Source organism: Lontra canadensis, unplaced genomic scaffold (genome assembly GCF_010015895.1).
Source record: "Lontra canadensis isolate GAN:19392208 unplaced genomic scaffold, GSC_riverotter_1.0 scaffold64, whole genome shotgun sequence".
NCBI lineage: Eukaryota > Metazoa > Chordata > Mammalia > Carnivora > Mustelidae > Lontra > Lontra canadensis.
In genome coordinates, this window is record NW_022631058.1 from 2,616,976 (window position 1) to 2,689,064 (window position 72,089).

At 39.0% G+C, this 72,089-nt stretch overlaps 1 protein-coding gene and 1 long non-coding RNA gene across 2 annotated transcripts; one reads left to right on the forward strand and one right to left on the reverse strand.

Moving 5' to 3' along the window:
• Nucleotides 1-4,389: 4,389 nt before the first annotated feature.
• Nucleotides 4,390-59,530, reverse strand: SEL1L (SEL1L adaptor subunit of ERAD E3 ubiquitin ligase). The gene is made up of 21 exons (XM_032878555.1): nucleotides 59,348-59,530; nucleotides 53,510-53,547; nucleotides 52,448-52,679; nucleotides 35,691-35,858; nucleotides 34,182-34,287; nucleotides 33,095-33,257; nucleotides 30,653-30,706; nucleotides 30,502-30,561; nucleotides 28,632-28,713; nucleotides 28,123-28,277; nucleotides 24,974-25,030; nucleotides 21,914-21,982; nucleotides 20,425-20,502; nucleotides 19,266-19,328; nucleotides 17,947-18,034; nucleotides 17,473-17,621; nucleotides 16,531-16,696; nucleotides 15,898-15,972; nucleotides 14,734-14,906; nucleotides 11,137-11,265; nucleotides 4,390-8,648 (listed from the first exon to the last, which is right to left on the reverse strand). The coding sequence occupies exons 1-21, from the start codon at nucleotides 59,415-59,417 to the stop codon at nucleotides 8,439-8,441; spliced, it is 2,385 nt and encodes a 794-aa protein (XP_032734446.1). The 5' UTR covers nucleotides 59,418-59,530; the 3' UTR covers nucleotides 4,390-8,438.
• Nucleotides 59,531-64,080: 4,550 nt separating this feature from the next.
• LOC116879925 lies at nucleotides 64,081-66,583 on the forward strand. Its single transcript, XR_004385132.1, has 3 exons — nucleotides 64,081-64,116; nucleotides 64,386-64,527; nucleotides 66,492-66,583. It is a non-coding gene; the product is annotated as an uncharacterized LOC116879925 (long non-coding RNA).
• The last annotated feature ends 5,506 nt before the right edge of the window (nucleotides 66,584-72,089 follow it).

The following is a 72,089-nucleotide window of genomic DNA, read 5'->3' on the forward strand; positions in this document are numbered from 1 at the left end:
GGGGCATCTACATTATAAACCAACACAACTTACTGTCCACCCTCAGAGAAGCGGTGCTGGGCAGAGGACGCCGGCTGTGCTCTGGCCTCTGAACTCATGTTTCCTGCTTTTCCATCTGCAAAGGGCTCTGCCCCTACAGCAGGCTGCCTTCATTGTAGCGTCCTCCTGCCCTGTGTCTAGACACAGCTACCCCTCTGCGGGGCCTCCACACCCATGAAAGCACCCACTAGCTCTCCCTGCCCTGAGAGCCATTTTCCAGAAAGGATTTCTCTTCCCTCTGTGGCGATGGGGAGCAGGGAAATCTGACTCCAAGTGGGTAAATCACACAGTAACAAACCCTTCAGGTACCTCTGGATTTAAGCAGGTTTTCTCAAGAGCTGGTTTTTTTTTTTTTTTTTTTAATAGTGTTATTTTTAAGTCCACCCACAAATTCAAACACCGACCGAATTGTGTGTCAGGCATCATGCCAAGCTCTGGGTGAGTCAGACGGAGATGGTGTCTGTCTAATGTGGATTTACCAACAGGGAGACCAAGACCGAAACAACTGCTGTGAGTCATCAATGATTAAGAAGTGCTGTAAAGGGAAACACAGGGGGAGGCACAACAGGTGAGCCAGACTTAATGTGGGGATGAGCAAGGAATTGGACAAAGCCAGGGGTGAACACTGCACAGGCACACACTCCCTACTGGAGTTACTCATCTTTTTCACCAGCTCAGCTATTTCAGGAAAGCGGATGTGGGAGGTCTCGAGCAAAACCTGTAGACAAATTAGGTAGAAGCATCTACAGTTACATTAGAAGCTCTTAAAAATTGAAATCAGCTTTGGTTGTGAGCTTTTGAGGGCCATTTTTTTTTTCAAGATTTTATTTATTTATTTGACAGACAGAGATCACAAGTAGGCAGAGAGGCAGGCTGAGAGAGAGAGGAGGAAGCAGGCTCCCTGCCAAGCAGAGAGCCCTATGCGGGGCTTGATCCCAGGACTCTGGGACCACGACCCAAGCCGAAGGCAAAGGCCTCAACCCACTGAGCCACCCAGGCGCCCCTTGAGGGCCATTTTTAAACAAAGTCCCCGAGGATGAGCCCCGTGTCTGATTGACCGTGTCAGCCTCTTTCCCCATCATTAATAGCAGGACGTGTATTTAGATAACTTCTAAAGCAAGTGAAACCCTGTGTTATAAGCTTTAAGACTTTTTTTTTTTTTTTTTTTAAACATAAAATAACTCTGCCTGTAAATTCTTTGGAGCTAAGCACTTTTGGTCAATGGAATATGTCATTTCTACCAGGAAGTCCTGTAAGAACTGGGTGTCAGTGGAAAAATAACTCAATTCTATTGCTTTTGGCATTCGAGACCTCCAATGGCTGCACAGAACCTTAATGACCATCCTTTGAAACCGGTCTCACGGTGCATATGTAAAGTGTATTTGCATATGCCACCCACCTGCTGCGGGGACAAGAGCCCAGGGCAGAACTCCTCTCCCCTTCTGATGGTGGAGGTGATGGAATCCTTACCCTCTTCCTTTGCACTGCAGGGCCATTTGGTGTGGTGAGGACTGATCACTAATCTCCTCTACGTAGGGGTGGCGTACCTTTGAGAGACAATGGGAAGGCAAGATCCATCTTCAGGCCAGGCAGATGGTGTGGGAACCCTTCTTTTATGCATCTGTCCCACTTGTCATCATGACTCATATCGGAACAATGACTCATCAGTAAAAAGCCCCTTTTATTTGTAGTGATAAGTCTGCTGGGATGCAATTTAATTTTTCTTTAGTTATGGTTGGGGTTTCATCCTGTTTCTTGGGGCTTTCTTCTATTTGAATGCTTTCACGCATAAATGTCTTGTTCCTGATTTCTTTTACTGTGTCTGGTGAGACCTAATAGATTCTTCTTTGGTTTAGCAAACCTGAGGACACAAAGTATCAGTTAAGTAGTTACGTAGTTTAATTGCTTTTAAGTTTCAAGTGAGCAAGAAAATGCAGAAACCAACTAAATAAACTTAATCCTTCTTCAATTGCTTTTTTTCTTGACTTTGAATTCAGAGGCTGCCGTTCACAGCTTCAGTGTGGACAGTCCCACTTACAGCACTTTTTTAAAATTTAGAGTCAAAATAGGGACTGTAGGGAAACCTTGCACTGTTTTCACCTCTGTGTTCTGGCAGCCACTTTCTGTGCATCGTATAAGATGTCACTAGCCAGAGAACACTGTCCAAATAGTATGGAAAAGAAAATAATATATTTGTGTAGGTTGAAAAAAATTCAAGTAAATTCTTTACTAGGACATAAGGGTAATAATACCAGCTGGATGATTCTCCTATCTCCTCCCCCCTCCTTTCTTGCACAATCAGGATTAGTTTCTATTTGTTTTAAAAGATTTCATTTAGAACAAAAATAAAATTCAATTAATGAAATTTTTCGAAGAAAACAAAACAAAACAAAACAAAAGCAAAACCAAAAAGGCCTGGGGAATGAGTGGAGAAGCCCAGATGTGCCAACTCTGAAACCCACAGCTGTGCTTTCAGATCTTGAAATAAATCTGTTTCCAAAAATTGAGGTTTCTGTTGTTCACATTTAAATTTTGAATCATGCAAAACATAAATGACATCTTTATGTTCCAAGTTCAAATCTTCTTTAGGATACTTGAACCTCATACCTAGCACTTACAGGACTTATGAGATATTCTTTTCAATCCTGACAGGCTATTTCTATTGGAGGTAGGGAGAAGTCAAAGGGAAACTGCACTGAGCAACAACAGAATATAATTGTATGAATGTTCTGAAGTCAACTAGCTGACCACATTCTACAAGAAAAAAAAAATTGTGGAGTTTTAAGAGTTTAACACACAATTCAGCATTAACACTAGGTCATGTTTAAAAGAAATTAATTCAGACCAAAAATATTTGGGCACTAGGAAAATCAAAAGTCTGGCTCAAAATGTAATATTAACAAAGTTGGTAGAATTTTCAAGATCCAGTCATAAGAGTAATCTGATGACTTTCTAAGTGGTGGCAGAAATGACATGGGAAGAAATATGTAAGACCCATAACACAACAGCACCTCCTTTTGAACTGGCAGTTTCTAAAGCTCATTTTTTCCTTGCCTAAAAAAAGGTTTTGTTTTGTTTTAAATGGTTTCTAGTACAAAATTACTTCCAGTTATTTCCTTGCATATATTCACATATATGAACGTTACATAGTATTACTATGTGTCCCATAGTATTAGCAAATGTCAGGGTTAGTCTAATCAAAATTATTATCATAAAGAAGTTAAAGGAGAGGGGCACCTGCGTGACTCAGTGGGTTTAAGCCTCTGCCTTCAGTTCAGGTCATGTTCCCAGGGTCCTGGAATCGAGCTCTGCATCGGGCTCTCTGCTCCGCGGGGAGCCTGCTTCCTCCTCTCTCTCTGCCTGCCTCTGCCTGCTTGTGATCTCTCTCTGTCAAATAAATGAATAAAATCTTAAAAAAGAAAAAAAGTTAAAGGGGAGAGGCTGTTTCTCATCCAGTTGCAGACGGAGGACTCATTTTAATGACTTCTCAGAAAGAGGCTAAGTGATAAATGGGTATCACACTAACCCCAAGTTGAACGGTCAAACCGTTGAAGCTCTGATGTCCAATTTCCCCACATTAATTATAACCAAGGTCAGTCAAGGTCAAGTGGGGTGGCTGATTGTACTCCCAGAAGCAAAATTTGAGATCCAGTTTCTCACTTGCCTCAATTTGCCTCATCCAGACATTTTATCCAAGGATCTGATGTTTCAAAGCTGGAACATTTTAGCTCAATTTACTTTTTGAGTTGGCTGCTAGGAAGTTGGGCCAGATTTGTAGCCCATTTCTAACATGCATTTTGTGTGCCAAACTCACTCTTGGTTTAATGTGGTTTTTCACTTCCCCTTTACCTAGGTCGTCTTAATCCATGTAAACTTTATCATTGTGTGTGGCTCTTTAAGCCCTCTCTTAAGAACTTTTTGGGATGAGGCAATGAATAAAACACACTTTAGATACATTTCACTATATATCACAGGCTAATTCAAGTCAAAGACCTCAGAGATTTAAGAAGTGGTAATATAAGAGGTACAAACTTCCAGTAATAAAGTAAGTCACGAGGATATAATGTACAGCATAGGGAATATAGCCAATAACTTCGTATGACATATGGTAACTAGATATTGTGGGGATTTTATAATGTTGAAAAAAAGTAGCATTTCTTAGCAAATTCATGTTGTCCCCAGGGCAAAATGCAACTTATAAAAATCAATTTGGAGAGTGAAAAGTAAATGAAAGATGGATTCAATCTGCCCCAAATGAATGTTCCCAGAAGCTTCTAAAATTCTGGAAAGGTTCATCAAAAATGGAGTCACTCGGATTTAAAAAAAGAGTCTGACTGGAAAGGTGCTTGGTCATGGCACATTATGGCATACAGGATAACCAGAGGTGGATTCTTTATTTCACAAGTTTCAAGATACAGTACAAAACGAATCTGTACATCTCTCTATTAACAGGATTTGTTTACACAATTATATTACACTTCACCAGCCTTTATACCGTATTTAATTAAATACAAAAAAAATTTACAAAAAAGTCTACCATGGTGTTCCTTCCAATGCCAGCTTATGGTCTTTTTAAACTTCTCCTAAATATTTCTAGTGGTTATACCTTGATCATATCGACATTATGATTTCTTTTTTTAAATCAAAGAGACTAGTGTCACCTTGTTTGTCATTCCAGACAGGAAAAACCGTGCACGTGAGATGACTTCCTGCACATGGCCAGGATATCCTTCTCATGCACACAAAATTGGGAGTTTTGCTTTTGCAAATAGTCACTTGAAAACACAAATCATTTTTACTTGGGATATTTTATAGATCTTCTTGAAATACCAAGTGAAAGGAGAACTTTAGCTTCAAGGACTACTACACATTTAAAAATCAGGTAGTGGCTCAGACAATACGGTGTTCAGAAACTTTGTATCTTCTTTTATACTGGTGAGCAATGACTGAGGAAAAAGATTTTCATGAAAACAGAAGTTTCTTTTGCTTTATTTCTTGCATTCTTCTAGTCATAATATTTTGCAATACATATTAAATTCACTTCTAGAACAAATATTAGCTGTCATCGGGGCAAAAGTAGCCCACATTGCTCTTCTTGGCAGGTAAAGGGGCTGTTTATCTGACGCTGTTTGTTTTGAAATGTGCATGTGAAATTAGTCCAAACCTCTGTAAAGGAAGTGTTCTGCGGATGGAGCTAGACACTAATACACATGCTCCACACACGAAGGGTTGTGGTCTCCATTCACAGGCTTGCATGCATACATCCAAAATGCTGGTTTGAAGAACAAATAGAAGGAGCAAAGAAAGGAGGGGAAAATGAAGAAAAAAAAAAAAGAAAAAAAAATCCTATACAAAATACTTAAGTTTCTTGGAGGCAACAGCAGCTCTTTAATTAAATAAAGCATCAGATCATGGTCAGATCACGGTAGAAGTTTCTACAGCTTCCCAATAGTACAGAGCTAGAACAGCTTAGCAGTAAAACTTTCACAAATTAACCTTATATGCACAAGGGTAACAAAACCTCAAGTGTATTAAGGTAAATGATTCCAAAGTTAATCTCATTCAAGTGCTAAAATAATGAATATTGGGGAAAAAAAGGCATTTACTTTTTCTGTGCCATTGAATATTAACCAAAAATAAGATAAGCCTTACTCTGAAAACAGAAACAAAAATTTCAAATACAGAAAGAAAAACAAAAAACCCAAACACCAATGCTACCTTTGTAACATAAAACAGAAGCAAATGGATGGTCTCAAGTCTCTGAAACAGTTGATTAACCACAAACCAAACGCAGAGGAGAATATAAGCTAAGTACTACTGTAGTCACCTTCAAAGGCAGGAAGACGGGCTAAAGGGGTCAGGAGACAGGCTGCCACAGAGAAATGAAACTGCACTCAATCTGCTAACTCTAAATTCTAACATTAAAACTCCTGAATCCCGGAGTTAGTTTAATGTCACTGACATTAACTAGCTTTAGTTACTGTCATTTTATTCAAATGGATGCCATTTGATTAGGTAAGTATTGAGCATTATTTTAGGAGAAACACCAAACCCAGTTCCTATTTGCCTAGGTATTATGTCCCATGAACAGAGAAGAAAAAGGGAGCAAAGTATCTTGAGACAGTTGTAAGGACTGAAGTCACAAAGCCACAGAATGAAGTTATTCTAAATATACTGTTCAAATTTCCCAGAGCAAATGACCCAGAGGGCAAGCAAGTGGTGGAAACAAGCCAGGAAGAGGCTACGCAGAGTATAAAAAGGACAGGGCAGGTAGTGGTAAACTAGCAGGAGGTTTGTTATTGCACGAAGAACATCACCGTGCCTTCCATTAAGTAGCGCGCGCGGCTTTCGGAAATGTCTCTTCAAAGCACGAATGGAGGGAAGTAAAGCTAGAGATAAAAAAATGTGGCTAACGAAATCAGGTGGATGGATGGTAGAGGGGGAGAAAGGGAAGTTCGGTCATCCTGGAGGCTTTGAAAACATTTAAATACATTAAGACAGTTCCTTTGAAATGAAACATGGCTGCTCCTGTGAGCTCTACTCATCTTTGAAGGGTGGGGAGAAGAGGCAGTGGTGAAGACACCAACATATTGTACCAACTGCCCTCAAATCTCTCTCAGCCTAAGAGGTCAAACCTGTCTTACTATTTAAGAGCTGCCCAGAGCAACAGGACCCTCTGAAGGGTCAAACCTCCTACCTCTCGGATATGCTCCTATACACGTGGTTCTGTGGCCACCTCTTCAAATTTGGAAGCAATTATGTGGGAGTAAAGTTTGCTTACCAGGTTTCTCATAATACTCTAAACACACACAAAGAGTGTATGACTTCACATTGAAAGCCTTCATGTTCATTATAGACTCATTAAATCTAGTTCCAAGTACAACCCCAACTTCAAAAACCAAAGTCTTACAACTCTACAGGTAAACTCTTCAAGTTTTCTGGCAGATGAGGGATTATGGAAAAAAGAGTAGAAAGCTTACTATAAACAGACTGAGGTCAGGAGGCATAGAAAGCCTGCTCAGGTACTAATGTAGTCTCAGACTAGATGTAGGCTGGTGAATACCACCATCTGACAATAAAAAGAAATACAAATTCGGTGTAAGTTTAAATTTCTTCATTTGGAGGATATGTGAGGTCCTCGATTTTCTTTGTTGTTGCTGTACTCCACACTATTTGACCAGGCAATTTCCAAGTGTCATAGCCTTGATTTTCCTACAGTTACCGGTGGGAGGGTGGTGCATTGGATAGCTAAGGAAGTGGCTGACTTTCTACTATAATAGAAAACCGCAGAAGTAAAAATCGTCCTGAACAGTATAAACAGGCTTTGGCTTTCCTCAACCACTGAGTTTAATGCATCTTAGATTCTCTGAGTTTCAGTTTTATAATGGTAGTCACTGTAGGCCACATCCTGGCAATCATGTTTCAAATCTAGAGAATTCAGGAGGGTGAGATCTGTTCTTTTGCAGTAAGAAATGCAAAGGAAAATGGAACAAATGCTTCATCTTTCGGGCAAGTGTGTCTATCCTCTTGGTACCCCACCCAGAGTTCTTTCATATGGTTTTCTAATTTCTCCCACTTAGTCCATCCTCTGGCTTCTGGATCAAGGCTCTGTATACTCAAAACAAACAAGCAAATTACACTGAGTAAGTGGGGGCAAATTCACATGTTAGCTCAAGGAGTCAGTTCACAATGTTTTATATATTCCATTCCAGAGAAGTGAAGTTCACATAAAACTCTTTAACACGCCTTTCAGTCTCTGAAGGAGAGAAGTATGGTAGAAAGTATGACAATCACCAATAATAAGAAACCTCCCAGCCTTCCCTTTTAAAATAACCAATATGTTGAGTATGTATATTTGCATGTGGATTGGTAAAAGTTTCTCAGTTATTGCAGTTCTGAAACGATCTGAAGACTGTTTTTGTTTTTGTTTTTTTACTTAAAAGGCAAATTGTTTTCAGACTTTCAAACATGTTAAGATTAAACTTTCAACTAACTGGTTTTTCCTTTTTACAGTGATCAGTTTTTAGTGTTGATGCATAAGACCCTAAAGGTGGTTGATAGAAGAACTTATGCACATTGAGAGAATGACCGAAAGGACCCAAGAAAGACAGCTGGGTACAGCAGACATTGAGTGTCTCATATGTTTCCAGAAAAAAATGGGGGGCCCACTGAGAGCTGTTATTCCAAACGGCACTGAAACAAACATTCAACTCCGTTTAGGTGAGAGTTACTTATCCCTGAAAATAAAGGCATCAGATTCTAAGCAGCTTTAGGAACTCAATGCTTCCTTGTGCCTCTTCCAGGAGGTGACCGCTGATCCGAAGTCCGGTATCAAATGCAAGTGTTCTCGGTAAACAACTTCCTTGGTTGTCACTGCTCACAGCTGGACATGGCGGCTGTTACTGAGGCGGCTGCTGCTCTGGCGGCCCCTCCTGCTGTGCTGGCACCGGCCGGGGCCCCGGGGGCCTGGGCAGAGGCATGTCTTGGTGCTGCCTCTGCCTGTACGCTATAACTGTTCCCAAGAGCAATGCGATGATGGTCATCAGGTAAAGGTCCCACTCAGGTCCCAAAAGCTGGTCCATGTCAAGCTGGGTGAACATATCTCGAATCTTAAGGAGAAAAATATAAAAATCATTATGATCATTAAAATGGCAGAGAAGGAACTAGGAAAAAAGTTACATCACAAATTAGAGATGAATACAGAACTTATTAAAATCGTTGGTTTTAGGAACATTTTGCAATGCAGTTTAAAAAAATGGCTTTAGAAGCCTTCAACTGAAACAAAAAATAATGTTGTCTCAGGAACTGAGTTATTATTTTTTAACAGTAGGTAATACAAGTGTCTAACAGGGTTCCTTTCCATCAGTAATCCAACCCATTCGTTTCCTACCATTTTTCACGGAAAATATTTGCAAGGAATACTGGGGACAGGGAGAGCCAAGGGGGAATGATCAGTATCCCGATACATCCGTCACCCAGCTGTTGCGACGGCACACCAGCTGAGAACCCTGTTCTAATGACAGCAGGGGACTTCACATCTTCCCTTATGTAACTGACGATGGTAGGAATTCCAGTGTTTAATAGCTGAATGACAAGTACTTTTTAGAGAGGATTTAACTAAGTCTTTAACACCTGAATTTGAACTTAAAAGTTATGTTCTACGTCTATGATACTTTGTTTTAGTGTCACTTAAGAGAAGTCATTACTGATATTTTTGGACTACTACCTACCTACAAAGGAAATAAACATGGGGTATAATCCTTTAGAGGAAATAAAGTTATATAAAATTTAGCACCTGCACCTGCAAATATATATGGTGGGGACCATATATATTTGCAGGTGCAGGTGCTAAATTTTTCTGGAAAAAGATTATAAGAAACTATTAACCGTTTCCTGGGATGGGACCTGTGATAGGAGATTTTGCGTTTTCTGTATTGTCTTTCTCATTCTTATCTTACTTATTACTCTCTCTTTTTTTTTTTAGTTGGAATATCTACATGGTAGGATTATGGAGCACTTTACTGTCTTCTTTATACTTCTGAATTTAAAAAAAAACAACAAAGATCGAATACGGCATGACCAAACCCTAGCAGTTTCTTAGTCCTATAAACTGTGAAAGAAAAGAGTCTGAAATAGACCCGAGAGAAACAGCAGGCTGCCCCACTGTTAGCTTTTCAATTAAAGAAACAAAGATTGTTTCCATTAATGGAGGGTACAGCACGCCTGGTTATGAATTTGCCATGACAAATGTACAAGCAATAGGGAGGAAGGAGTCTGACACCTCTGGCCCCCGGAGCACCAAGCACAGAGGCCCTTGGCGGCACAGGATAGGGTTACAGAAAGGAGCAGCATGGACTCCAATTACATCTGTGTCACACAGGAGGAGAAGCCCGTTCTGGAATAGAATACTGATGCTGTATCAACCTGTCCGGAGAGATTTTAACAAAAGGTTAAAATATCCTCTTATCCTGGTCTGGAGTGAACTGAAGTTAAAGAGCCCTTGATTCAGCATACATTTTAGGACTTCCAGAGTTAAATCCTGTACCATTATGAGGGAGCAGAGGTAAACCAAATGTAAAAGAGGAGAACCCTAGAGCACCTACCCAGAAACACAGGTAACTGAAGTCAGTGGTTTTGAAAGGAATGGGGAACCCATCTTGATCTGGGTTCTACCATTAGCTTATTTAAGTAGTTCAAAGTAATTTTACAGAACAAAGTTCCAGTGGTGTTTTAAACATATTTCACACTAGCAGAAGAACCTAAAGTACAGCCTGGGCAGGTTCTCAGGTTCTACTTCTCCCCTTTTTAATACTTCTCTTTTAAGGGACTGGTCTGAGTCACTGCCAGGCAGTTATCTGACTTAACTGTTTACTGAATTTAGTTAACTACTCTTTCAGATCGCCAAGGGTTGGCCTCAGTTTTCTCTAGACCAGAAGACTCCCGCATCAATGAAAACTGCTTCACCCGGAGCCACCATTCAATGCTACCTGAAAATGTACTGCTCTGCTCTGTGGCTGCCTTTACCCATACCTGATGCAATATCCTGGATTTCACCTGGGGGAAGAAGGGACGGCACCAGACACCGGCAGGACACTCTTCCCCTCTCCCTGAACTTTTTAGATACAAACCTCTGGAGTGAGCAGCTTACATCATTTCTATTTTAATTACAAGAGGCATGGAGGGTTGCCTGAATGGCTCAGCCAAATGACCAACTCTTGATTTCGGCTCAGGTCATGATCGTCCCATCTCGGGATGGAACCCAGCTCAGGCCCCACATTCGGCAGGGAGTCTGCTTGACGATTCCCTCTCCCTCTGTTCCTCCCCCCATTCATGCATACTCTATCACTCTCTAAAATAAATCAATCTTTTTTTAAAAAAAGATTTTATTTATTTGACAGACAGAGATCACAAGTAGGCAGAGAGAGAGGAGGAAGCAGACTCCTTGCTGAGCAGAGAGCCTGATGTGGGACCCAATCCCAGGACCCTGGGATCATGACCTGGCCTGAAGGCAGAGGCTTTAACCCACTGAGCCACCCAGGCGCCCTAAAATAAATAAATCTTTAAAAAAAAAAAAAAAAAGAGACATGGAACACTTACATTTGTTTCCCGTATGTACTGTAAGAAATACACCACACCCAATTTGCAGAGTGCTAAGAAGACTGGTACTTGTGCATCTGGGCTGGCTTCAGCTGCCATGTCATAAAAACGTTTTGCAAGGTGAATGTCCTAGAATATAGGCAATAAATCAGAATTCATCTCTTGTCAAAGTAAGTAAATATTATTTAGTTTATATATTTGGATATCAGTTTATATACTTAGAACATTAATTTTACCTTTCAAATTTTCATTTTAAGATTTCCCGTACCTAAAGGAAAAACCCAACCTGTAACTGGGTAATATTTCTTTAATTATCTGCTTCATTTCAAAAAATTTAACTGAAAAATTTTAAGATTTAGCTCATGTTCCTCCTGCCTCGTATCCCACTTGCTGTGCAGATATGCTGTCTACAGCTGCTTTCCTATGCATAACACAGATCAGGCTCAAGATTTCCAGGGGTCACCTGTAAGTCTCAAGTTAATTTTTCTTACTTAAAACTTCAGTCAGTATAATCAGTTTCTGGTTTCAGTTTGGAGCAGTGATCTTCAAACCTGGTAACGTGCTCACGATTTTTCAGAGGTTGCTTGCATATATAGTGTTAAGGGATTCCCATTCTGCACTTCCCTGCCTTAGACATATTTCTGTAAAAGGTGAAACAAGTCATTATGAATTCGGGCCCAGACTGGAGTGTTCTGCATGCAGATAAAAGCCGAACCGCACAGTGGGATGATGTGAAATTTTCGTTTTACAACCTCACCTTTTCTATGCCCTGACTATTGTCAAAGAAGAGCAAACTCCAAGGAAAGAATTCCATGAGGCTTGGGAAAGAAAGGCTAAACGTTAAAAAGGACTTTTTCCACATAGTTCAATATAAGCAGTTACTTTCAGCTGCTCCCCAAACTGCCGCTAGGGTGTGTCATTAGTTAAAAAGAAGGTTCTCTTCTGTTACTAACAGTAATAATAGAGTTACTTGGTTTTTAAAAAAATATTACAAGTTTTTTTTTGGACTGCCACATTTTTCAAGGTCATGGACCCAACTTTATGTGGTAACATCGACTTTTGTGTGGGTGATTTAATAGAGTAATTAAATCTTATCAATTACATTCTGATTTACTCCATGTAACAATCTTCATTTAACCCTTAATATTTTTCTAGTTGTACTAGATGCTGGACTGAATAGTTTTTAGTAGTATGAGTGCTTCTTTCTCTAAAAAAAGGTGACCATAATGTCTTACAAAAATTAATGGAATCATTTTGATTTTTATATATGATTAATTATTCTTTAAAGTTGCACCTCAGAGTTCCCTCCCCCCAATTCTTATCTATGAAATTCTGTGCTTTTGGTCATAGTCTTTATTCACAAGAATTTATATAAGCTATACATTATATTACAAATTAAATTATGAGAATACACATTGATTAATTTTCTTGGCTTCTAATCTATTACAAAAACAGACTGTTAGAGTTCCATTACTTTAAGTCTGATTGTTTTAGGTAAATTATTATGAAGTGTATTCCACAAAAACCGTAACTTATGTGCAATCTTTATATTAGTCACCAAGCACATATTAATTTTATTTTAATTTTAAAAATGAAGTCAAGAAAATAGAATTAAAAAAATGAAAAAACGAAGTCAGACTTGCTGACAGAAGCAAAGTCTGGTCTGGCTGACTGGTCTGTCAACTAAGAGAGGCTTCAGTAACTTGGTAACATGGCAGACTTTTCCTCAAGCTGAATGCACTCAGCCTGCAGTTCCACAGTCTTGATAAAAACTAATATTTAAGTTTCTAACATTAATATAAATGTAAAATATAAAAATTTACATACTGGAATTTAAAAATTGAATATTCAAATGTGGTAAAATAAAAGGTACTTGATCAAAAAATAGTGCATTAGCAAAATGAAAATGAACAACTTGCTTTTAAGCATATTAGGTCAATCAAGTGTCTCTAAGTGATAGAGGGAGGAATATAATTAGTTATTTGATAAATCTTGGTAAAGCCTTTTGGTACTCCACCTAGAAGCTGAGAAAGTGAATGGTTCCAGTGACCAGGGAATAAGTGCATCTTTTGCAAGTCTCTAGTTTCCAACTCTTTGGCTTTCAACAAGATTGAAGGGGGACCTAACCAAGTTGTCAGTGATAGATCGCTGGAAATAATCTTAATGACAGATCACTCTGATTTCCGGCATATGTTACAGACTAAATGCTTGTGTCCCCCCTAAATTTCTATGTGGAACCTCTACTCCCTTATGTGATGGTTGGCATTAGGTGAGTCTCTGACATGTTATCAGGATTAGATGAGGTAATAAGGGCAGAACTCTCATAAATGGGATTAGCATCCTTCAAAGAGTCTTTTAAGTGCTTGCTGCTGCTTTACCTCTCTCCTCAGATAAGGACAAAAGCCAGAAGATAGCCATCTCTGGCCCAAGAAGTAGCACCTTCCCAGGCACCAAATCTGCTGCCACCCCACACTGCAACTTCTCAGCCCCCAGAACTGTGAGAAATCCTGTTATTTAAGCCCCCTGAAAGAAGACAGCATGTAACTCTAAAGCAGTTTAAAGAATTAAGTGACCTTGCTATAAGATTCCCCCCATTTGTATATACTTGTTTATGTGAACAAGATTCCAGGCATATATTTATAAAAATGAAAAATGAAATTCATGCTAAATCTACTGAATAATCCTTAAACTAATTTTTAAAAGAGGCTCCATTCATCTCATCAAAAGATACAAGTTCAGTAATAACCACAAAATTAAAATTTTTGTGAAATTTATAGTATTATGTTGATTTATTCAATACTGTATTGATAACTAACCAACTATGACTAATAACATCTCGTGAATTCTTCTTAACACTTAGGCCTATGATCATAGGAAATAAAATTTAAAATTTGAGTTCAACATACTTTGTTTCAGATTAAGTATGATCGAGTGATCAGTAAAATATAAATTCAGGAAGAAAAGGAAAAGATATCATTTGCATTTAATAAGTTTGCTGTGTATTTTAAAAAAATCAATAATGAAGATATTAAAATTTTGGTATTTAGAGTAATTCAATCATTTTTTAAAAAAGTGTTGGTGCTTCATATAGCTAGAATTTAGATCCTTTGGAACTTATGATGAAAATTTTTAATGCCAAATTAAAAATGTGCAGGAGAACACACAGTTTTTCAAAATCCTCTTAAGGGCATAAAGGCAAGAACGTAAGAACGGTTCTAAAGAATGTGAGACTATATTAGAAAGGTAGAAGACTCAGAAATACATTAATCAGTAGCAAATGTCTTAATTTATTTCAAAATAATGAGAAACCATAGAACGTGGTTGAATATGGACAGACGGTTACTCAAATAAGGAGTTACCGATGGAGGCACCACTGTACTTCTGTTTTGATCAGTCTGTTTTTGGCTCACTGTCCTAAACACAGCAGTGTGTGTCTGATGACGAGAGATGGGCTTCTGAAATATTATAAAACTGTCCATAACTTAGAACCTAAAATCTGAGCACATTCCAAAGAAAGCCTATTTTCTACAAAAATGCAGACGATTCCCCCAAATCACAGTTACACCATTCAAACATTTGTTTTGAAGCAACACTCACCTGCTTAATGCCCAGGCCTTTCTCATGCATATATCCCAGATTGAACATGGCTTGTGCGCTGTGTTGCTGCTCCGATGCTAGACGATAATGAATAAACGCAGTCTCGTAGTCTACATCAGTGCCAAAGCCATAGAAATGGTAGTCTCCAAGCTTAATTCTAGCCACGGTATAGCCTGAAACAAAAATTAAATGCAAAAGTGCCAATAAATAGAGTGTGTTTTAAATAGACAAAGTGTTATTTCTCCTCTTATTAACATGTTCACATAAAATAGACTTTTAATTTTTAGCACATAAACTTTACAGCTAATCCTTTAGCCAAGCTATAAATTCAATAAAGACTTAAACTAGAAAAAGGCTTTTTAATAGTCAACAAGAGGTAAAACAAGCGGGGTGGTAATCCGTATTTCATCATCACACTCTTCACATGAGCACGTTCTTGTCTATTACGCCATGTACACTGTAAAGCAGTTCACCTGGCCCACTGTTCAGGTTTGAAGAAGGGATGACTAGGCAATGTTGAAAGGAGTATGTAGAAGAAATATTCAAACAAGAAAAAGGGGAAAGGTTAAAATCTTTTGGGGTTTCAGACTAGTATTTTATTATATATTCTACTCAATTCTCATTTTACACAGCACACTGGCCTCAAACTAAAAACCAAAGAGTAAGCCATAACATGATATAAATGTCCAATACAAAGACCTCACAGTTCAATTTAGGAACCTGGGCACTAGAACTTCTTTTTTTTTTTTTTAGAGAGTTTACTTACTTACTTACTTACTTATTTATTTATTTATTTATTTTTAAAAGATTTTATTTATTTATTTGACAGAGATCACAAGCAGGCAGAGAAGCAGGCAGAGAGAGAGGAGGAAGCCGGCTCCCTGCTGAGCAGAGAGCCTGGTGCGGGGCTCCATCCCAGGACCCTGGGATCATAACCTGAGCCGAAGGCAGAGGCTTAACCCACTGAGCCACCCAGGCGCCCCTAGAACTTCCATTTTAAGAATAACTCATGATGTAAGCAAGGTAAGCGACAGTGGGTCTGTCTGCTTAACTTCAAGTCGACGAATGACATGACTCAGTTTTTTGCGGGAGATAAAGCAAAGCGGAGACCTTGAAGAAAGGTCCCCGGGGGAAGCTCTTACCCAGAGAGGAGCGGCCACTCACCTTGCGAGGCGGCCCTGTTCCAGTGCAGCAGAGCTCTGGGGTAAGTCTCGTTCTCCCCCACAATGGTGGCTTCCCCTACGGGGCAGACGACATAAATATAAATCAAGCACTTAAGAAAGACAGGCACTGGACTTTTAGGCTTCATTTACAAGCCAGGGTGTTAACATTACTTAAATAAGAATTGGGATATGGCAAGACTGAATGAAAAAATCACTGTATTGACATCAAACCAGCATTAGAATAAAATAAGGAGTTCAAAGGACTCACTGCCTCCATCCAGGACGCATTATTTCCTGCAGCATGTTGTATCCACAGAACTAATAAGGAGACTACTGAGCTGCTTCTAAGGACCTATGTATCGCTGGAAAAACAATGTTGTTGTATCTGCTGTATTTTGAAAGATGGATTTACTGGAAGAAGTTAACTCTGTGATGAATGGCAAATCGATTTCTACTGTCAACTCTAACATGCTGGCTTCGGGAGCTGAGGGAAATGACTCAAGCACGTATATTGTTCATGTCTATTTACAACAATAAAGAAGTTTCTTTGTGGCTTTTCGCTTTAAGCATGAACAGGTGACGGGATGTGAGCCTTTGTATTCTAAAGCCAAGGTGGGACGGCGGTGAGCCTTACTCTGATCGAGAATGAAGGCTGCATTGCTCTGCGCCACCTCGTAGCCCTGTTCGGCCAGCAGGAGGTACTGGATCACGGCGGCATTATAGTCGCCGTCTTTATAGCTGTTATAGGCCGTCATAAGCCTCTCGGACCAGCGGCCTCGTTCACATACGTTCTTGAACAACTGTGAGAAGAGGAGAAGAAAAACCCATAACAAAATAAGGAACATATGCCAAAAATCAGTTTTGCACTTTGGCTTCCAGTGACTGTTAGGCTACCTCTGAATTTCTGGCAGCTTAATTAAATACATACAGAAGTCTGGGATTTTATTTGAAGCTTTCAGTTTGTCTTTAGAAGAGGCTTATAAAAATAATAGTACATACCATTATATACATTATATACCATTACCCTCGCCAGGCACTGTTCTAGTGCTCGCTTTAAGTACAGTATGTACAGAATTTGCCTTAAAGCTCCCATGAGGTCATGGGGAACACTCCATGAAGTAAGTCCTATTAACCGCCCCATTTCACAACCAAGGAAACTGAAGCACAGGGCGGTTTGGAAATTGCGCCAAGCATTCATCAAATGCTAGCCTGAAGTGCCACTTATGAGAGAGCTAAAGAGACGTTCCCTTTGGGAGACAACAGCATTCCCCTTTACCACAATCATTCAACACAGACTTTTTTGGTGCTGTTTCAGATGCTTTCCAGGTGCTAGATAGTGCACACAACACCTCCTGTCCTTATAAACGGATTCTAGTGTGAAGATCCATATGAGATCAATAAGCATGACAGTGACACACCGGCCCTGAGTCTTCCCTCAGTGTATCAAAGCCAATAATGGGTTGAGTCTGTTTCTACTTGAGACGAAATCATGGCAAAGAAAACCAGAATTAAAATGACAGGCTTTCCACTGGGGAAAACTGATGTCCTGTTTATGAGTCTGTAGAAAAGCCCTTACCTCCACTGCAGTGTGACACGATCGCATCACACCTGTGCCGCTGGCGTGCATCTGTGCTAGGTTATAGAAAGCCAAGATATGGCCTCCCTGAGAAGCTAAATTAAAATACTTCAAGGCCTGTTTATAATCCCTCTTGACTCCAATGCCATCTGTAACGAAAATCACACGAAAGGTCAGAAATAGTCTTAAAGAAGATTTAGCTGAAGCACCAGAGAAGCCTTACATAATGAGTAAAATTAAATGAAATTCAGACTTCTTACTCAGGAAAGATGTGAATCTTACTAATGCAGATTAGTATATTAATACAGATTAGCATAATTTACAATGAAAAACAAGATGCACAAATCACTGAATTGGGAGAATATTCATCAGCCAGAATGTGATAGCTCTCATTTCCATATCACAGTGGCATCTAGTGGGTAATAAGTAATGTAGGTCTTGGCATATCCAGCGTTTGATGCCAATGTTACTTACTATAGTACATAGAGCCGAGCTGCAGTTGCCCATCCACCCAGCCTTGCTCAGCAGCTTTCTGGAAATACTTTAGTGCGAGATCATAATTCTGTAGGAAAAGAGGTCACAGGACCACATGATGAGAAAACTCAAAAGGCTGATCTACTCAGAAGTTAGGAGAGTCATTCATTAAAGAGTTAACAAAACACATACAAGATATTCTCAAAGAGCCATTAAAAAGACTACCTTCTAAGTTTTTATAAGATACAGATGGTAGTCTATATCACAGAGGAGTTAATATATTTAAGACTGTGAACAATCCATATGTTCACTTTCAGAAAGCCTACACAATGCTCATTCTGGTTCTTTGGAAAAACCTTAGAACACAAGACCAGGACTTAAGAAACACTTGTATCTTTCCTATTAACCAACAAATCTTTTTGAAACCTCAATTTTTCTAACATTAAATAAGGAAAATTATTCTCTCCTTATTCATTCTTTCCCTGTGTAGCTTATCAAATACTGTGTAATTAGATTTCAAATATTATACCTACCCATGGAGAAAAATTAAAACAAAGATCAGTACTGAATTTTTGTGTCCTAAAATGACAGAAGGAATCAAAATGAGAACACACTACTGTTTTCTGTGCTAAGGAACACCTACAGATTAGAATCCTAAACCTAACTACAGGCCCATTAAATACATTTTACTTGGAAAGATACAGAGAAGAGGGCAGCAATGAGCATCTCAGGGCATACAACCTGAGGAAGCAGTACAGAGGGATGAGAAGCAATGAGTTCCAGGGCAGAAAGAGTTCAAGTGACACAGAATCAAAAAGTCAACAGGAGTTGTTGACATTTGGGAGGTTACTGGTGACCTGCAGAGAGCGGTTACATGGGGCAGAAGTCTGACTGCTAAGAGCTAAACAGTGAGCGGCAGTCACTAATGGAGTTCATTCTTTGGAGAACCCTGGCTTTGTAGTGCAGGACTGGAGGGAAGAGAAGCAGTGACTAGAAGAGAAGGAACAGAACAGAAAGATTTTCTCCCCTGAAATGGGAGAAACAAGCATTTTCTCAGGCTCAAGTGAAGAAGCAGGGAGGGAGAAGTCTTGGAGAGATGGAAGCACAGGTAGGGTAGACAGCGTAGACAGCACGAGAGACAGCTTCGCATCTTCCGTAGAAGTGCCAGAGACAGAGCCATTGGAAGAAGGCAGTTAGTGTGGCGGGCACTGGGTACTCGGAGAACAGGAAAAGTTTCAGCTTTTCCTATTTCGGTAGATACTTCCCTACCTCACCAGCTGACTGCCTGTTTAAGTCCTAATGTTAGACTAAAAACTTACAACTTGAACTCCTCTTCCATAGAGGTAAGCCATTCCAAGCCCGCTCTGTCCAACTGGGTTGCCCTGCAAACCAGAGACAAAAGAGTGAAAGGATTCATTAGAAAACAAAAGAAAAAAAAAAAAACAAAAAATAGGCAAGATTAAAAAACTACCCAACAAGTAATTTACAAGCATATTCAAAAAATGTCTTTGCGTTTTTCAATTCAAAATTCTCCTTCCCATCAAGCTAAATGAAATACGGACTTTCAGAGATATGGGGGGTAGGGGGTCTTCAGTAATTTGCTGAAAAAGAGGAAACAGGACATTTATCTAAAATTAAATTTTGGTGACTTACCTTATGACCACCTGTTCCACGAGTTTACGATAGAAAACATGACTACTGTATTTCTTCTTCTTAAAATTAAAAGTAGGTCACTTTTTGGGTAGTTTTTCATTGGTAACCTCCCTCCCCAATAAAGAAGGAAGATGCCATGGTGTAAAGTCTACCACCAGGTAAAACAGCAATATTGGGATCAGGTGGCAAAGATAACACTTAAGATTATTGGAGTGCCACAAAACAAAGATAATCAATTGTTTTAAGACCTGAAAGAGAAAAATCTAAAATTCAACCTAAACTCGGGCAGGCAGAGGCATCTTTTAAAAAGTGTCACAGCATCCCCTTGGGAAATACTCAACTGACATTTGGAACTAAAGTAATACATAGCCGGTGAGGAAATAAACGTACACACTGGAGGCATACGGAGTCTTAAAAATTCATATGTAGTTTTCTCTGGGGCAAAGAAAGCCCAAGTTTTATATTTATGATTATCAAAAGTACCCAGTTATGTAAGTTTTAAAGCTCAAGTTGAAATATAAATAGGACAAATCATAATAACTCTCATTTGCAGTAGTAAAATCAGTATTTCTCCAGTGAGGAAACTTCTCAATGAAATTGAAGCAGAGGTTTAATATTCAATCATTTGCACCCCCCAAATAAATTGCTTTTTATGGGAAATTTTTTTTGCTAGCCAGTCCATTCCCATTAATCTCATCTACATAAGTGCTTTCAGTCATTTCAGGCATGAGTTGGTTATGACTAATCCTTCAGTATAATAAACTTATTTATTAAAATAATAATAATATGGCACACATTTCAATACACTGAGTCATGAGGTCTTACCATGTCAGCAGCTTTCTTAAAGTAGTGAAGAGCTGTCTCATTACTTTGTGGTACAATATCACTTCCCTCTGAATACATCTGAAAAACAGAACCTAATTTTATTAAAAATTATACCCTTCTCACCTATAAAAATTATACCCTTTTCTCATCTCATTCTGGTTTTTGTTAAGTATCGTGAAATCTTGGAACAGTTTAAAATTCCCCATCGGATATTTTAAATTTAAAAGTAAAACCTTAAAAGTAAACATTATTATATCCTCTTTGTCATAACAAATTTCTTACTTTTCTATAAACGTGAATATATTAAAATCAGTTCACAGATCAATCTCAGGAGGAGAAAACCTTTTATTCAAGGTGAATCTTTTCTCTCACTCTATCCCCAGGGCAGTCAAATGGCTGGAGAGTTGCTTGGGGTCAGTGATCACATGAGAGAAAGGGTGCTACTGACAACGCCCGCTTCCCTCTCTCTTCCACCACGACTTCCCTCAGAGTAAGAACTAGGGTAGGCCTTAGGTTCAGGAAAATAAATAACTGAGAGGTTATTTTAAAGGTTTCAAGCACTAAATGACTAGTATACCAGGTACGGAACATGATAAAAGGGCAAGAGAAAGAAGAACAGAATGACTGAGGCTGTTTTCATCCACATATACATTTAGAAAACGGCAATGAAAATCTTTTTCTGAGATAGGGTTAATTAGGAATTCAGAACAAGAACTGAAAGGGCTAGAATGGAAAGTTCTTAAAGGCTTAACAAAAATAGATGGGGAATACCGATTTTCGATGCTATAATAGTGGGGATTTCTACATATATGGTTCTCAGGCCCAGATAACTGGTTGTGATTATGTGGCAGATACTGATAAGATTTTTCTATTTGTAAGAATCTTTGTGACAGATTTATTCTACCTGAGCATCCTAACCTTAGGATTTAGTTATGGATGAAATATCCACTGATTTATACTGTATTTGCTTTCAAAATAATGAAAAAGGAAGTTTTGAAACTGTGGCATGTTATATGGAATCTATTTGTTAGGTCTCTAGACTTGAGTGTTTTCCTTGCTTAGAAAAGAATTGCATTGACCGCTGGGTGATGGCCATCACATTGAAGATGATTAAAGCCTACGGACAAATTCCAACAAACTCTTTGTTTGTTGCCTCTACTCACTTGGAACACAGGCAATTATGACAGACTTAGCAAACAAACCCCCACAGATAAAGAAAAAAAGTCCTCATTATTGCACATGATACACACAACTCAGTGATAGCTAACTTCAAAAGGAAATTAACATACCGATGAGGAAATGCTATTTCTTAACGTTACCTAAGAAAATGCCTGGAAGTCGCACTTACCTTACCATAAGACACAATATCCTTATACTGGAAATTTTATTTCCACTTTACTTTTGGTTAACTGTAGATTGTAACTACAACATCTGCTTATTATGTAAACATCTCTTGTTATTATGTAAGAGTTCACAGGGTGTACAGTACCTTTCCCAAGAAGGCCATGGCATGTGAATTGCCAGCATTAGCTGCTAAATTGAAGTAGTCGAATGCTCTCTGTAAGAAAAGAATTTATTAAAATAATTAGTTTTTATAGAATCTGCCTTTCACTTTTAACCAAAATAATCATTTCAGGAACATTTAAAAAAATCTTATAATATGGCAGCATCTCAGTTTAAATTGCATTATGACATCTCCAGGTACCCACCCCTCTTCATGCCCAATCCATCACTGAATTCTGTAACTTTCACCACCCAATTCCTCTTGAATCAACCCATGATCTTCCACTACACTTCTAGGCTAAGCTACATTATCTCACACCTGAACTTCTGGAACTCTCCTCCTTGGTCTCCTTGCCTTTAGTCTTCAGTCACCCAAAGCAACAGTTCAAAACACTTAATATGCTGGTCCTTACGGCCCCTTGACATTTTGCAGGGGGTCTACTGGCGTGAAGAGACACTGCTTACTTCAGTACTGTTCAGCTTGCTCTCTGCACTCTGGTCCTTCCTGCCTCGGGACCTGCCACCTCTGGCTTATTAACCTTACTGGACCCTTTCATTCTCCTTAATAACAACAATCACAATTTATTACATGTTTGTTGGTGTGATCATTTAAAAAAAAAATCTAATATTCTAGTTCTATTAAACTTGAAGCTCTGCAAAGACAAAAAGACCAAAGCTATTTTATCTAGCATTGTATTCTGAATGCCTAGCAGTGAACAGGCACATAGCAGGCGCATTAATGAATTACTGCAGTTCTGTACTGGGAACTCCTTTTATCCTTCTGAGCTGTTGAAAAAATTTATTGTTGTGTAGGTGTTTTGCAAGTAGGCAGCACATACCAAGGATATCCCAAAACTTGTATAAAAGGCATGTAGCAGATTGTTCTCTCACCTGACATTTTTATTAGCCAGTTCATCTGGCCTAATGACATACATTTGAATGACCTAAAGACAATGAAAGCAGTCAAAATGCCTCCTGACTTAAAACAAACCAACCAACCATGGATATTTGGTATAGTTTTAAGTGATAAGTGTATTTTGTTATCATCTACGTCTTAAAGCTGATGGGATATGGAAAAGAAATAACCTTAATTAGAATATTTAACTGTTATGGCAGAGTAACAGTTTTATTAGTCTCACAAACATTTACCAATAACTCACTATGTGCTAGGCATTGTCAGGTGCTGGGAATAAAGTGGCAAAGTCCGTGCTCTTCTGTAACTTACGTTCTAGCAGAGGAAAAACCTTAATTACATAATTAGCAAATTTACAATGGGTAATGGCCACAAATACAGATTTTCGGAAATCGTAGCTGTGGTACGTGACCTATTCTGGAGTGGGGTTAGGAGTCTAGAGAAACATTAGGGGAAGAGATACTGGAGTTGAATTCTGGAGGATGAGTAGGAATTAGCTACGTAAAGAAAGGAGGCAAGATAATATTCACTCTAGACAGAAGGACTTGCATTCCAGAAATTCCGAGGTAGTTTCTTCACCTTTTCAAAGACCTGAGAAAAGGTCCATGTGCTTGTGACTCAGAAAGCAAGGAACTGGTGAGCTAAGCAGAGACTGGTACAAATGCTGGAAATCATGTTAAATAAAGGTTTTGGTTTTCAAGCAACTGGCAATTATGGACCATTCAAGAGTCTATTTTATTTTTTTAAAAGATTTATAGATAGATTGATTTATAAATGACAGAGACACAGCGAGAAAGGGAACACAAGCAGGGGGACTGGGAGAGGGAGAAGCAGGCTTCCTGTGGAGCTGGAAGCCTGATGTGGGACTCGATCCCAGGACCCTGGCCTGAGCTGAAGGCAGACGCTTAACGACTGAGCCACCCAGGCGCCCATAACCATTCAAGAATTTAAAGCAAGGGAGCCACAGGATCTGGTGTGTGGTTTACAAACACAGGCTACTGCTTTTGAAATGCAAGCAGGAGATGACTCACACAAGGTGTACCGATGGACACAAGCAAAGAGATGAGCAAGATTTAGGGCATAAAGTGCACAAAAGCTGGATACAGATCTGATTGCTATAGTTGTATACTCCTAATTTCTCACAAACTCAACAATGATTTTCCTTAGTTCTATGAAATATTTTCTTTTTTAATGATTTTATTTATTTATTCATAAGAGACAGAGAGAGAGAGAGAGAGAGAGAAGCAGAGGGAGAAGCAGGCTCCCCTCGGAGCATGAAGCCCAATGAGGTACTCAATCCCAGGACCTGGAATCATGACCTGAGCCAAAGTCAGATGCTTAACTGACTGAGCCACCCAGGCACCCCTGAAATATTTTCTTTTTTATTTATTTTAAAAAAGATTTTATTTATTTATTTGTCAGAGAGAGAGAAAGAGAGAGAGTGAGCACTGGCAGACAGAGGCAAAGGGAGAAGCAGGTTCCCTGCCAAGCAAGGAGCCCAATGTGGAACTTGATCCCAGGACACTGGGATCATGACTTGAGCCGAAGGCAGCTGCTTAACCAACTGAGCCACCTAGGCATCCCACCCCTGAAATATTTTCTAATAGAAATTGTAAGACATACTTCTACCACATACCTATAGGAAACCAAGTTACTGTGTATGTATTGTTGGCAATATTGAGAACTAGATTTCAGAATTTAAAAAACCCTTCCTACCATTATGAGGTATAATCACATTTTTATTATTTATTAATCAATCAATTTATTTTTTAATTTTAAGATTTTATTTATTTGACAGAGAGAGAGAGAGAGATCAAAGCAGGCAGAGCAGCAGGCAGAGAGAGGGAGAAGCAGGCTCCTTATTGAGCAGAGAGCCTGATGCGGAGCTTGATCCCAGGACCCTGAGATCATGAACTGAGCCTAAGGCAGAGGCTTAACCCACTGAGCCACCCAGGTGCCCCAAAAATCACATTTTTAGTCTTCAGTTTTTTCAGGGGTTAGTTGGATCTTGAAAGATCATTTGTGATGACTGTCTAAGTAACATACTTGATACTGTCATTGATAAGAAATATATCTAGAGCATTGTTTCCTTCTACAACGTGAAGTACAAAGCCCTGGGAACAAGAAAGTTACCTGATGATTTTGTTCTACTCCACGCCCTCCATGCAGATGCAGTTGCCCCAGACCAACCTGAAAATTAACAAAAATGAGCAAAAGTAAATGGAAGCAACTGATGTGTCATTAAATTAGACCAATAAGAAAACATTTGGTCATAAAAAGGTTTCTCTTTAGAATTCAAAAAAGTGAAGACTTAGTCTTAACTCCTAAAGATATTACTCTACTTTAACCTACATTTTTTAAAAACTGAAAATGCCTGCTTTTAATTACAAGGCATCTTTATGAAATAAAGATGAAATGAAGGCGACTTCAGGCAAACTAAAACTGAATTTGTCACCAGTGAACCCACTCCGAAGGAAATACTAAAGGATGTTTTGTAGGAGGAAGGCAAATTATCCCGGGAAGCCTGAAGATACAGTAAGAAATAAAGAGCAATGGAAAGTTAAACTTATGAATGTATCTAAATTATATGCACGTATGTAAGAATATCTTGCACGATTCAAAAATATATAGAATTAAAACTATACAGAGTTGTCTAAAGTTTGCACTGTCCAAGAAATGGCAAAAGTGTTCATTTATACTAGACTTTGATAAAAGAGTAGTAAAACAAAGTCTAACTATCACCTTAGGAGAGGGGAGGAGGTATAATAGCAAAAACAATGAAACCAAAAGAATGTAAGGAAAGAGATATGAAGCAGCATGGAAAAGCAAAATGAAAGAAAGCAAGCAACATAGAAAATGTAAACAAAAATATATTATTCATTACTTTTAATTAAAAGACTGTCAGAATGGAAAAAAAGTAATAGTCCAATATGTTTCTAAGAGACATACCTTAAACATGAGGTTGAATACAAAAGATAGAAAAGATCCTCCATATGACTATTAACCAAAAGAAAGTGGCATAGCTAGCTAGTATCAGACAAAGTACAATTTAAAGCAAAAAACATTTCTGGAGATAAAAGAGGACATTTCATGATATACAAGCTAGTTTAACAAAAAGATAACAGTATTAAGTCTATATGCACTCCACATGGCCTAAAATGCATAAATCAAAATTGACAGAAATAGAAGACAGAGACAAATCCACACCAAAGTGGGCAATTTAGACAATGCTGTCTCATTGCTGGATAAAAAAGCAGGCAAATTTAGTAAGGATTCACAAGATCTGAACAATAGGATTAAGAAACATAACTGACACAGAAAGAATGATACAACCCACGACTGTAAAATTTACATTCTCTTTAGTAAACAATATTTGCCCAAACAATGGACCATAAAGCAAGTCTCAGCAAATCCAAAACAAATAAAATCATACATGGCATATTTTTCTTCTTCTTCTTCTTTTTTTTAATTTAGATTAGGCTCCCCACTGAGCAGGGAGCCTGACGTGGGGCTCGATCCCAGGACCCAGGGATCATGCGCTGAGCCAAAGGCAGACGCTTAACTGACTGAGCCACCCAGGCGCTCTAGGGAGAATCTTAAGCAGACTCCGCAATGGGTGTGCAGCTTGACATGGCACTTCATCTCACAACCTGAGCCAAAACTAGGAGTCAGATGCTTAACTGACTGTGTCACCCAGGCGCCCCGTACAGAGCATATTCTGACCACAGTGTATTAAGCTAGAAATCAACAGAAAGGTTTAAGTAATAAATCTTCCCTTTATATGAAAACTAAGCAATTCACTTCTAAAATTACACATGGATCAGAAGAAATAACAATGAAAATTGAGCTAAATGTAATGAAAACAACAGCAAGAAAATGTATTCAACCACATATCAAGATCTATAAAGTTATAGAAGTTTAAGACAGTACTGATGCACAAGACATGCAAGAGAATATGAACAGGGCATTATTTGCAATCACCCAAATCTGGGAAGAGTAAAATGGGTAAATAAGTTGTGGGATTTTTATATTATGAAATATCACGGAGCAATGTAAATTAATAATTTCAGCTACATGAAAACACATGGATTAATTTCATAAACATAATGCTGAGCAAAAGCTGATACCAAAAAATGCTGATTTTTTTTTTTAAACATAAAATTCAAAACCAAGCCAAACTGATCCATAGTGTTAGAAGTCAGGTCAGAGGGGACTGCTGGGATGTTAGCTGTGCTTCATAGGAGGCTCACTTGGTGATTAAGCAGGGGGCTGTATGCCTCAGATTTATGTACTTTTTTGTATTAAAGCTGTAATTCCAAGAGTAAAAAGAACAGAATTATATACTATACCACACATGGATTTTTTTAGCTTGAGTTTTCCACTGAATACACTGAAGTCAGCTTTCCACAGTAAGTAGTATTCTACATAATTTTTAATGGTTGCATAAAATTCCACTACATGGAAGTGTCATAGTTGAGCTAAATGATTCCCTATTTTGGGGCATTTAGATGGTTTTGAATTTTAACTGGCTTCTGATATAAAAGAAACATGTTTAGTTAGACAAGATAATTATATTATAATTTCCATGAGCTAAAATTTGTATCTTTCACTACAGTTTTTTTTTTTTAAACACAGGATTCCCTTCTGTTAAGTTTTAAAATCAATTGTTCTCAGAAAGTATCATCTCTCTATATATCTAAACCAGAAAAGACTTATAAACTGCATAGAAAAAAAGGCAGTCCTCCTTTTTATATCAGGATTATCAGCCCATGAAATAACAAATTATACATGGTACTTTGACGGATATACCATTCAGTTTACATTGAAAAAGACTACTTCTGTCCTTGATCTTGAGAAAATTAATGGTCTAAGATGAGCAAAAGAAACGTGAACAGTAAATGGCTCTAAAGGGCATCTGAAATTCCAAAAGTTCCAGAGACTTTTTGAGAGTGGCGGTTTTCATCCTTGGTGACTCCAATAAGAGCCTTCATCATCAGTAAGACACTGTTCTGTTCAAGCAGCAGTTTCCAACCATGGTGCAACTGCCTGGCCAGCTTCTATGAACTATCAATGCCTACGCTACATCCTAGATGAATCCAAGTGGGGACGTCTTGACAGTCCGAGACTCTTGGTACTTTCAAAAATAATACTACCCAGGTGATTCTAACATGTAGTTAATAATGGCTCAGAGCAATGGAAATGCTTTTATGGATGTAAGTGCTTGCCTCAAGACTGTAATATATAATAGAGTGACATACGCCATGAGATGTTTAAACACATACCTGTGCTTGTACATCCCCTTTTTCTGCTAGGAACTGATAGTATTGAATCAAATCTTCTTCCAGCATTCCACTATTCATTCCTGGATTTTCCACCTCGTCAGGCAGCCGTATTCTCTGTACTACTGAGCCTCCTGTCAGCGAGATATCACTAGCAACTGAAACAGGGGGATGAAGTAGTAACATGGAGGAAGGTCAGAAGGATTGTCGCACAGAGTAGAATTTCAGCTGCGTACCACTGACAGACACTATGCTAACAGTAATCTATAGATTACAAAACAGTAAGTCTTTTCCACAAAATATTAAATAAGTGGTATCCAAAGCACACGTGCGCGCACACAAACACACACACACGCAAAGGAGATCCTCGTCAACTAGTGTAAAGATCATTCCACATAAGAGAGTCGATCATGATTATTTCGAGTTGTACAACAAAAGCAGATGTATTTGAAGTTAATTCCAGTCTGTTTTTTGTTTCTTTTGATAAGGTGAAAGGCAAAAAAAATAGATACCATGATTGGCAACAAGACGATAGTGAGTCAGTGCCGATTCACAGCTCTGGAGGACTCCGATGCCAGCCCAGTACCGATAACCCTGTGAAATAAGCTCTAGTGAGAAGACTGCAGGCTCACACGCTCCACTGGCATTCTCGTTGGAATGAATAAAGCCACCCGCGCTCAGAACGTACTTCCGCAGTCCCTTGATCCCAGTACATTACCACCTCCTTTATCCTGTTTTAGGTTCTGAGGTAATTTATTCAGCAACTCCAAAAACCAGAATATAGCTGAGAACTAGGAAGTAATGAAGTTCCCACAGAAATCAGAACAGATGCTGTGAACTTTATGAAGTGTGTGTATCTCACGTGTAAGAGAAAATTACTTAGGTTCTTGCTTAGAACACATTCTAATCTTATTGTAAACCTGATTTTAACGAAAATGGGTTGATCTACCAAACCAGCAAAGAAGCAACAAATCAATAAAATAGGGAAGATAAGAGACTACTAGGAGCAGGCACAGTAACATGAGCAAAAAATGGTTTCAGCCTGAGGAGGATAGCTAATTATAAAGAACAGTGGAAAAAAAAAAAAAAGTAGAGCTCTCTTGAGTCATTCAGCACAGACTCAAATAACTTTACAAACTTTAACAATCCTTTTGGCACTATTGTATAATAATGTGTATAATATTTAATGTTCTCATTCTGTAGCCACTATTTAAGAAGATTGGCAAATAATAAAAAAAAAAGATATAGATCAGAAATATTTAACACACTTTTGCCATATAAAAATATACTTTAAATTTCTGGAAAATTCATCTAAAAGGAACTTTTCAATTACTGTTTGAGGAATAAATGTTTCGATCGATGAAAAAAGCCAATGGAAAAAAAAAAAACCTTCAACATTAGTGAGAATGTTTCAGAAAGTTGGAACAACATCCTTGTTTTTCACTGGCTTAAATTACTTCAGCAGTTTACAACTGTCACAGATGACATCCAAGCTCCTTGGCATGATGTACCGCACATTTACATGACTCTTGATGAATTTCCTGACGTTCTACCTTCCAGCCACACTAAACAGCCTGTATTTTCTTGCAAGCACCATATTTCCTCATCACTGTCCCTCTGCATGTATTGCTCCTGCTGTCTGAATGCCCTTCCCACTTCTATTCATTCACTGCTATTTATCCCTTAAGAATTACTTTAGTTACTTCCTTGCTCAGAAGTATCTCCTTCTCCCTCTCTTTCCAACACCAATGTGGGTTAAGAGCTTTTCTAGCTGATTCCTGCAATGATCTCCTTACTTGGGTAAATTTAAATGTAAAACATAAATCAGTTTTCATTGTAAAATAAATTCAAATGTAAAATCTCTGATAACTCAACTGAAGAAAAGATTTTGACAAATATTTCCAACTTATAGAAAATAAAAGAGACATTTATCACAAGGGCAATAGCCAAAGTCATAATTTCAAAGAAAAATTGTGGACTGTGCCAATTTTCATCCATGAAATCTACATGCACGTGTAGATGCAAGTATTATACCCATTAACAAGAATTTGAAGAATGTTCAACTGAATATTTGTTTTTTGTTTTTTTTAAAGATTTTATTTATTTATTTGACAGAGATCACAAGTAGGCAGAGAGGCAGGCAGAGAGAGAGGTGGAGGCAGGCTCCCTGCGGAGCAGAGAGCCCGATGCGGGGCTCGATCCCAGGACCCTGAGATCATGACCTGAGCCGAAGGCAGAGGCTTAACCCACTGAGCCACCCAGGCACCCCTGAATATTTGATCTTAATGAATATAAGTCCATCTCATTCATGAAAGCTAAAAAAGCTGTGGCCCCTCATGAACCAAAAATTCTGCTCCTCAATGTTACTACAGTCTTACTTACCAAAACCATGTGCGCTATTAGGTTGCCCCCAAGAGCTCCAAAAGTATAATATACAAGGGCCTGGGAAAGAACAAAAATATCCTTAACTGAACACACGCACACACTGACCCACTTCAAATGGCAGTATACAATAAAGCTTTAATAACATTACCTTTGCCTGACTTGAATTAACACCAAGTCCGGAGGCATAGAGAAAGCCAAGAGCCTGAAATAAAATGATAAAAGTAAGAATTCTTCCCGTGATAGTTTATACACATAGTCTTATGAACGATGAAAAGCAGCAAGAATCTTTAGATCCTGAAAGACTTGAACAGTCCAAGTATGTACAACTATGGTTAATTAAAGAGCCTCAGAAATGCATTCAAGGTTTTACAAATTACACAATGAAATACAGCTAAACAAATCACTAAGTTGAGCTTGAAGATTAAAGACAGCTTAAAAAAATATTACAAAACCAAAGGTAAACACAAACATGGCTTTTACTTTATCTTGATCAAAAGCTGTGTCATCACACTGACACATTACCTATCAAAGGAGAATATACAATGAAAACAGTAAGAGGCTACCAAAATAAACATCCTAGCAATAAAAAGGGGTGGCTAGAGTCATGTTGAAGGGGTAACAGAGGAACCTGTCACTTTACAATGCTGAAGCACACACAATTTTTCATTACAAAAACCCAAACAAAAAAAACTCCAACCAACCAAACAATGCATTGATAAGGTTCTACCTTTGTCCACTGAGGACCATGAAAGTAAAAGCTAAAGTCAGAAAGGCAGGTGTGTCATGTGCCAGTGTTCATCAAAATCCATGAGCTCTTCTACATTTCCTAGCCCCCACTGCCCTTGCACTTGGGTAAGGCCACGTGGCTAGGATGAGGCAAAGAGAGATGTAAGACATTTTTAGGCCATTAAAAACTTTCCAGATAATCCTCCAGACCTCTCTTTTCCCTTCAGGAGGGCTCCCCACGTTTCAGATGGTGTAACTATGTGGCAGAAGCGGCCCTTGACTGAGTCAGCATTGGGAAGAGAGTGACACAAGCAAGGGAACCGCATCGACCTGGCCCTGGCATGAACAAGGAATACCTCTTTGTAGTGTTGCACCACTGTGATTTTGGGGCTGTGTCTGCTACACCAGCTAAAAATAATTACCATAGAAGAGTGCTTTGCAGTATGCAATATAAAGCACTGTGGCATTATGGGGTGCTATTATTAGAGGGGAAAGAAGCTTCAGAAGTACAATTGTTTTTCAGAGCCAAATATGTCTGTAGAATAAAGAATGTACGTGTGAATTTAGATAAACTGACTTATACAAAGAAGGGAAAAAAATCTTTGAAAACAAATGGGGACTAATGAAGATGTAACCTGTTTATAAATTAAACCAAAACCGTGTGAGAGTTGCAGAGTGGGTAGGTATTCAGACCTACAGAAAACAATGGTCACAATTTCTGTTATTATTTAAATAGTCTGAAAATAGACTCCTGCTAACTGTGACTAGAAACTTTACATTTAAGCAAATCCCACACCTCCAGTAAACCTGAATTACTGAGAGCACTTAAAATCAATGTGGTGGCCTCCTAAATCCAGGTGTCAATCTTACTATTACCCATGAGAAATCAAGCAGAGATTTTTTACCAAATGGTGTGATGTGACATGGGATACAGAACATCCCCCTATGAGGCAGGCTTGGCCAAAAATACTTGACTTGAGTTCATCAGCCTTTAGCTCTGACATCCTCTATGGGAAAAAGAGATCATGAAGACGAAAATAAAGGCCAAAAGGAAGAAACAAACAGACAAACTGAAGAACGCCATTCTGCAGAACAACTGGCCCTATCTTGAAAACAGACAAGCAAGAAAGGCAGGGATTCTGCTAACATTCATTAACAATCGAGCAGAAGATGTCGTCCTGGACTGGATACTGCTTAGGACAAAAACAGGGATAAAGGAAATGTTTTGGTTCACTGCCCTATGAAGATTGTCTGGGTGTTATATTTACTGGACGGGAACGGTGAGGGCTACTTATTGAAAGAGCGAGGAAGGGAACAGTAGACAGTGACATCTCATTGTAGTAAGTTCACATATATAAATACACAAAGAGAAAGGTCAAGAAGGGTATGCATGCATTAACATGTTACCAATGTTCAGGTCTGGGTGGTATAGAAATGATGTTTTCTCTCTTAGTTTTTTTTTTTTTTTTTTTTTTTTACTGCTTCTGTAGTAAAATATATCTTTTTAAAAAAACACGAAAATTACCAAAAGCTGGAGCATCTGAGCTTTGGAAAAAAGGCAATGGGGAGTGATTTCAGATAAAAAATAATTACCTTTATGTTTCATTCTGTACAGATTTAATTTGGAAAACTACAAATGTAATTGTGGTAAGATGCAGCTGCAAAAATCCCTCGGGTGACCACAAGTGTCCTTGGACAAGAAGATTGTCCAAGACTGGTAAAATGATCCGCCACAGGATTAGTATCTAAAGGTATTTTACCTTCCAGCCTTACTTGTTCAGTGAGGGCAGAGCATAAAGAATAAACTGCTGTGAAAATAAACAAGTGCTATGTGCCAAGAGATTCTGCAGTGAAAGTAACTTACAGTTTGTCCCTTAGGAGAGCCTTCCTCAGTCAGTTTTTCAAACATCTCTTTAGCTGCCTGGATATTCTGTGTCAGGTAATCACCGAACAAAAGAGCATATGACACTCTCTCCAAGGCCTTGGTATGATTCATGCCTGCTGCCTTTTGAAGATACCGATATGCTCTTTAAACATAAGCAATTAAAAAAGACAAAAAAATTAGCAATATTTTGGAACTGCCATTAAAATTTTTACAGAATCTGGGGGCACTTGCTGGCTCAGTTGGAAGAGCATGTGACTCTTGATCTTGGGGTTGTGAGTCTGAACCTCACTTTGGGTGCAGAGATTACTTAAATAAAAAAAAACTTTAAAAAATTTTTGTTGTTTTTTGCTTTACAAAATCTATGCAGATGCAGAGTAAATAATTTCCTTATTCTAAAGACTCCCTCTGATATTTGATTTGCACTAAGCTATGTTACTTATATATGTAGAAAACATTCTGGGCTACTTTTGTTTTTTACATAAGGTACCAATTCTGCTATTCCAGTATTTTAGAATAGTTTAAGACTGAGAAAGAATTATAATATTGGACACCCAATAAATAATCATTGTAATTTTCTTTTAAAATCTTTGCAGACTATAACAAAAGTCAGCTGAAATTAAGAGACATAAAATGTTACCTTGACTTTATGTTTTTTCCAACTTAACTTTATGTTCTTTCCAAATTCCTAAATTCTAGTGTTTGTCTGCAAGATAATTACAAAGCAAAAACAAAAAAACACCCGACAAGAATTCCTTTTGTTTTATGTCATTTTGAATTCTGAACAGTATACATATTCTTGGAGCTTGGAAACTGTTATAATTTTAATTCTTTCCATTTTGCTTATTGTTCATTTTTGTGATGAGCATTTATAATCTTTTTAGCCCAAAGCACTGAAATGTGATAGAAGTAATACCCTTGATATCTATAGGTCGTATCAGGTTTTCTTAAAATACAGCCTAAGAAATCCTCTGTCTTCAGCAGTGCAGTTAAAAAACAAGCACTTAGCGCTTTCTATCTCAGTAACGGCCTATGTCAGGGAAAGAAAAGACTGGGCAATGCTACCTACTCTCTTTTCTGGCTTTTCTTGTTGCTTCCGTTGAGGATTTTCATCCCTGTCTGGTACATCATTTCTGCTTCCTGCATTTGCCGCCGTTTAGCAGCCTCTTCTTCAGCTAAAAACAAAATGTCAGATGCTTTTAAATTGATTTTACTTTTAAACCAATTATTTATTAAACATCAGTATATGTTCTTTCTTCTATGCAGTTACCACTACAGTGATCTTTCACTCTTTCCCAATCTGACTGTACAGACATATGCTTTTATGTGTGGCCTTTATCTGACTAAAGTTAAGACTTAAAAACAAAAAACAAAACAAAACAAAACAAAAAAAAACCCCAACACTCAATAAAATCACTTCCTTGTAAAGAGTTATATCAACTTGTTTTTGGAAAGTGCTTTCCTGCTAGTAATTCTAAAACTTTTCATATAAGTCAACTAAAACTCCAGTAGAGCCTTATGATTATAATCAAGGTGAGCTAAAATTGAAGGACAAGAAAACAATTAAAAAAAAAAAATAGTTAGAAAAAATACTGTTGTAGTCAAAGGACACTTTAGCCTCACCTGAAAGGCTGTATCTTTACAAGGAGAAAATATGTGACTAATTACCTAACAAAGAATTAGTGAAAAAAATATGGATTTTTATTAAATACAGATTCTGATTTAATAGTCAAGTTCTGCTTTTTCCTATGTACTGATACAACACTGAAAATTATCGCATTAGATTTCCCCAAAATTATTTTGCTACTTTAAGAAAGCATTTTAACAGAAATCTAAAACTTATCAAGAGACATTTGAATATTTCATTAGGAGTATTTACAGAAACAGAAGCGACTTCTTTTTGTAATATAAAAACAAAATTTGATGTATTAAACAAGAGTACCTAATCATACTGACCCACATCCAAATGGACTATATTTGATGTTTTCTCTAAGGAATGCCTAAATATTCTATAGCCATCATTTTGAAAATGTCATCTGGTATCAAAAGAGCTACGTTCAAGGTTTTCTTTGTTCCTTAACAGAAAGTTCCTCCTGAAAACGCCTGTAGAGACAATACTGACATTAACTTTTAGGGCAGTTAAATATACTGTATCTATCAAATGCGACCTCAGCACAGCACATTTCACTCAAAGTATTTAAAAAAGGTATTATCTATTTTTCTTCTAAGCACTATTAATTAACCTCAGCATAATGTTCTGTTTCTCATTATTGCCAAAAAACGTTTTATAGTAATTAATTTAGCAGCCTTCTTGAGGGTTTACAGAACAAGCTGTGCACAGCAACGGAAGATCATCTCTAAAATAAAACACAAGTGTGATAAGCTGCCCAGCTGAGAGCCCAGAAGTGAGTATACGGCACGCTTCCTGCTCTTAAGTCCATTCTTTAAGACTTACCTATGTCACTGACACTGACCACTTTTGACCAAGGTGGGGAAAGGAGGACTAGAAAAAAGGCCTTAAAAATGTTGTCTGAGACATAAAACAATGTGGACATGCCTCCTACTGGGCAATACTTACTTTCACAAAAGCCCCACTTTTCATCTGCCTTGTAGTCATAGGTTGTAGCACACCACAATCTGCCATCTTCTCTCCCATCTGATGTACATTCGTCATATTCCTTATCCAGGAACAGAAAAGGGAAGTGGCAGGGCTCCCCATGGGCTGTGCCTTCAATGGCAGTCAGAGCTGAAAAGATTAAAAAAACCTCTAAACACGAATAGCATTCTGGTATCCATGGATTTAATACTGTCAATTCCAATTATTAGAATTTGAAGACAAAAATACATGATTTTTTAAAACTTTTTTTAATTTTTTAAAAAAATATTTTATTTATTTATTTGACAGAGAGAGATCACAAGTAGACAGAGAGGCAGGCAGAGAGACAGAGAAAGGGAAGCAGGCTCCCTGCTAAGCAGAGAGCCCGATGCGGGACTCAATCCCAGGACCCTGAGATCATGACCTGAGCCGAAGGCAGAGGCTTAACCTACTGAGCCACCCAGGCACCCCCAAAAATACATGATTTGAAATGGGGAACATGAAAGGGTCAGCATCAAATTTTCTTTAGCATGACTGAAGGGTGGGTCAACTTAGTGAACATGGCTGGCTTAGTGTACGTGGCAGCTCTGTATCTAGCTTAGAATTTCTGAAGATCTTGCGATCTGATAACCTCAGAATGTTTTAAGTCTACTGAAAATTCCTGGCTAACTAGCAAGCAAAAAATAAGGCAAATACAACCAGATCAATTTCACCGCTCAGCACAATTCCCCTCTTTTCTTTCTAAGTCAGCTTCTTTAATAGCATGAAGCTATACAGGGAAAATGCTCCCTTAGGTAAAGTTCATCACTCTCACACCTCTGTGATCCCACAGCATTTTAATCAGAGCATGTATGATATAACCTGAGGTTCTTTCTTTACCATACTCTTGCTCCCACTAGACCCTGAGCTTGTTAAAAGTAGAGACCATATCTCTATTGTTCATAAGCTCTTCTGACTATCTTCTAGGTGCTGGGAATTATGTCAGGTGCTGAAAACAAGGTGGAACAGAGGTCTCTGCTCTATACAACTTACTGCCTAGCAAGGAAGAAAGACATTAAACGCTAAGTGTGATCGATGTTATGGAAAGGAAAACCTCCCCGGTCAGGTACTGAGGTTTACCACTGAACTTCACAGCTGTGCAGGAGTAGAGGGTGGATGAATTGCTTTAGGGTGGGGTAGAAGTACTGTAGATAGAAGGGCCCATGTGTGCTAAGAATCAAACGAAAGACAGCATGGTACTTTAGAAAAAATACAAAGTTCAGTATGTGACAACATGTAGTGTGAGTGCCCAAGTAGACAAGAGAAGAGGTTAAAGCTAGAGCAGCACAAAGAAGCTAGACTAAGAAGGTCCTGATAAATCTGACTAAGGAGTTTGGCCTTTATCCTGAGAACAATGGAAACTCACTTAAAGAGTTTTAAACAGAAGTGACATGCTCATACTTACACATTTTTATTAAGAGAGTGGACAATGGAATGGAGAAAAGCAAGACTGGATTAAGACAACCAGTTTACAAGTTGTGACATTAGGCTAATTGAGAGGTAATGGGAGCCTGAAGAAGATAATGGAATGAAAGGAGTGGATGTACTCAAGTGATGCTAAGAAGTAGATGTGGCACCACTTCCTGATTGGCTAGATGTGCAGATGTGAGGGGAGGAGTCATGGAAGGCTCCCAGTTATTAGGCTTTAGGAAGTGAGGAGATGGCTGTCCTCACTAGAACACTAAAGGAGGAGTACGTTACTGGATAGGGATGAAAGGCTCAGGGCAGAGACAAGTTAAGCTTTGATCCTGATATATTCAAAGTGGCTATAACAAACAAAACCAAAAACAAGATGTCGTAGACATCTTTTCAGCTATAGTCAAAGAGGAAGTTCTCCAGTTCATAGATAGACTGGAAGCCAAGAGTACACATAAGAATATCAAGTGAGAAGTACAAAAGAAGAGCAGAGGGACAGGGTTGACCCCAGAACCATACACGGTTAAGTGAGTACACGTCAACTTCCACGGATTGCTTTAACATGGAGAATGTAATTAGGCATCAGAGCTTAGTGATTAAGAGTACAGATTCTGGAGTCAGAATGCCTGACTCAAATCCTACCACTTACTAGTTGTACACTTTGAGCAAATTCACTAATCTCTCCCCTTATCTGTAAAATTATCTGCAGGTAACTTCCTTATCTACAAATAGGGATAAGAGTCCTAGCTGCATAGAGTTACTCACAAAGATGAACTGAAATAATACACCTAAGGGACCCACCACATGCCTGCCACTTAAGGTAATAAACCTTAAAGAGATAACACTGCTACTATCATAGGCACTCCTGCTCTGAAAGCACAGGAAATGGATGCTCCTTCTTCACCTGTGCAAAGAATTCATACTAATTTGAAAACTATTTTCAGTAAGTTATGAAACGCAAAATTAATTTCAAACTGTTTGCCATCAGGCAAATGTCTTTCACCATCCTGGTAATCACTGACCAAAGGCAAACACTTTGAGCCACCTGTGTTTACCAGAAACGATCTTTAGTACAATGTATAAGCAAAGCACCCTTTAGCAACGACCTCAGAGGGACCATTTTAATTACACAGTTTGAAAAAAGGCATTCCTACGTACTGCTACTAGATTCAAATTTGCTTGAGAAAAATAGTACCTGTAAAATAGCAGTTTGTCAATGTGAATTTCAAATTAAAATACAATAGTTTAATATTTGATTTTTTTTGATAATAGAAATTTGTTTTAAAAACAAATAGCTTGCCCTAGGAATCCCAGTTTGCCAACACTTTCTAAGTGGTGCGAATGTTTGAAAGGATTCTCTTTCATGTGATGGAACTATACATCAGCAAAGAAACTGGAAAGAATGCAAGAGATTTTGGCAACAAAGGTTCTAACCTACTGCTCATTCAGCACTTACTTAAGTAGGAAGAATCCCCAGGGTGCCTGGGTTTCACCAATTTAGTGAGAGTGAAGCTTTTTTTTTAAAAATATTTTATTTATTTATTTATTTATTTGGGAGAGAGAGAGAGAGAGAGAGAGACAGACAGACAGACAGTGAGAGAGAGCATGAGCGAGAAGGTCAGAGGGAGAAGCAGACTCCCCGTGGAGCCGGGAGCCTGATGCGGAACTCGATCCCGGGACTCCAGGATCATGACCTGAGCCGAACGCAGTCGCTCAACCAACTGAGCCACCCAGGCGCCCTAGTGAGAGTGAATCTTGATCTAAATAATGTGTTTATTAGTAAGTAACTAGAACGAAAATCGGTATCTCTCAGGTATCTTCTCCAAGCAATATGACAACATGGAAATTGCTACTTTTACTACATTTTACACTTGGTTTAAAGTCTTCTAAAAGTTACTGACTGGGACTTGCCAGTTCCAAGTCAATTATCTCAAGTATATAGTCCTCACAATAGCATTAATTTCAGTTTATTTTCTTTCCATGAAGAAATTCTGCAAGAATTTCAAAGCTGTCATTTTAAAAACTGCCACAAAAATGGTACCTACCAGCTTTAAAAACTATGGTAATCACAGCTCTGGCACAATGAAGCTGACTGATTATGCAATTTAAGTTAATGATAGCCAGTAGTCAAACCTGACTCTAAAAACAAAAGAGGGAAAAATATGTCATTAAATCAATTTAGCACTTTCCTTTAAAAAAAAAATCACAGTTCTCGATAAGGTATCATATTTTGACTCTACAGTAATGACACAATACCACAATCTACTTAAACCCTGATGGTAAGATTTTTATAACTTATGTTATAGGAGAATTTATAATAAATAACAGACTGCTTTATATTCAAACTGGTAAAGAACTGCTCTTGCAAAGTCAGTAAAAATCAATCAAGAAAGCTAGAAAAAGTTAAAAAAAAAAAAAAAGGGCAACCCAAACAACAACCTCAAGCCTGGGTCTTTCAGTGCTGGCCAGATTATAGGTAAATGGGGACTTTCATACTGCTAGTGGGATTATCAATTAGTACCTCTTCAAGAGGGACCTTCAGAAATACCTATTAGAATTCATATAGTTCATACTTCGGATCACATTTTTCCACTTCGAGAATATTTAACTTGTAGAAATGCTCCCATAAGTATACAAAGAGATATGTATACGACTGTATTTGTGTATAAAGATAGAAAACCAGTAAGAATTCAAAGGTCTGTCAACAGGAGACTGGTTAAATTAGCTACAGTGTAGTCATTACACAAAAACCTGGTACAGACAGAAGTAGAGGCTCAAAGGCTAGGTGTCAGGGCAACCTTGTATTTCAAGATCTGGCAGATTCCAGAAAACCAACAGCTAAGTGATGAAAGCTTCTTCAGAGTAGGAAAAAACATGCGAGAGATCAGAAAGATGAGGACCAAGAACTGACCAGGTATTCAGCAAAGAGAATGTGACTGGAGCAGAGTGGATTTAGAGGTCTTGAGGGGACCAGAGCATCCTGAGAGTTGGATGAGAGAACGGGAAGAGAGGAAGTGAAATTAGTGAATACAGACAACTCTTGTTTCAAAGAATGATGCTATTAAAGGGGAGCAGGGAGGGGCACCTGGGTGGCTCAGTGGGTTAAAGCCTCTGCCTTCAGGTCGGGTCATGGTCTCATCGTCCTGGGATCGAGGCCCGCTTTGGGCTCTCTGCTCAGCAGGGAGCCTGCTTCCTTCCTCTCTCTCTGCCTGCCTCTCTGCCAACTTGTGATCTCTGTCAAATAAATAAATAAAATCTTAAAAATAAATAAATAAAGGGGAGTAGGGAAGCAGGGTGGTCGCTGGAGGGGGTTTTGGTTTTTAAAATATAAGCTATTACAGCATGTCTGATGCTGATGGAAAGAATCCAAGAGAGAGGGAACAGCAAAAGTGGGGCCACAATGTTGCCATATGAACTAAATTAAATGTCCTGGGAATTGCGACATTATTTTTTCCTCATTTTCTAATGGTAAGATCAAAAAACCCCAAAAAGTCAACCTCTAGATCCATAAAAACAAAGGTAAAGGATTTAGCTTTGCAAATTTCTCATCTTAGGAGCTTTAACACTGCCAATTAAGTCTGATATTGTACCTATAAGTTTATATGAGTGTTCTGTTTATAATAAAACTACTTAATCATGCTGCTTGTTTGAAGCAATTTTTTATTTCTAAACATACAACAGTAAATAACATTTTAGTAGAATGTATTTGTAGTAGTAAATAATTGAAATACAATCATTTAATGTTAAAAAGCTATCAATCTCAATACATTTGTCATAAAATGCTCATCAGTTTTAGTCAACACCAAGGTAAACTCAATGAACTAACCATCAACAAAAACCCCCAAAGATTTAAGAACAAAACATAAGAACAGATGATTCAAAGTACACCATACCTGAGATAAAGCAAACAGTATAGGCCAAATAAGGAGGTATTTACTGTGGAAGTATGGGCTAGTAATCTCTTAGGGAAAATACCAACGTTATATAATCTGCTACAAGAGATTGCTTTCACTCAATGCTGAGAATTACTAACTACCGTTGAGAAATTACTTATGTTAATGAAGTAGGAATGAAGGAAAGACAAGCAGACTATATGCAGGGAAGCCTTGCTTTAAGGAATAAAACCTAATTTTCAGAAGAAGAATGAAATGTAGTAATAGGAGAATGAACAAAACATTAAGATCAGAGTTTATAAGCTCACTTTTGTGAGAAATAACTAATCATTTTAAAGTATAAACAGAAGCAAGCACTGGCCCCTGTGCCCAGAAGAAAGTGACAAGCTCATGACACTTAAGTGACAGGCACTATCAGAAATCATACAGAATGAAACTTGCTCAAGAAAACTATTTAAGAGTGAGCATCTCTGAAAAATGGCTTTAAAGACAGTTCTTAGAGTTTCAAACACAAAGATGGTCTCCTAAAGGAGTTTTCTTGCACAGATAATTTTCCGTACAACCATACAAAATGAAAGAAACAAAATCTTTTCATTAAAGTCACCACCTGTTGTAGAGAATGGCCTGTTCCCTTAGCCATTTATCTTCTGTTAAATCTGATCACTAAATTAAGGTTTGTTTATTCCTAGCCACCCCCATGCGAGTGACATGGGGTAGCAATGCCATCTTATTACTTAACCAATTTGCTTATTCCAGAACCCAATTTAAGCATGATTTAGTGAAGTTTAAACTCCTTTCCTTTTGTGCTACTTGAAATAGAGCAAGAGGCTCATTATTTGACTTGATTTTACTTCTAATTTTTTACGACCATCTGGATAACATGTTTATTATAGCAAAGACAATCCAAGCAACAGGAAAGTGTACAAAATTAAAGAAAAATCAAAGTCATCTTTAGCTACCACCATGAAGTCCCTTTTTTCTCCTGAGGTAATGACTCTTACTGATGTTACTGTTAATTTTTCTTCTCACTTGCAAATATATTGAAAAAAAAAAAAAAAAGGGCTTTCTTTCACAAAAGGGACCTGTGATGGTTAATTGTGTGTGTCAACTTGTGCCCAGATAGTTGGTCAAACATTATTCCAGATGTTTCTGTGAAGGTGTTTGTGGAAGAGATTAGCATTTAAATCAATGGACTTCAGAGTAAAGCAGATTACCCTCCATAACATGGGTATGCCCCATTCAATTAGCTGAAGGCCTAACAGAACAAAGACTGACCTCCCTTGACCAAAAAGTAATTCCGCCAGAGGACAGACTTTGGTTCTCTTTCTCTGGAGAACCCTGACCAATACGAGGATCATACTAAGTGAATTATTTATAATGTGACATTTCACTTAACACTAGCATTGTTCCAGGTGGCAGACTGCAGATTGGCTGTCAATTCTTAACCCTTTCCTCACCGTCTACAGAGCTAGGGATGGTCAAGTGATTGTCTTGGTAGTTTTTTTTTTTTTTTTAAAGATTTTATTTATTTATTTGACAGACAGAGATCATAAGCACGCAGAGAGAGAGGGGTAAGCAGGCTCCCTGCTGAGCAGAGAGTACAATGCGGGGCTTGGGGCTCGGTCCCAGAACATTGGGATCATACCCAGAACCCTGGGATCATGACCTGAGCTGAAGGCAGAGGCTTTAACCCACTGAGCCACCCAGGTGCTCTGTCTTGGTAGTTCTACCAGTGACTCCTGGGGAAGGCTCCTGCCCTTCTGATGCAGGTATCACTTCTTCCTGAGGACCCAGGACCTGGAGTTTTGCCATCACCAGGTGTGACCATATAGAACAAACATGAAGATAAAGCTAATTTACTAAGGAGCCTGAATAGGAGAGAAAGGAGCTAGAGTCCGTGATGGCAAGAGCCCTAACTATGGAACCAAAATAAACCTCTGCTTTTGCCACTATTTGATGGATTTTGTTACCTGCAATAATAATGTTCCTTTTAAAATAACTATGAGGGGGGCACCTGGGTGGCTCAGTGGGTTAAGCCTCTGCTTTCAGCTCAGGTCATGATCTCAGGGTCCTGGGATCAAGCCCCGCATGGGGCTGTCTGCTCAGCAGGGAGCCTGCTTCCCCCTTTCTCTCTGCCTGCCTCTCTGCCTACTTGTGATTCTCTTTCTCTGTCAAAATAAATAAATAAAATCTTAAAAATAACTATGAGGGTGCCTGGGTGGCTCAGGCATTAAGCACCTGCCTTGGGCTCAGGTCATGATCCCAGGGTTCTGGGATCAAGCCCCACATCAGGCTCTCTGCTCAGCAGGAAGCCTGCTTCTCCCTCTCCCACTCCTCCTGCTTTGTGTTCCTTCTCTCATTGTGTCTCTCTCTGTCAAATAAATAAATAAAATCTTAAAAAAAAAACCCGAGTATTCTACAATAGGAAATAACACAATGTAATAACTTCCCTTCTTGATGGCCATTTATTCATTCATTTAAAAAAAAAAAAGCTTACTGGGATGATGTGCAGGAAACAATTGCCACAGGCATAGTTGTTTTCCTTTGAAAAGTGGGCCCTTGGCTAGAATCTGGGAACTTCTACTTTGGGAGGGTTCCCACTACCCTGATAGAAGTGATTTATTGTGCCTAAACTGTCTGTACAATGTGATTTATGCTCAACATGTGTTTTCCTTCTGGGAACCTGCAATTTTGGTATGTGCCAGGCCAAAAGTGATTACATGACTAGTCTCCATTAAAAACTCTAAGCACTGGGTCTCTAATGAGCTTCCCTAGAATGTAACATTTCACATATGTTGTCACATGTGCCAGGGGAATTAAGGACATCCTTTGTGACTCCCCTGGAAGGGGACGGTTGGAAACTTGTATTTTGTGTCCTTTGCACTTCGCCCCATGCTGATTTTGCTTTGTATCCTTTTGCTACAAGAACTCAAAGCTGTGAGTACAATTGCATGCTGAGTCCTCCCAGCAAATCACGGAGGTCTGGGGACCCCTGAAGTCAGGGGCATCACAAGTAGGATTGGCTAGGATGACCTAGACAGTTAGGTCAGATAAGCAGGATGACCCTGACCCACTGAAACATGGTGAAAGCACCGTTAGGGAAAGGAAGGGGAGGGAACAGGGTATGATGAATCTTTGGCGGCCAGCCATGGTATGCAGCCGCAACTGAGTCATTATCTGTTGTGAGAAGTAAAAGTTACCCGTGGAACCTGAAAATGATAGATCCAACTCTGGGAGAGCAGGCTAGTTGCTTTTGGCCATGGTGGCTAAAACAATGCCATTGGGTTTTATTTTCTCCTCCAGATAGGAGAAAGGACCTCCACATTCCCAAAGAGAACAGGCCAAAAATGTTACAAGTTTACAGTGCTCTCTCCTCCAAGTGGGTTAGAGGGGCAGGATGGGAAGAGGGAGTAAAACTAGGTCCCAATGTAGGAATGATGCTGGGATTAGGAGATGACGGCCAAGAAAGAATTCTTGAGACGTCTTTGGTGCAAAAAGGTCATTTTATTAAAGCACAGGGACATGACAGGAAAGAGCTGTGCTGGCGTTATGAGAAGTGGCTGATTATATCCCACCTTTCAAGTTGAGTTGGGGATAGGGTTAGGAATAGCCAAGTTTCTAAGGAATTTGGAAGCATGGTTTCCAGGACCTTGACGGGGCTAGCTATTGTTGGGAAAAGATCTTTTACTACTGTCTCATTAAACCTTAGCACTGACACTCTTCAGATGTATATCGGTGGGTCATATGCTTGGGAAATGATTGCCAACACGTATCTTGACAGAAATAAAGGAAGTTTCCAAAGCAATTTTAAAATATTAAAGTAGACTTACAGGATCCTGGAGGGTTGGGCTAAGATTAAGATTGCCTTTTGCCCTTAGCAAAGTGTTAATATTGAGGCAGCTGAGTTCTTAGAGGAATGTCACTCTGCCTGTTTTTAAGGACTTATGAATGGGCTGTAAGTAGTAAAGAAATTTAATTTTTCTTTTGCCTTTGTTCTCCAAATCACTAGGGCTAAAGCAAAATTTTAGATAATGCAGAAAGAAAAGAGAAGGCTGCACTCTAGCAGTTTTTGTTTTTGTTTTTTTTTTTTCAGTCTAGCTGCTGCTGCAGTGGCCTCCCCCACTCCCCTTCCTCCCTTGCATTCCAGCCAGGATCTTCCCTGGAAGCTATCACGTTAACATGCAAATGATGAATTTACTTCCTGGCAGTTAAGTAAATTTGCAATAAGAAAAAAAAAGGATTCTTTTAGTGGCTTTGTATTTCGTGGCTATCACAACTGGATGGGTGAGAAAAATTGATACACGGTGTTAAATGCTTTTAATTCCATCCATAATTCCAATCATGCTGATCAGCAGAAGCTGCAAAAAAGAAATGTGTTAGTGGGACAAACTTCCTTGCTTTTTTGCCGCCAGTAGGCGGGCTGGAATTAAAACTCTTGAGTATTGGAAACAGAACAAGTCTCTATAATTGCTGGGTTTTGCTATGGAAGATATGGATGTTTGCTTAGTGGAGTCCTTGTAAAAAGGGAGACAATAAGAAAGAGGTGGAAACTCCTGTAGGTGGAAACACACTTTTGGAGTCCTAAAGAGCAGGTTTTGGTTGGCTAGTGAGTGCTTCTGAAGGTAGAGGTCTGTCTGACCTTAGGACCTGATGTGCCTGCCTGTGTATGTTTGTGTGTGGGGAGGGAGGTGGGAGATAACGACACACAGAGAGAGAGGGTGAGACAGAGAGACAGAGAGTGAGAGAGAGCTTGTGCATGCCCAAAGACCAACAAGACAAAAGCTGTGGCCCAGCCTTGCATGCCACCTGGACTTTTTGGCCCTGTGGCATCTTGCCTCTGCTGCTGAAAAAAGCCTCTGGCTTTTTAAAAATTTTGAATTCACAAATCCTATTTGCTTGAACTTGATTCGAAGCTAAAACCTGATGATATCTGGGATAGGCTTCCAGCCTCGGTGTGAGCTGGACAGAACCAAGAGCAGCCACAGGCTCAATAAACAGAACTCAGATGCTGTAGCCTACTGGACATTAGGCCACCTCTCTGTGGGGCCGGATATTGTGATGAAAATCATGGATGCCCGGCTGGACTGTCTGGGTCACAGACAAATGTTCATAGGAAAGGGTTTGTTCTCTGATGGGACCATCTGAAATCAAGCTGCTGACTGATGTGTATTTCTGATACAGAGACTGACCACACTCTTAACTTGTGACTATTGTCCAGAGCTGTCCTTTGGGGGAGGAGACATCACAGGGAGTGTGACCCTCTATTTGCTCCTGACAGATTGAGTTACCGAAGGATTTCCAGCCCCTGTGGAATAGGCCTTAACTTGTGCCTGGCTCTCCTGATAAGCCGCCATCTCCAACAAGGGACTAATTACCTGACTGCTTCTCTCTTCACTTCACGCCTGTCTCTCTCCCCCTCTCTCTCGTGCACGCCTTAGTGCGATCTGACTTTCAGTGCAGCTGTCCTCAGAGAGGGGTTGATCTTTCCTAGGCTGCTTTACTGGGTAAGTGATCAGGGTGAAAGAGGTGGGACGTGATGTAAACCTATTTTGAAATTTTTTGAAAATTCAGGACTTTTGTCCTGCTAAGTTTTGAACATGATGTTTTTCTGGTTCAGCTGTATAGAGATGCTTTTCTGTGAAGATGTTTTGCCTTTCTTACACAAAACCCCTCCAATGTCTGGATGAGAGTAGGGGATGACTGAGAAAATAAAAAATCATGACTACTGAATGGAAACTCTGATTTTGTAACAACCAAGGAAAATAAACTGAAACCCCCACACCTGGAGAGGCATGAGTGAGGGGAGAATAATGGTGTTTTCTGAAACTATTTCTGGAAGCTTCTTCACCTTCCTAAAGGAAAACTCTCTATGCACTCTTCCGAGCTGTTGAGAGTGCCCTGCATTCAGACTGTGGAACCCCTCATACCAGACAGGGCTGACTGTGAGGCAGCAGGAGGTGGCCCAGTCCCTGCACCTGTCATGCAGAAAACCTCCAGATACTGTCCACACTTGTGAGGTGGATGAACAGTGTCATGGACAACAAAACTGTTTGGGACTGACTGGCAGTCCCTCTGAAACTAAAAAACTGAACTAAAGTACTTGGACTGGATACCCTAGAAGATGCCCATAGCAGGAGGCCACATCATCCTGCCTAACATATGTCTTGGTTGGGCTGCCCCAGTGATGGTAAACTCTGTTTCCAGGGTTACCATACATGCCCTCTGGGACTATAAGTCTGTATGCGCACCCTATCACGACACTGCCTCAGCTTCAACTTACTGGCCAGTTGTGCTGGGCCTGAATTGATGGCTTAAGGCCAGGTTAAAAAAAAGTTAATATAGATATTTAAGGAGGAAACCATCTGGCCTCTATGGTTAATGGAACTTTTTAATTGGCTGGGTGCAGGACTCATGAAGGGCATAACTGAAATCAGTACTGCAGACTGGTCTCACTCTACTGTCCAGGTCTTACTGAGAGTAACTTTGCCATAAAGACAAGATGGCCAGTGACCAAGGCGGGTAGACTGTGTAGAGAAGAGTTCATAGAGCAGGCTTAAACTTCTGTCCTTGAAAAGGTTTATAAGGTTAGCCCTGGCTGGTGTCTAGGAACTTAAGATTCTGGAAGAGTGCCTACTACCCTGTTATGAGTGACTCATCCCAAGTATACAAACAATATGGTTTCTGGTGAACACCTGCTTTCCTTGTCCAAGTCTGTAACTTTGGTATGTGCTGGGCACAGACTGCCTACATGGCCAGCACCCTAAAATGACTCCAGGTATTAGGTCTCGGGGCACCTGGGTGGCTCAGTCTTTAAGCATTTGCCTTTGGCTCAGGTCATGATCCCAGGATCCCAGGATCGAGCCCCACATTGGGCTAGTTGCTCAGTGGAAAGCCGGCTTCTCTCTCTCCCACTCCCCCTGCTTTTGTCTCCTCTCTTGCTATTTCTCTGTCAAATAAATAAGTAAAATCTTAAAAAAAAAAAAAAAAAAAGGTATTAGGTCTCTAATCAGTTTCCCTGGTAGACAGCATATCACATGTGTTGTTACAACTTGTTACTGGGGAAATTAAATACGTTCTGTGTGACTCCCCAAGAAGAGGACCTTTGTAAGCTGCATCTGTTTTCCCCAGACTTCACCCATGTATCTTTCTCTTTATTGATTTTGCTTTTGTGTTCTTTTGCCATAGCCCTAAATATGACTATATGCTCAGTCCTGTGAATCTCATGGAGAATCACTAAGCTGAAGGTGTGGTCCTGGGGATCCCAGACACAGTTGGAAATAAGTGTGAAATAGTCAACAAATAGCAAGAAGGCAAAAATGGCTGGAGTCATGTGAGTGAAGGGACGTGGCAGAAGATGAAGTCAGAGGGAGAGGAAGCACTTGATCACGTAAGGCCTTGTTTGGATTTTATTCTGAATGTGATCGGAAGCCACTGGAGGCTCTGAACAGGAAGGAGAACTGCTCTGGCTGCTGCTAAGAGAACTGACATAAGGGGAAGAAGGGAAAGCAGGGACACCAAGCAGGAAGTTCTTAAAGACATGAGACTCTTCAACTGCCCTTGGTGGTTCAGATCTGCTTCAGAAAGGAGAAACTTACGTTCATTTTTAAGGATGAGTAGAAATATGATAAACTTGGGCAAGGGGGTGAGGAAAGTATTCCAAACAGTAGGAAGAACTTGTACAAGTTATGACATAGAAGCATAAACTGCATGGTGTATTTGAAGATTGGTGAAGGGTCTGATATAGCTGTAAGAGGGTCTTGGGCAGAGTTGTGGGAGATGAAGTCACAGAGGCCATGCTGTACATGGAAGGCTTTGGGAATCATGTTAAGGAGTTTGTGCTGCATCTCACAGGCAAATGGGGAGATAATGAAGGGTTGTAAATAGAGGAGTTATGGATCAAATTTGGGTTTTAGGAAGATCAATATGGCAGAGATATGGATGAGAGGCCAATAAAGGAAGCAAGTCATATTACCCAGTTCTAATGTAGTTGGGACTGCACACACTCAAAGCCATGCACATGTAACTTATGTTATATATAAACAGAGAGAAAGGTGACATGATCAAATCATGTTAGAAACATGCTGATGAAAGACCTTCTGTCAAACACACTAAAGGTACTTACTCCCAGGAGGGTTCTCCTTACCTATGGAATGCTTTAGCAGGATGGACGTGGTATGTCTAGACTGCTCACTGTACATAAATCTGGGATGTATATATTTTGAGGAATGACCTCCTAGAAAATATCACATAAGCTATGCAATTATCAGAGACTAAACTGGAGATGTTTTATAATGGAAATAGCTCCCTTTCATGGAAGTGACATTCCATATATACCATTTAGAGGCCTCGTATGTTAAAATCTGGGCCAGGGGCACCCTAATTGAGGCAAGCAGAACCTAGGAGTAGCCCTGGCAGTCTGAACTTCTTGACACTTCACCTGTGTCTTGTGATAATTATTATCTCTGAAAATATTAGTCAAGTTTGGTACTGGGTAAGATCTCTTTATTCTTTTGAGTTCACAATTTGTCAATCTGACCTACTGTTTTTTTTTTTTTTTTACAACGTTTAATTCAATCTGGAAGAACGAGGATGAATGATACATTTCCTAACCGTATTCACCAGAAAGAATGACCAGCATGACAACTCAGTTGCAATGCATGTTCCTGGTGCCTAGATTGTAGTGTCTAAATGCAATTTCCTACGAAAAGGAATTTTTTTTTTTTTTTCTTGAGAAATGGCTGATTCATTTCAGGGTTAGGAAATGTGTAAGATGAATTTAAGATATCCCATCTTGCCTGAAAAATAAAAATAAGTTTAAAAGTCGGTTATGATTAGTCCAAAAGAATGAACTTAAAGGGACTTTCAGTATGCAAAAATAGGATAATGTGAGCAATGAAAAAGGACTGCAATCCTGTGAAGCAAACATATGTGAAACCCACAGATCTGGAATGACGCTCAGAAGCAAAGCAAACAGAAACAAACAGACAAAAACGTACTTACTGGCCTCCTTTGGAGGTTGCTAGAGCACCAAATTATTATTTGAAAATATTTCAAGGGAAAGAACCAAGCACCTATCCTGCTTGTAAGGACTGTGTTTCAGGGTAAACAAAGAGTTGTGAGGGCAAGTTTTTCTTTATAAAAGAATCCCAGGTAACAAATGCAGGAGGTATTATACATCAGGAAGACATTATTTTGCAATTCCTAGTGAAATAATGGATCCAGACAAACAAAATGGTTGTGGAAGCCTCTGGGTGAAAGGTCAGTGAGGAACTTCTGAATGGCTGGATCAGGCTGACATCACCCAGCTTCACTGATCAATTTCTAGAAGTGGAACAATCAAATACTCTATGCCTCTGGATGTAATATATTAGGAAGTACACAATACTCTATTATGAGATAGTCTCAGGAAAAAACCAGAGCTAAATCTACCTCAGCGTCTACAGTTAACGTCCAGTTTACAGATTACACAGCAGGGAGGGAGTAAGTTCAATGACATTACAAGGATACGACCAGCTAGATCCAGAATGTGGGAAACTGTATAGCACAAAGGACATTATTTCTTTACCAAATAAAATGAAATAAAAAACAAGGGAGAAAGACCTGTTATAGATTAAGAGAAACCTAAGATCTTGGTGTGGATACTGACTCAAACCAACCAGTTCTAAAAAGATATCTGAACCAACAGGGAAAACTGCACAGGGCCTGGGGATTGGGTGATTAAAGAATAATCGTTAATTTTGTGGGCATTATAGTACCACTGTGGTTTGCTGGGGGAAAAAAGCCGTATTTTCAGAGATACATACACAGGTGATATAACATGGAATCTGCTGTAAATACTCTAGGAAAGAAGAGAGTAGATGCGTATGTGGTGGCAGAGATGAAGCAAGAATATGAATGTGGAGGGCTGGGGACCCTGGATGATGGGCAAGGGGGTCACGACCACCCTCCACTTTTGTACATATTGTGAAGCCTCCCTCCTAAAAAAATAAAAACGAATGAATTAAACTATAATATTTGGCAAAAATTTAAAAATGGTAATACATATTTTTGGCTGAGGCGCAGGAAAAGGAGTCATTTCAAAGGAAGTGAACAGAATTACTTTTTTTTTTTTTTTTTTTTTTTTTACATTTTAACAGTATGGGATCAAATATCTTTTAAAATTTTACATTCAGTCCAGCAAATTTACTTTAAAAAACTAATTCTCAGAAAATTTTCATAGATGTGCACAAAGATACATCTAAAATGATCTCCCAGCAAAAAAAATTTATAAACAATCTCTTTCTTATTTATGGTATATTTATATGTAAATTTTTAAAGTTTTATTTACTTAAGTAATCTCTATGTCCACCATGGAGCTTGGACTCATGACCCCAAGATCAAGAGTCACGTGCTCCTCCAAATAAGTCAGCCAGGTGCTCCTACCTGTAAAATTTTTTATAGCCATTAACCATCAAATTTTAAAAAGAATAATAAATGATAGGCACAACTGTTAAGCACAAAATGCAGGCTGTAAAACAGTATATACATTTTGACCCAATTTAGTCTTCTTAGAACTATACATTTAGAAAAGAGCTTGAAGAGTTTTCTCCATGATGTTAACAGCTGTGATGTCTAGCTCATGGGATTAAAGTAATTTTAAATTTTTTAGACATGGTTTTTCTATTCATGGATATGGATATTTGCAATACAAAAATTCTAGTTTTGAAAAAAAGCTGTATTTCTGAAAGATAAAATCTGGATCAATTTCCAAAAATGGCTAGTAACAGAGTAATAAGTGGGTATTGTTGTGATCTTTGAAATAATAAACAAAATGACAAAAGGTTGGCGGGACAGGGCGGAGTGGATTAATAATTAATTCTTAGAAGGATAGGTATTCAGCACACTCTACTATGAGAAAGAGCAAGTTTTAAATTTAAAAATAGAGGTTGTCAAGAAGGTAAAAGTTAGAAGGGATCAAAGTTTATGTAAGCTTCAGTTAGATAAACACCTATATCAATTTCCTAGGTGATTGGGAAGGTTATTGTAGTAAAAAACCCAACACAATTTTGAAAATAACCAGAGCAGAGTATTAGATGATTTTTCCTGAGTTTCTATTTTGTGTCCCACTTGGAAAGATAATTACATACTGGAGTACAAAAAGAGGATGTTAGGATATAATATAATACAAATCCAATTTTGATTATCAAATTCAGCTTATGTACCTTAGGTCAAATCTGTTAGGTGAATAACTCTGATATATAAAAACCTAGAAAATCATTAACTACTATACTCTACACATTATACGTGGCTCATAATCAGTAAAACCAGACTTCTGCATCTTTCTACACTAGTTAAAAATTTCCTTTGTCTCCTTCCTAAATTAGGCAAAAGCAAGAAAAATGTCCAGACTACCTTGTTTCCGTACTTCCGTTGGTTCTTCGTAGTCCTTGTTTTCTGGATTTGGAGATTCTAGAAAGTGGATTTCTTCTGCAACACTTTCCCCTTCTTGGCTCCTGAGGCTTTCTTCCTCTTCTTGAATAGGTGATTCTAACTCTGATTCCTCTGAATCAAGAAATATCTGACCAGCGACTACTCTGCCAGCTGTGTTGTGGTCCTTTACAGGCTCATCTGATGACAAAGAAGTCTGGGAATATAAGAGATTTTTAGTTTTCAAATAGTGTCAGGACTGTCTCCAACCCAACTTGACCATTACTTTTACTAATCCAGATACATCTCCTTCAATTGTGAACATGCCATACTTGCTCATCTCTCTAAACTTTGGCATGTGTTCATTACATGCCTTCCTCATTTGCCTAACCTGACTCTTTCTTCCGATTTCAACTTAGATGTTATTTCTCACAGGAAGCATTCCTTAACTCCTGAAGCTTGGAGTAGGGGCCCCTACAAACTCCCAACATAGCTTATACTTGCCCTTATGATAGCCCTGTACTACAACTTTCTGTTTCTCATCTATATTCCCTCAAATCTAGAGATCAGAGATCATAACTGAATGGTCTCCTTGGATACATAATCAGCCTTATTCACTCAACCAACCAATTTAAATGTATTAACTCTACAGATTTATAAAAACTGATAGAAGTGGAAACAAATGGCAGTTAAGTCTTCAAAATAAAAAAAAAAAAACTAAAAACTAAAAAAAAGGAATAAAATCAATCTCTCAGTGGGCAGGAGAATATTACTGCCTTTAGGCTCTACACACACAGCACATTCAAATTAAAATTAAACATAATAACCAACACTCTGAATGAAAATATTATTCTGTCTCCTACAGGTCAGTGATTTTTTCTCCACAGAAGAACTAGTGTATTGATACCAGCTATAGTTTTTTTCTTTTTTTTTTCCTTAATCCCATTCTGTTGCTCAAAAGACAGATTTCATATCCTTTCTAAGACACGTAATTCATGCTTTTAAATTGGGCATCAAATACTGGTCAATGCAGATTATAGTACACACCTTGGAATCTAAGGATTCATCTTGATTGCCTTCTTCATCTGTAAAGAAATTTTAAGATAATTTCATCATCCTTCTTGTTGGGAAATTATAGGTATTGTTAAAGCACTTGATAAATACAACAAATAATAACCAGACACTTGATAAATATACCTAGACTTATCTAAAAATTGATTGTATTCAACAACTGTACAGAAAAGATTAGGTAAAAGGAAAGCAAGGGGTTAGATGGAACAGTTCTTCCTCTTTTCCCCGGGAAGGCACTGCTTTCATCTAGTGCCTTATTCAGGTAAGAAGACCAATTACCACCACCACCCTCACCACCACCAAAACGAGACACTTCCTCAGACACCATCCAATTCTTTTGTTCGTATTTATTCTACTACTGAGTTGCTAAACTTAAAAAATAAATCTCTGATTCTGTGGTTCAGGGTTCCACCTATTATTTTCCTCTGCTCAGAATCCGGAGCTTATTTTAGAGCTTATTTTAGTGCTGGTGCTGATTAGCATTTTACTGTTCACTGAGACTACTAAAGATGGACACTAACAATTACTATTACGCGACGGAAGAGTTGCCAGACTAAGATATTTAGGATTTGTGTTCTACTTCACTGAAGAGTTAACCAGATAAAAGCAAAAACTAGCAGCATACCATCATGTACTTACTCACGTGAGATCTATTTATTAAGAAATCAGTATCTTATATTAAATAAACAATGAATCCAGCCCCTGGTTACATCTTTCTTCCAAATTCATATCTATTGCTTTGTCTTTGTCCAATTATGTTAATTTTCTGTCTATTATTTTGTGTTTTTGTGCTATTACTTCTATTCTGGCTACTTGCTACTCTTTCTCCTGATCTTATACAAACACACTGAGCACAAATGCCCATATGCTTATGTTTGGTCATTGTATTCCTGGCCAGTTTACAAAAAACAACTGTTAGATGGTCTCTAGGTTTCCTTCTTCTTCTTCTTAAAATGATCTGATTTTATCCAGGAGTCAACCTCAGTTATAAGCTCATAAGCTATATAAGAAATTGACCAGTAGACAAAATGCTATAAAACCATGTGCTTTTTACTAGAAAATTTGGTGTTACAGTTGCCATTAATCTTTACTTCATATGGTTATATCTTTTTTTTTTTTTAAAGATTTTGTTTATTTGACAGAGAGAGATCACAAGTAGGCAGAGAGGCAGGCAGAGAGACAGAGAAGGAAGCAGGCTCCCTGCTGAGCAGAGAGCCTGATGTGGGACTCAATCCCAGGACCCTGAGACCATGACCTGAGCCGAAGGCAGAGGCATAACTCACTGAGCCACCCAGGCACCCCATATGGTTATATCTTAAATATTATTTACAACTTGTAACTCTTTCAAGCATAACAAAAATATGCTTTGGAGTTTGTATTATCGAAGTAGTGAGCTAACTTTAAGAAGTATAACCTGGGGTGCACGGGTGGCTCAGCAGGTTAAAGCCTCTGCCTTCGGCTCAGGTCGTGATCCCAGGGTCCTGGGATGGAGCCCTGCATTGGGCTCTCTGCTCAGCAGGGAGCCTGCTTCCCTTCCTCTGCCTCTCTGCCTACTTGTGATCTCTGTCTATCAAATAAATAAAATCTTAAAAAAGAAAGAAGTATAACCAATTCATTATGTGTATAATATACAACACTATTTCATAGTATTTGTTTCTTTTGAATATTTGAGAAAACTAGTCTACTAGGAGGTTTGCCATATAAGAAAAGTGCTGTGAATTCAAAGAACACTTAAACTATAGTTACTTTCACATTTACTACTTTTAGACTACCTTCCAAATGTTTTATTTCTGATGGGCGGGGAAGAGAAGGGTATAGCATGTATTATCCCACAGTACCTATAACATTTAGGTAGTGATGGCACTTAATTAACAATCATCCTTCATGATAACTTCTTCACAGGTTTTACCCAAAGCCCGAATTCTAACACATGGTTCAAATTCCATTCTCAGCAACATTTGGATAAAGGAAAAAAAAATTCATCTCTACCATATATCAAAGTTGTATGAGTGGCTATGTTTAAGTAATCACAAACATTAACTAGTTAATGTATCAAGAGGAGACATTAATTGTGTAAATGTATATAGTATATCCCCAAACTTTAAATAAGCCAGAGCTCTTAAATTACTAATCACTAAATCATGAAATTTAGTACCTTCTCACAACAGGTCACATATGCAGGAAATAAGTATATAACACAGATACCTATAAGTAAATTTGAAGACATGTACATTTGAGATACTACAAGCTATTACACATTGAAGTAGCAAAATGTGTTTTTAAACTCTGAGAGTCATTGAAACCTGTGACATCAGGGTTATTTCACATGAATTGCATCATGCTTCTGTCTCTCTTCTCTTCAAACTTGCAATATATACTAAGGTTACTAGTAAATAAGAGAATTCTTTCTCATTTGCTAAATGGGAAAGTCTACTCCAGATGGTAGTCTTAAAGCATAAGCTATTTTCTCTCTCAAACTGATATATCTATTCACATAACACTTTTATAGAAGTTGCTTATAATATAGAAATTTCTGATATGTATTAGTCAGGTAACAAAGACACTTAAGTTATGCATAAACAAAAATAGTAACACTTTTAGCAGAACACGGACATCAAGAAAAAATGCAAAAGAGTTCAATGAAGAGTTACAGATTTCTCATTCAACAGTATCACATCCAGAATATAATGGTTTACATTACTTTAGAATTGTACACTTTCCTTTGAAAAAGACTAATTTTCATCTTTATTATATCAGCCAACCAAACTGCAAAAAGTACTGGGGATATTCTTTCAAGGAAAAGTAATGATCATAAATTCATTTTCCAACTTGTCATGTAAACTAAACAGACTGATAGACCTTCAAACACAGAAGTCCTAAGAGTTTGGTAAAAAGAGAGCAGACATCTGCTCTCTGCTTTACCACTGAATCTGTGAAGATCCTACAATACTCCTGATTTTTAATTACTCCAAAATCGAGGCCTGGAGAGCTAAGTTCAAAACCTCACTTCATTACATATTAATTTTATACAAGTGGTTCAAAATAGCAAGCTTGGTCAGCCTCCTCTTTCTCAACCTGTCAAAAGAGAATAATACCATCTGTCCTGTTGACTCACAATAATGTTTTAGGGAAGAAAAGAATAATGAAATTAAACATCGTCTGCAATCTGAAATTTACTCTTTGAATATCTAATAGAACTATTACCTGGAATACTTAGTGGTGGACCTAATTTAAAAGATTCTGTAGGGGCACCTGGGTGGCTCAGTGGGTTAATCCTCTGCCTTCGGCTCAGGTCATGATCCCAGGGTCCTGGGATCGAGCCCCGCATGGGGCTCTCTGCTCAGTGAGGCGCCTGCTTCCCTCTCCCTCTCTGCCTGCCTCTCTGTCTACTTGTGACCTCTCTCTCTCTCTCTCTCTCTGTGTCAAATAAATAAATAAAATCTTTAAAAAAAAAAATTCTGTAACACTGGCACAAAGGGAGAAAAAAGAAAAAGCAAACCATTTGTCTCTTCCTGCTGAAAATAAGAAAACAAGTATTTCTAAGTGAGAAAACATACAGCATTTTCCATTACTGAGGAAATGGAGAAGTATCTTTTTAACCTTCTCCTTTATTTATTCACAGGAAAAAAAGTATTTTGAATAAAAATGTCATATTTTTATATGCCTTTAAAACAAGATATGAAATAACAGCTACTAACAGTGATAGGATCAAGATTCCCTTTTTGTTGGCTGATTATACCTGGTAAATATGCAACTTGCTTTGGTAACCAGTAACATTCAAACTTTAAATTCACACAAAATTATGGCCCAAGACTTGATTTTTAAATAGGAGCAAATCTTTAATAATGAGGCTGACTTCCTATATACATAAGCAATTCAATGAATAAGAAAAGTCAAATGAAAATCCATGTACTCAATTTCTAAAACTTTACCTCACACAAGTGTTTTACTATAATTGCACTTGAGTGCAGTAGTGCCTTTATTACCTGTCAGCACATCTCTGTTGCTTTAGTTCTGGCTAAGTTTGGATTCTGGCTCTGCCAGAGAAATGCCCTGGCACAGGTTAACTACGATGGAAATCCGAGCAGACATTTTCAAACCCAGTTCTCTGCTTACATCAACACCATCCAAAGATTTAGCACTTCAGTATGAGTAATCTATTATAACATCCCGAGAATCCCTACTGTTGATTAAATGACTTCTTCAAGTACCATTTCCACTGACGTGAAGCTCTTACGCATATGAAATCTAGTTAACAGAATATGCAGGAAAATGTTTGCAGGGCTCTAATTTTCTTTAAATTCTGCAAACTTAATTCAGAGGAATACTCACCATGTTCTTTAACTAGTTGTTCTTACACATTAGTGTGAAGAATTATTTGTGAAGCTTATTTAACTACAGATACCCCAACCTGCTCCAGACCTAAAACTGCATGTTTAACAAACTCCTACGAGGACTTCTGATGCAAGTGGTCTATGGCCCATCAGGTACTCTATCGATTACACTCAACAGTTTGTTTCATATTTCCTGTGGTCAAATAATTGTTAGCAGTGCTTCAAGAGTTAGGTAGTTTGGGAGATTTGGTCATGAATACAAACCATTACTAAAAAGGGGGAAGGCAGACCTCAAGGCATGATGTTGGCAGTAAAGTAACTAGCATATGCTTGTTGCTTTTGAAATGGTATCTCAAACCACAATATGGATAGAATTTTAGGTTTAGACCTCTTATTTTAGAAACAGAATGACGTTATGGCAATGACTTACAACTAGGACAGATAATTTGGGGATTCAAATAGCCATCTGGGAAATTTTCTGTTGGGAAAAAAAAAAAAGTTGACATTTATACCCTGCCTTGTTCCAAAAAAATTTAAAGCCACAGAACAGCTGTTTTGTTAACTAAACTGATTAAAATTCAAAAGATTTATTGTACTAATTTGTTTCTTTACCAACATTAAGAAACACTAAGTGCTTCTTTATCAACACTCCCCAAACAGAAGTTTTCAGATGTAGGCAGGCTGGACTATTACGAAAGAAAAATACATTTCAGAACCCTAGTATTAAGCCGCTAACTGGAAAATCAACTCAAAAGCACACGAATTTTTATATCTATACAAAATATGAAAATCAGGTGCTATATGCATTTTAAATTTACAAGGACCAAGATTTCCTTAAAAAAAAAAATCACAAAGTTACTGTCAACAAACATGGGGCGACTCAGAAACACGGTGACAGAGATAAATACCACTTTCTCCGGAATATCTCCTAAAAAGGGACTGAGAGCGGACACCGTTACACCAAAAGTCTTCATTTTAAAATAGACCAGGAGATAAGGGGCACCTCAGGTGCTAAGCAATCCACCAAACCACTGTCAACATCCTGGTGTTGATGGACCCGGCTCTGCTCAGTGATGACCCCAGGTGTGTCAACTACTTAACTTACAAATCCCAAGCACATAATCTGTCCGAGAGTTGAGGAAGTTCCAGGAAGGCTCAGGTGTCACTGTGGAGCTAAGCCAGCTCTCGGGATTTATTCCCCAAGAGTCAATTCCTCACTCGCGAGGAGTCGCGTAAAGTTTGTTAAGTGAGGAGAGGTGTGGGCAGGGTGACCGCCCCTTCCCTTCCTCCCCTCTCTAGCTCCCTAAACACCCTCTCTATCCCAGGCCAGCCAAAGCCCGAGGAAGGACAGCGAGAGGCTAGTGAGAGGTGTGACCAGAGAGAGTGGAGTCTCCAGCTTGAGCCCCCACGGCCCTGCCCCGGGATGGAGGCCGGGGGGGCGGTGGCTCCCGGCCTCCAGTCCGAGGGGGCGGATACTGACCCGAGGACGCCGAGGCCGAGCCCAGCAGCACCGCACAGAGCAGCAGCGTCAGCCCAACTCGGACCCGCATCCTGCTCCCGCGGCCGCTGCCACCCCCTGGAGCTGTCGCTTTCGCCTCTGCCACCACCGACTCAGCTACCGCCGCCGCCTCGCCGCAGCTCTTCCTGCTCTGGGCTCCTTCCTCCGCCCCTTCCCAGGCCTCCCTGCCCTAGAGCGGAGCCAATCCCCGCCCGCCGCCTCGGGCTCTGTGCCCAATCGCTGCAGTCTTCCCTCCCACCTTATTGCCCCGCCCCCGGGGTCATACATTGACCAATAATTTTGCAAGATTCTCACACCGACTTTCCTGGTTGGACCACGGCCTCACGACATGGCCCCAGCTAATTGGCAGATCCTGGGTTCAACCATCCCGGAATCAGGGCGTGAGTCCAGGGCCGGGAAGAAAAGAAAGGCACCCAGGACTACAATTCCCACAATACATTTCATGGGCTTCTTTCGAAGTGTGCTCTCGGAAAACGTATCCCATTGTGGAGCAAGATTTAAAAGTGCAGGTGGGTGTTGAAATTAAGAGAACTTACTGAGTAACATCTGGGCTAGACGTTAGCTCAAGGCCGCGAGCCCACAGGGTGTTTTGTTTGTTTGTGTTTTTGAGCCAGCATATATAACAAGAAACACACGTTATGAGGTTAAGCGTTTGTAATGTGTTAAGCTGTTCTTCCTCTTTGTTTTATTTAGAAAATTTGAATTGGACACATCTGAGAGTTAACTTAGGAAAAGTACAACGGCTAGACCGAGTTCGAAGTATTTTGTTGAACTTAGATAAAACAGTGCCATATATAGGGAAACCGGGATGGAACTCACTATCCCTCTTTCCCTGACAAAACAAATGGAAAGAAACCCCATTCAACGCAGATCATTTCAATGTTAGTATTCATTTTTAGGAGGGCCACCAGGTAATAATCATCTGGAAAACGTGCTAACAAGCCTTTACAAAAAGCCTTTCAAACCCTTGTCCTTATCCCTCTCTTTTTTGTGAGTTACACTGTTGTCTTCCTCCTGAGTTCAGGAGGCTGGAGTGGTGTATTTGGAGACAAAGGTGAGGGTGATCGCATTGCAGACGATGAAATAGTCTTGTATCAAGTACCAACTCCAGGCATGTTCCCACTGGGTAGCAGGGCAGTGGCTTGTGTTCCTGCCCATTCATCAAATTGTGTCATTCTGTTTTCCCTAGCATCCACCCACCATCAGCTTGGTCCTGGAACTGAGTTGAACTCAGACCTCAGCTCCCTTGAGGTCAGGTTTCTGGACAAGTCCACCCTAGCCAAATATCTTAATACCTCCAGGCATTTTTTTTCAATTATTTATTATTTTATTTTTATTTTTTAAAAGATTTTATTTATTTATTTATTTGACAGGTAGAGATCACAAGTAGGCAGAGAGAGAGAGAGAGAGAAGCAGGCTCCCCGCTGAGCAGAGAATCCGTTGTGGGACTCCATCCCAGGACCCCGAGATCATGACCTGAGCCGAAGGCATCGGCTTAACCCACTGAGCCACCCAGGCGCCCTATTTTTTATTTTTATTTTATTATTATTTTTTTATTTGACAGACAGAGATCACAAGTAGGCAGAGAGGCAGGTAGATAGAGAGAGGGGGAAGCAGGCTTCCTGCTGAGCAGAGAGCCCGATGTGGGGCTTGATCCCAGAACCCTGGGATCATGACCTGAGCCGAAGGCAGAGGCCCTAAACTACTGAGCCACCGAGGCGCCCTTCCATTTTTTTTTTTTTTTTAATAAAAATCCTCTTTTCCAGGATAAGGATAAAAAACTGTTAAACCAGACCCCCCCCCCAAAAAAAACCCCGAAAATACTAACTGCTGTTCCACATTCACATCAGAGGAGATGAAGGAAATTATTGTCCTGTTATTCTCCTGCTACCTCCTTGGCACTGATCTCTGTTTCTGTTACTAACAATGTTTCCTCAGAGTTCCTCTGATTTTAAATCATAGAGTAAATTCTGGTATATTTTCCTCCCTTTTTCATCTTATCAATCATCACATCCTAACAATTTGAGCTATGTAATTACTGTTTTATTATTATTTTTTAAAGATTTTGTTTTTTAAGCAATCTCTACACCCAACATGGGCTCAAATCCACAACCCCGAGATTAAGAGCTGCATGTTCGGGGCACCTGGATGGCTCATTAGTTAAGTGTCTGCCTTGGGCTTAGATCATGATCATGGGGTCCTGGGATGGAGCCTCAAGTCAGGCTCTCTACTCAGCGGGGAGTCTGTTTCTCCCTCTCCCTCTGCCACTCCTGCTTATATTCTCTTTCTCTGTCAAATAAGTAGATAAAATCTTAACAAAGAAAAAGAAAAAAAAAAAAAAGAGTTACATGCTCTACTGGCTGAGCCAGCCAGCTGCCCTTGTCATTGTGACCATTTTTGTCTTTTTCACTGAAAACTTCCCTACTGGGGGTCTCACTTTCCCTTACCTGCCTGGTGCACCTGAGTTCTAGCAATATTCACCAACATCACTCTCTTTTCACTTTCAAGGCAACCACATAGAGCCAGATTAATTTTGCTTTTAAAAGTAAATTTCAATTCAATTCAAATTAAATTAAAATTCCTATTTAAAATTTTTCAATGACTGCCTTTGTCATAGAATCAAAAAATGTTTGAACCCCTACCGACAAGACAGGAACTTGGGCTGGCAGTTATATACTTTCTTGGGGAAATTTCTGCCTTCCATAAGAGAAGCAGTTATGATCTGATTGATAGACTAGGGAATGTTCACTGCTTGGGACTTAGCTTCCATTTTCATCCTTTTCTTTCCCAAGTGATTCTTAAATTTAAGGCCCCATGCTAAGTGCTACATGAACACATTTCTGATTTCCACGTGAACAAACTCTTGTCATAGGCTCCTTTACCCTCTCCCCACTGCCCTTGCTTCTTTTGAACCACAACCATGGCATCCTTCCCACTTTCACTTGTGTTTCATCTTGGCTCAGGCTCTTCTCTGACCAGGCCGGTTCTCATTACACGTTATTTCTTTAAGTATTTACAGGACATTCGCAAACTTGCCTTTTAAAATTATTTATTTATTTATTTGACAGATTGAGAGAGAGAGAGATCACAAGTAGGCATAGAGGCAGGCAGAGGGGGGAGGGAAGCAGGCTCCCTGCTGAGCAGAGAGCCTGATGTGGGGCTCAATCCCAGGACCCTAGGATCATGACCTGAGCTCAAAGCAGAGGCTTTAACCCACTGAGCCACCCAGGTGCCCCCAAACTTCCCTTTTAGGTGGGATGCAAACTTTTAGTGGCCAGAGACGATTATATAATTCAATATACAGGTATATAGCATTGGACTTGCTATCTATTAGCACTAGATAATTTTTGGCATTTGATAGATATGCCTTACTTATGAAGTATTTTAATAATAAGATTTTGAAAGTACTTGCTATCTGTTATAAGTTTAGTCCTTTTTTTAAAAAGAAATTTATTTATTGAGAGAGAGAGAGAACAGAGGAAGGAGGGAGAGGGAGAATCACAAGCAGACTCTCTGCTGAGCATGAAGCCCAATGTGGAGCTTGATCTCATGATTCTGAGATCACAACCTGAGGAAAAATCAAGAGTCAGATGCTTAGGGGCACCTGGGTGGCTCAGTCTCTTGGATGTCTGCCTTCAGCTCAGGTCATGATCGTGGGGTCCGGGGATTGAGCCCTGCATAGGGCTCCTTGCTCCACGGGGAGCCTGCTTCTCCCTCTGCCTGTTGCTCCTCCTGCTTTTGCTCTCTGCCCCACTCTGTCCAATAAATAAATAAAATCTTAAAAAAAAAAAAAGACACTTAACCGCCTGGGCCACCCAGGTACCCCAAGTTATAAGTTTAATCTTAAGATATTTTATAGGGAAATATTAAGGAACATTTGCATCCCTAGTATACAGGAAATTTACTTCACTCTTCTGTGCCTCTGTAAAATAAGTATATTAATAATATTCTTTTCACCAGGTGTGTTCTGAGGTTCTTATTGCAGAAGAGAGACGGAAGAAAAAAGTACTTCTTTAATTATAGAATGTTCTACAAATATTATTTCTTATTGATTGCTTGGTTGAAGCAAAGACGGAAATCAAAATAGTAGTTTGTATAGAGACTAATAGAATTAGTTTTATTCCCTTAATATGAAAAGGTTTTAGAGCTGCTAGAGTTATTGTCTTTAACCAACAATGAGTAATTGATATCTTATGAGAATATTCATAGGACCTTAACTTTTTGGGGAAATTCCAAGTCTCCAAAGCTGGTCTAGAACATGGTGTGGGAAAACCAGATTTATTTTTTCAGCCTGCTAGGTTGCATGATGATTAAATAGTGAAAAGGTTGTGAGTTCTGCATGGCCTTATCTAGTCCAGGCGTACATTCCTCATGATTTCCTGCCAACATTCCCAGTTCAACTTCTGTACTCACTGTACTTGTACAAAATGTTAATATTATTTATTAATTCATAGGCTTCTTTAATATTTGCTCAGCTGTCTGTATTCTGTTTAACTTGTCCATATCAGTGTTCTGGGTCACTGTCATAGACTTCCAAGTTGCAGAAAACCTGTTTGCTCTGCATTACAGCACAGCATAGGCCTCCATGGAAGTAGATTATAAGCGCTTCTTCATGCAGATGACACTGAGGTGACCTTATTCCATTGACAGGAATCAAGCAACCAGCACATACTGAGAACCTCCTGAATAAGTTAAGGACATAAATCCAGTTTGCTTTTTGCTTAAGGATGGTAAGACAACCCCCAGAGCCTTTTCCTGAGAATGCAGTGATTGTCACTAACTCTAGTCAAGTATATCCTTTCCTGTGCTATTCTTAGGCATCTATTTGGTTGGCCATGTGCACAGGCTGTCAGCACTTGTACCAATGTATCTGCCAGGGCAGGATTAAAGATAGACAAGGAGCAGGGTATTTCCCCCTTTAGGACTTAGAGAAGAATGTACTTTCTTTGATATAGATGAGGTACATTAAAGGACTTACTTTTGTGTTTATATCTCACAGATAAATGAAAATTGAAAGCCTTGCACTGTATCGTGAGATAGAACCTGGCATCTCTTCATGCATATTCTCTGCTCCTTGAGGAAATGGACCATGGCTTTATACTTCATTGTATTAAGTATAATTCCAGGATTGTAAAGAGCAGGTATATAATTAGTAATCAAATAAGCTTTGAATGTATATGTAACTTTGCATAATTATAATTGTCAGAAGGGTCAGAGTACAGATCCCAACTGCAGAGCACAGGATTCAAAATACCTAAGCTTGGAAGCTGGTGGAATAGGTGTGGTATATGTGTTCAGGCTCTACCAAGTTTCATTGGTAGAAATGACATTTACTTTGGAGGTGTATATCCTTTCTAAACAGAGTGGACTCATGCTAGGTAAAAGGAAAGGCCAGGATACATTTATATCATGAATAAATGGACAGGTTTAATTTTGGTTTAATTTTTTCATAGATTTGTTAACTGCCACTTCTGGAGAAAGACTGGATTAAAACTGGATTTCAGTAAGAACTTAAGTGAACCTTGTAAGGTGGAGATAAACAGTTTAGAGCTGCCATTAAATTCAGAATATTTAACTCTTGAGTTGATGGCAATGTATTCAATCAGTGAATGTTGGGTTAAGAACAGTACAGTCTGGGGCACCTGGGTGGCTCAGTTAGTTAAGTGTCTGCCTTCAGCTCAGATCATGATCCCAGGTCTGGGATCAAGCCCCACATTGGGTTCCCTGCTCAGTGGGGAGCCTGCTTCTCCCTTTCCCTCTGACTCTGCTCTGTCTACTTGTATGTTCTCTCTCTCTCTCTCTCTCTCTCTGTGTGTCAAATAAATAAATTAAAAAAAAAAAAGAACATTATAATCATAGATTAGCCATTACTTTTTTCGTCCTTCAACAAATATTTTCTGGGCACTGTTAATGCCTTTCAGCCAAAGGCCACCAAGGACACACCTCTAGTTGAACACATTAGGTTTTGTACTTTCTGCAAGGAGGAAGAACACCACATTTCATGTCTCAGGAAGGGAGCTTTAGAAAGAACCGAGTGTAGAATTTGGACTTTTGGTTGGTAATTGGTGGGAGGATCCAGGGAAGCTGGGTTTGCTTTAGATTGGATGCTCTTAGAAGTACCCCTAATTTCCGTGATTTCATAGAAATCCATCAGTAAACCTCACCTCAAAGGAAAGGAGACTACAATGAAGATAAAGCTATCATTGGTGAAGAAACAGTAGCTACTTATTTTTTTTTATTTTTTAAAAGATTTTATTTATTTATTTGACAGAGATCACAAGTAGGCAGAGAGGCAGACAGAGAGAGAGGAGGAAACAGGCTCCCTGCTGAGCAGAGAGCCCCATACATGGCTCGATCCCAGGACCCTGGGATCATGACCTGAGCTGAAGGCAGAGGCTTTAACCCACTGAGCCACCCAGGTACCCCAGTAGCTACTTATTATAGCCAAGAGAGGAAGTGTTTGGTATTTCGTGAGTGGCACAGGGCACTTGTTTCTATTTGTGCTTAAATAAAATTGTGAAATGGTTTGCTTGGTCTCAGAGTAACCTGTATGTGGTTGGTATTCTGAGATTATTTAAGTCCATGAGGGGAATCACATGGCCTGGTTATGAGTGCCAAACCACTCCTGACTGTCAGGGGCTACTCTTTGTTTTTCTGTCTCCACAAACAACTGGGAGGCACACCAGGTTCTTGGTGCTGGGGATTCAGCAATCGATAAAACAGACAAAAATCATAGAGTATTCATTCTAGCCAGGGGAGAAAGAGAATAAAATAAATAAGTAAATGATAATTTATTGGAAAGTGACAAGTACTAGAGAGAAAAAAACTATCAAGGAAGGGGAATAGGGTAATGGGGGGTAAGTGGGGACCACCATTTCAGTTTAAAGCAGGGAGGTCAGGGAAGGCTTTGCTGTAGAGCTTATATTTGAGCAGAGACTTACAGTGATGAGGAATGAGCTGTGAAGATGTGGGAGTGGATCTAGTCTTTGTGACAGGTGTAGGGTGATATCTCTTTGGGGTTTTGATTTGCATAATATCTGAAAGAAATATAACACTGTAGGTTACTTACACTTCCATTAAAAAATAAAAAAATGTGGGTGTGAAGAGCCTTCCAGGAATAACGAGCCACCCCAGTGAAGGTTCCAAGGCAAGAGCAGGTCTGTTATGCTCCAGGAACAGCAAGGAGCCCTGTGGATGCTGAAGTGAGGGAGGAGATGACGGGAGAGAGGGAACAGGGCATGTTGGAGAAGTATCTGGGGCCAGATGGTTTAGGGAATTTTAGGTTAATATTTAGGGGTAGTCAGAATGCTACTTCTTATGACTCTGAGACTGACTATCTTGAAGTGTGGCTTAGATAATTGCCCAGAGCCTTCCCTTCGCCTGCATGAGAATGAGCAAATAATTGCATAAACCTCTTTATTAATCATTTGGATATAATGATAAAGTAACCAGTTAAAACAATTTTACTCATAAGTTTGATTCAGTGGAATTTCACACCACTGGTTAGAAATTCAGATGGTTAAGTGCAAAGTTGAGTCAGTATGATCCTAAGAGAAGGATTCTCAAAATATTCAAACAATATTATCGTGAATACAAGTCACTTGGAAGTAAGTTTGATGCAAACATTTTGATGCAAAATGGGGGTGTTGATAATTTCCTATTCCTGAATAGACTCCCATCTATGCCATGTTGATTTCACATAAATCCAACTTGAAGGGCTGCATTGACAAAAAAGAAATATATGTGTTATATATCTGTTAATATATGCATTAATAAGTACATATTTCATATATGCATGAAAAGTTTGTGTATATACTGGCACACATGAATTAAAACAACTGAGAAAATTTGTATGCACGATGCTTCTTTATCCCTACATGTGTTAGTATTTCCTGAAAACAAGGAATTCTCTAACTTAGACACAGAACTGTTATCAAAGTTAGAAAGTTAACACTGATTCAATACTGTCATCTACAGAGTTTATTCATATTATGCCAATTTGCCACAATGATGTCCTTTTCCATAGTAGAAAATCCAAGACCATCGGGTCCATACAGTCTGTCCCATCTCATTAGCGTCCTTTAATTTGGAATAGTTCCTGAAGGTGTGTGTGTGTTTGTGTTTCCAGACTTCTTGATACCAATAATTTTTAAGTGTATCAACAAGTTATTTCATAGAATGTACCCTAATGTCAGTTTGTGTCATGATTAGTTTTGGGTTTTGCACATATGGTGAGACCATCACAGAAATGATGCTGAATTCTTCTAAGGGGATTATGTCAGGAGCCAAATGCTATTGGTTATTCCAAATCCTGGTGATGATAATGTTGGTCAGTTGGCTAAAGAAGAGTTTCCACTGCATTGACTTTTGTAATTAAAATGTTAATTATGTTAATTAATATATGTTAATATAATAATTATATGAAAAAGGTACTGTGAGATTATGTAAATATCTCATTATTCCTTAAACATTCACCCACTAGTTTTACCATGTATATTCATGATTCTTGCCTGAATCAGTAATTACTATGACAGCTGCCAATTGGTGATTTTCTAATTCTTATCATTCCTTCTACGTTTATTAATTAGCTTTCTAATGCAGGCAGAGCTTTTTCTTATTTATTTACACATTTAATTGATTAATTTACATTGTTATAGACTCAGGTGTTCTTTACTCGATAGCTTATAAAAATCCTTACTATCATTATTATTTTGATGCTCAGATTATCTCAGATTTAGCCAGGGGGGGGTGCCTTTTCAAACTGACTCCTATATCTTTTTGAGCACATCCTTACACTTTTGTACTATGTATATTTTTTCTACTTTCCCTGATCTGGTCCTGAATCAGCCATTTCTCCAAGTAGGTCTGCTTTCTTTCAGTGGAGAATGGTGTTTGTATTCCAGGAGTACTCATTACTACTGAGGTGTTAATGTTTCTGAAATCTCTTAGGAGCTAGGAAATGTGTGTGTGTGTATGTATATGTGTGCATATGTTTGTATATGTATATGAATGCATACACATTCATAATACACATATACATAACTATACACATCTATACCCATTTCAAAATCTAATTATCTCTTTCTGTATATCAAAATCACTGAGAAAAGGAATGAATGAGCCACAGAGAAAATAGGAGAAAATATTTGCAATCCCTATATTTTAAAGGGAACTTATGTCCAAAATTTATGATGAACTCAATAATAAACACATAATGTGTTATTTAAAACTATGCAGGCTATCAGTGTAGACATAAAATAAAGATGAATTAAGTAACATGAATAACATAAATATGATTTATTATATAAGTATATTGATGTAATAAATAGAAATATAAAAACTATACTATATGAATACGATGAAACACAATAATAAAAATACCAAAAAAATGGAAAAGATTTGAACCTACCCTTGCAAGGAAATAGGTAAGTAGAAAATAAGCACATGAAAAGGTGTTCAACATCTTTAGTCACCAAGAAACTGTAAATTAAAATCACAACAAAATGTCCCTTACTCCCGCCATAATGGCTAAACTTTGACAGATGTTGGTGAGGATGTAGAGCAGTTGGTAGGGCTATAAAAGGGTATAACTGCTGAATAAAATTCTTAGCCATAGTTCTTATACATGTAAACACTTACCTACCCTCTAACCTAATGTTCTCATTCTTAAGTACTTGCTCAGGAGAGAGCATGAAATCATGTGTACACAAAATGTCTTCTGTTATAACGTTCACAGTGACTAAATTCAAAATAGGGAAGATCTGAGAAAAACTTGAAGTGTTCACCTTGCGGTGAATGGATAAACAAACAATGGAGTACCACTTGGCCACAAAAAGGAAAGAGTTATTGATATGTGCATATCATGCATGATTCTCCAAAACATTATGCTGAGTGAAAGAAACCAGACCCCAAAGAGTACGTCTCTTATGATTCCATTCCATGGAGCTCAAGGACAGTTGCAACTAACCTGTAGTGATAGCATTCAGACTAGCAGTTGCTTGGGGGTGAGAGTGGGAAGGGGAAAATTGACTGGAAAGGGGCAGGAGGGAACTTTTGGGTAATGGAATTCTTCTATAGTCCAATTAGCATGTGCATCACATGTGTGACAGATACATACCTGTCCAAACTCATAAGAAACATGCCCTCAAGATCCATGCATTTTCGTGTCTGTAAATGATACCTTGTGGCAGGCAGAATAATGTCCCCCCCACCCCTGCATCGGTCTTGAGATGGGAAGATTCTCATCTCATTATTCTCTGGCGTTATCCAAAGGAGTCCTAGATGTAATCATACGAATTCTTGCAAGAGGGAGGCAGGAAGGTCAAAGTGAGAAAGAGAAGATTTGATGATGGAGGCAGGGCTTGGAGGGATGCTGTTACTAAAAGGGTACCATGAGCCAATGAAGACAGCCTCTAGAAGCTAGGAACCGCAAAGAATGGGTTCTCCCCTGGAGCCTCCAGGAGGAACACAGCCCTGCCAACTTCTTAATTTTAGTCCTGTAAGGTCCATTTTTGGACTTCTGACATTCAAACTATAAGATGATACATTTGTGTGGTTTTAAGCCACTAAGTTTGTAATAAGCAGCGATAGGAAACTAAGATAGATCAGCATAATATACTTCATTTTATTGGATTTCACAGGTATTGCGTTTTTTACAAGGTGAAGGCTTATGGCAATCCAGCATGGATCAAGTTTATTGGCACCATTTTCCCAACAGCATTTGCTCACTTTGGTTCTCTGTGTCACATTTTAGTAATTCTCAGAATATTTCAAACTTTCTCATTGTGCAATCACAATGTGCCTCTTGTATTTGTTACAGTGGTCTCTGATAAGTGACCACGGCTCACCGAACCTCAGGTCTTGTTGGCATCTTTAACAAGAAAAGATTTTAAAATTAAGGTTTGTACATTTTTTTCCACAACATATGCCATTGCACCCTTAGTAGATTACAGTACAGTGTAAACAGTATTTATAGGCACTGCGAAACCACTTTATTGTAGTGTTTGCTTTATTGTGATATTCCCTTCATTGCAGCGTTTTGGAACCAAAACAACAATATGCCTGGACTTCATTTTTGAAAAAAAGTATTTAAAAATGCACTTAAGTGAGCAGTCCCATGTGCTACAAAAATAATAAGCAAACAATTAAAAAATGTTTAAAAAAAAAAACAATAAAGGCCGTGTGGTGGAACAGACCTGGGCCCTACTGTGGATTGTGCCCTTTGCCTATTTAGCGGTTCAGCAGCCATAGAAACGTTGGCAAGTTCTGTAACATCCCTGAGGCTCAGTTTCTTAATCTACAAAATCAGGATTGTTAAACCTGGCTCACCTCTCAGAATTGTCACGAAGATTAAAAGCAACAAAGTAAGAAAGCAGTCTACCAACAAAAGATGGCACGGTAAAATCTCGTTATGATGCTGGACTTTTACCCAGCATCCGTGCATACATGACCGCGTTGGTAGGGCAGCTTGAATACTGCCCCTCTTGTGAAAGATAACTCCAGGAGAGGGGTGGAGGTCATCTGCAGAGCTTATCAGACTGTCCTTGTTCATTATTTTAAAAATAACTTTATTCTGAAATAGTCTAAGACTCAGAAGTTGCAAAAATTTGTTCCTGTTCTTTTCAAAGAGTTGGTATCCTAGTTCTTTCTCTTTATTGCACTCTGCCTGGTGTTCTGGAAATTTCTTCGATTTACTGAGTTCTAATGGTAAGAACTCAGCTCTGGGTGCACTCACAAGGTGCCTAGTACTGTGTCAGCACTTCATATATGTCCTTGTCATGTAAGCCTCGATCAGTAATAACACAAAGGAGATGCTTTAGTTATTCCTATTTCTGTGGGCGAAGAAACCAAGGCATAGACGTGTTCAGAAAGTTGCCCCGGTCTGCAGCTCAGAACGCGGGTCCAGTATTTCAGCCTGGCACCTGACTTCAGGGCCAAGCACAGAAGTGTAGGAGGAAGTCCATCCTTGCATCACAGAATAACTCAGAGACATTTCTATTATTTCAAACAATGTGCATGCAAGGGAAAGTGCATGCGTACACCCGAGGGAGGGATTCTTACGCTGAGTCAGGAAATAAAGGCAAAACAGGATTTATGACAAAGAAAGAGAAGGGAAAAAGAAGCTGAAGACTGGAAACGGTGAGCATTTTTAGCAATTTTTTTTTAAACACTGATTAGCGGGGCGCCTGGGTGGCTCGGTGGGTTGAGGCCTCTGCCTTCGGCTCGGGTTGTGATCTCAGTGTCCTGGGATCGAGCCCCGCATCGGGCTCTCTGCTCAGCGGGGAGCCTGCTTCCCTCTCTCTCTCTGCCTGCCTCTCTGCCTACTTGTGATCTCTGTTAAATAAATAAATAAAATTAAAAAAAAAAATAAACACTGATTAGCTGGCAACTAAGAAGGTCAACCTGGGTATTTTGTTCTTGAGCCGTCCTTCTAAAGGTCAAACAACTTTTCCCATTTTTTATTGATTCTTCATAGAACTTTGGGAGGTTATCTGGCCAGCATGAGAGACAGGTGCCCCCATTAAAGAAGGCCAGATTCCTTTGTCAGTTCCTCCTCATTCATTGGCCAGATCCTCACCATTTCCCTCTTAACAGAATTTCTCATTTGTCAGGCTTAAGGACTGAGTTCATTATTTAATAACAATTGAATTTATTTTGAAGTTCTGGCAATTCATGTCGCTTAATGTTTCCTAGAAGTTCTGCT

What these genes read in the sequence shown, in the direction of transcription:
- SEL1L (XM_032878555.1), bottom strand. Translation starts at nt 59,417, where the DNA reads ATGCGGGTCCGAGTTGGGCTGACGCTGCTGCTCTGTGCGGTGCTGCTG. An exon ending in TTAATTCAAGTCAGGCAAAG is followed by an intron (nt 30,562 to 30,652) that starts GTAATGTTATTA and finishes GTTCTTTCCCAG; the next exon opens with GCCCTTGTATATTATACTTT. An exon ending in ATGGAAGAGGAGTTCAAGTT is followed by an intron (nt 18,035 to 19,265) that starts GTAAGTTTTTAG and finishes CTTTTCCTACAG; the next exon opens with AATTATGATCTCGCACTAAA.